The following is a 72,089-nucleotide window of genomic DNA, read 5'->3' on the forward strand; positions in this document are numbered from 1 at the left end:
ATTTTTATTTTTAATAAAAATTCAATTATTTAATACTTGTTAATTAAGCGTTTTCTTTTAATTCAAAATGCAATTAAAATTCAATAATTAGGAAAACTTTCTAAATTAAATAGAAACCAGTAAATAAATAAAGAAAACAATAAAATTAATTTTCTTTATTTGTTAATTTATTAAATCCTTATTAGAAGGATTTAAACCTTAATTAATAATTACCTTAATTATTAATTCATTAAAATAATACAATGCCAAATTAAATATTATTTTAATTCCAAGTTACTTATAACTTCAACTTAAAAATGAAGTTATTAAACAAATAACTACATGGTAAATAACAAACCCTAATTCCATATTGAATAATAGTACAACCCTATCATTTCATGTGAAACCCTAAAACCGTAACTCCATTAGGAACCCTAGTTCCATTATTACATGTGAACCCTAAATAGTTTCCAAACCTGCACCCCAAGTTAACATGTGATCATGTTACTTGAATAGTGATCATAGAACCATAGTAGCAACTAAATACTCGTCATGTCCACATAAAATGTAATAGACCTATCACTAATAGGTGGGTATCCCATGTGTCCATCTTCATTAGACCTAGATAATCAAATAGGGTTAACCAAGTGTAAACCCTAGATCTTATTACCAAAGCCATCATCCTTATTCATTCCTATTTAGCATCACACCATTGTGATGAACCCTAACAGCAACCATACCTACTATTTTACTTTACAGAACCCTGTTCCACTAAAACCTACTAGTGTGAGATACTCATGAACCATCCTATTTAGGAACCAATCATTCTCTACTTAGAGATCCAATAGCTAATACAAGACAACCTCAACCTAAATTGTTGCACTTCTTATTATTTAAGAAGTATGTTCTTCGAAAGTTATTCTTTTGAAGAAAATAAAGAATCATCACCAACCCTGCTTATAGGACCTATCAACCTTAGCTAGCTATCACCAACAAGATGAACCAACCCTGATAGCCACCTTGTATTAATAATTGCTTAGAATGCCTAGGCTTAACTCAACCTTACAAGCCCTTGGTATTGATGAATCCAACCTTGTTTGGATCCATCTAATATCTACTCCAGAGCCAATTGGAACCATAGTTAACCATAGAACCCACCAACCTAATTATCATACTTGTTCTTTATTAAGAACATGTTCTTCAAAAGTTATTCTTTTGAAGTATATGATAATTACTCATTAACCATGCCACATAGTGTTAAAACTAACCATTGTTCTTTACTTGTTAACTTTATGCCAATTATCAATCTTTGTGTGCTCAATTGATTATTGTGCCTTATTACCTACATTTATAATACCAAGTAATCACACCTGAATAAGAACCTTGTATGTGAATCACTCTAAAAAGTGCAACACACCCTAAACCAATCATTACCACTCACTAATCCTAAATCATCGGGGTTAGGACACGCTTAGAACGATTGCATCTCATGCTTATGCATTATTGCATCCTTGCCAATCTTTTAAACATCGTCCTTACCGGATGATGATGCTATTTCAGAATTTGGAGTTATTGTGTATCGAAGACCTTGTCTGCATAATCTTGCAGTCAAGAAAGGCAAGTTCATCACTTGCTCATGTCATTTGAGTATTTCTATCAAATTACTTGCAAAGTACTATGGTTACCACTATTGCATAAAAACCAAAACCACTACTTTCATAACTATGAATATGACTATGTGGTGGGCAATGGAACCATGGATTGTGTTGATATGGTGGAGGTTCCATTGCACGGGTTTATATCCATCTAGGATTAAACAACAAATGTCGCCAGTGATTCTTGTGCCGTAATACCCGTGTTAACCATAAGATCCGGAGTGGGACGGAGTAGTCAAAAGTGTTTCCACCTCTCGTTCATCAATGGATGCGCTTTACCGTAGACACTTGTATCTGTCGGTGGCAAGCGGTAGGCTGGGGAAGCCTTAAGTCCCCACGGCATAGTCCGTAGACACTTGTCACTCGAAGAACAAGCGGTAGGCTGGGGAAGCCTTAAGTCCCCACGGTATTGTGGTCTATGATGGGTTGCAGCTACCGGCGTAGGAGTGTATGGTAGAGCCCAGCACTGTCGTCGTGGTCGGGGTCCACCTTGAAATCTACAGGAATAATGGGACCGGCATGGACCCAGGGTCGGGGCATGCAACAACGGGTGGGTGTTCGAGGTAGCGGAGGAACATGATTGGCTAGACCTTATACCGGGCCTCACACCAAAGGAAGTGTGGACGGGTAACGTGCTCGGTTGGCAACAAGGTTAAGATCTCTTATGGGTAAAGCAACACACCTCTGCAGAGTGTAAAGAACCGTGACTGTCACTCCTCGTTCGGGATATGGAACTGCGAACGCGGCCGGAAAGGAGCTCCATGAAGTTCTAGTAAACCGGTGAAGGCTGACGGACATAGTTCTTCTGAATAAAAGCAACCTTTTGAAGAAATGGTTATGAAAACTTGCATTGGTATTAGACTTTCTGGTCTAATGTCGTAGCTAGTGCATTAAACACCTCTTTCCTATAATGAACTTGTTGAGTACGCTCGTACTCATCCCACTCTTAAATCCCCTGCTTAGATATGGAGGCATCGAAGGAGGATCTACAGTGCAACTCGAAGGCCGAGAAGTCAACAATTACTTCAAGAGATAGGACCCTGTCAGAGGAATCAGATACCACATCCAACAAGGAGAAAACCTAGTTTAGCCATAGAAGGGAACTAGTTTCCTAAACCTAGCTCCTACTTAGCTAGAATCTATCCATAGCCTCTATAGCTAGTTAAATACTCTACAAATGGAGTTCGTGATAAGATTAGACTACGAGTCGTTCTTCTGGAGTTTATTTGCAGTTTTACCTCATTGTAAAGTAGGTGGCTGTGATGATCTTATGTAACAGAGTCAATGATGTAATTCTATAGACATGCCTTGGACCCGCATATGTTTCTGTTGTACCACTCTGAGCGATATAATACTAGTGGAACGGTGTTTCATTGGTGTTATATCAGACTTGCATACTACACCATGCAGTGGTATGCCGGGTCACCACAACAGAGACGAGGGCAGCCGCTCTCGTAGCAAGGACAAGGAAGAAGCCGTTCCGCGCGATCGGCTCCAACACGATGGCAAGCGCTACATCACAGAGGGAGAAGTGAAGAATGTGCGATATCAACGACCTCTCTCTGATCATCTCCTCAACAAATATGTGAGTCAGTACGACCAACGCTGACGATACAGCGACGACGATGAAAGAGATCGTCTGGCTACCAGGGACGCCAGGAGACATCGTCGGCATGATCGAGACGAGGAGAAGTATGAGCGCCATGCCAAGAACAAGTCAAGAGAGCAAGACGACGTGGACAAGCACTGGGACTGTCCCTTCTTCAAACACTGCTGGGATTCAGGAATGAGCCGATTGCCTACAATCGGCAACTGCCCAGAATGTAGACAGAAGAAGAAGAGCACAGGAGACGTGTCAGTGTTCAAGCGTCTGGGACCTCTCCCATCTCGGAACAAGCAAGCTGAGTCCGTTCGGGTGGAAGATCTCGAGGAGTTAGAAGATGACGATGAAGAAGAAGAAGATAAGTACCACCGGCCAAGGTGGTGCCCTGATGGACTCAGCCGTTCCCAAAAGCGTAGGGTTCAGCGACTACGTGGTTTGGAGGAAGCCGAAAGGTTATACCTGCACACGTTAAGGAAGGCGCGTCCCGATCTGGCCGCGAAAATTCAGCGAACTCTAGACGAAGAGGGTCGACCACAAAAGATGGAGTGGCGCCCCAAGCAAAGGAAAGCCGATGATGAGACATCGGCTGGTACAAACATGGTGTTCATCCTTCCAGCGGAGTTTTGTGCTCCAGGATTAGACGAAGCACCTGTGGCACAACTTGACTGTGGCCCACGGCCAGTTATCTTCGAGAAGCCACGAGAAAGAAGCTACAGACACCTTAAATCCCTGTACTTACGAGGTTATATCAATGGGCAACCTGTCAACAAGATGCTGGTGGACACCGGAGCGGCAGTCAACATCATGACATACTCCATGCTACGTCGGTTGGGACGCTCTAGCTCGGATCTGATCATGACCAACGTTACACTGAGCGATTTCAACGGCCAAGCATCTGAAGCACAAGGTGTTCTGAACGTGGATCTGACCGTAGGGAGGAAAACCATCCCTACAACATTCTTCATCGTCGATAGCAAGAGCACTTATGCTGTCCTGCTAGGGAGGGATTGGATCCACGCCAACTATTGCATTCCATCCACGATGCACCAATGTCTAATTCAGTGGGATGGAGATGAAGTAGAGGTCGTCCACGCAGATGACTCAGCCGAGATTTCAACGGCTGGCATGAACGTTTGGGAGACGTCAGGCCAAGAGCCACTCTCAGGCATCACTTTGGACAACTGCGAGCGCATCGACGTGACAAAAAACGGGGTGAGGCTGGTCTTATCCACCGGCCTGACCGTGTAACAAGAGCAAAAGCTATGGACGTACGTGGCAAGGCCGATCCTTGTGATCGGCCCCAAAAAATAAAAAGTAATGATCTTGTCTCAAGCATGTCACGTAGTCATAGTAAAGCAAGACCATGATGTAAACCTTCATTGAGCAATGCAACCAAAATGGGGGCCGATTCCGGCAAGACTGCATTCAGAGTACCAGGGTCGGTGGGCTTGTTTGAATACGTGGTCGTGACTTTTGGGCTGAAGAATGCCGGTGCAACGTACCAACGAGCCATGAATTATATTTTTCATGATCTGATCGGCAAATTGGTGGAAATCTACATCGATGACGTGGTAGTCAAGTCTGTTTCCATGGAGGGACACTTGGATGATTTACGACGCATCCTAGACCGAACTCGGAAGTTCGGACTGAGAATGAATCCAAAGAAGTGTGCCTTTGGTGTGACGGCCGGTCAGTTCCTAGGTTTTTTGGTTCATGAACGAGGAATTGAGATCGGCCTGAAAAGTCAAGAGGCAGTACGTACCATGCAGCCTCCTACCACGAAGAAGGAGCTCCAACGTCTTATCGGTAAGATCAACTTCGTCAGACGATTCATCTCTAACCTGTCAGGACGAATTGAGCCGTTCATGGCATTGGTGAAGATTAAGTCTGATGACGAGTTTCACTGGGGGCAGAACAGCAGCAGGCGTTTGACGAGATTAAGCGGTATCTAACAACGCCGCCTGTGCTAGTTCCACCCCAGCAAGACAGACCGTTCTATATCTACTTGTCAGTAGCTGACACGTCCATCGCTTCGGTGGTGGTGCAACTCTACGAGGGTGTTGAAAAGGTCGTATTCTACCTCAGCAGGAGGATGTTGGATGCAGAGACAAGGTATCCTGAGGTCGAGAAGTTATGCCTCTGACTGTTCTTCACCTGCACCAAGCTTCATCACATCCTTTTGACGGCAGAAATCATCGTCATATGCAAGTCAGACGTTGTCAAGTACATGCTGTCGGCTCCTGTTTTGAAAGGCCGACTTGGTAAGTGGATGTTTGCGTTATCAGAATTCGATCTCCGGTATCAGCCTGCGAAAGCAGTCAAGGGACAAGCGTTGGCCGATCTCATAGCTGAGCGGATTAATACTAATATAGCAGCACTATCTGTACGTGCATGGGCTATGTTCTTCGATGGATCGGCTTGTGATGACGGTTGTGGCATCGGCATTTTGCTCGTGTCGCCTCGGGGGGCGAATTATTCCTTCTCCATCAGGCTATCTACCCCTTGCACTAACAATGTCGCTGAGTATGAGGCAGTACGCAGGGGAATGGAGTTGCTTTTGGAGGCCGGGACAGAAGCGGTGGAACTTTTTGGAGACTCGAAGTTGGTGATCTCCCAGCTCACGGATGAGTACAAGTGCGAGAGTGAGTCACTCTTCCCATATTGGATGGAATGCCGCAAGCTGATGACGAAATTTCGGTACATCAACTTCAATTGGGTCCCAAGATCTCAAAATACCGAGGCCAACGATCTCGCACAGATGGCGTCAGGCTATAAGGATATACCAGACGGGTCAGAAGTTCAGGTGCAGTTCCTAGAACAAGATGACTGGAGAGCCGATATCTTCAATTACTTGAAAGATTCGGCTCGGGGGCACCTAAACGGATAAGATACAAGGCCATGAAATATGTCCTTATAGGAGATGACATGTTTTACAGGACGTTGGAAGGCTTACTGCTCAAGTGCCTGGGACCAACTGAGTCTAATCGGCTCCTACATGAGGTGCATGAAGGCGCCTGTGGAACTCACCAATCGGCTCATAAGATGAAGTGGCTGATCAGGCGATCAGGGTTTTATTGGCCCACCATGCTTGAGATTGCTTCAAGTACTACAAGGGATGCCAAGCGTGTCAGATGTTCGGGAAGATTCAGATGGTACCCGCATCAGCAATGAATCCCATCATCAAGCCTTGGCCATTCCGAGGTTGGGGCATGGATATGATCGGCAAGATCCATCCTGCGTCGAGCAAAGGCCACGAGTGGATCCTGGCCATTACAGATTACTTCACCAAATGGGTGGAGGCCGTCCCTATGAAGAAGGTAAAATCAGAGGATGTTATCAAATTTGTGAAAGAACACGTCATTCATAGGTTCGGGATTCCTCAAACCATCACGACCGATGGAGGTTCGGTCTTCATCTCTAAAGAATTCAGAAAATTCTGTGATGAAATGGGAATTAAACTGATCCGGTCATCTCCATACAATGCCCAAGCCAACGGGCAAGCTGAAGCGTCCAACCAGAGCCTGATCAAGCTGATTAAGAGGAAAATTGACGAGAATCCTAGGGTTTGGCATGAGACATTGTCAGAAGCTTTGTGGGCCTATCGCATGTCATGCCATGGAGCTATAAAAACTTCGCCATACCAGCTCGTCTATGGGCAGGAAGCCGTATTGCCTTGGGAAATTACGGCTGGATCAAGACGTGTCACATTTCAGAATGACTTGACAGCTGAAGAATATGCAGCTCTGATGAGTGATACTATTGAGGATGCAACGGAACTTAGACTTTGGTCGTTGGAGAAGATTAAAGAGAACAAAGCCAGGGTAGCTTGTGCATACAATAAGAAGGTGAGACCAAAGGAGTTCCAAGTTGGTGATCTAGTATGGGAAGCAGTATTGCCATTAGGAACCAAGGATAAAGCATATGGCAAATGGTCTCCTAATTGGCACGGTCCATACAAAGTCGTCCAGGTTTTGAAGGGTAATGCATACATGCTGGAGCAGTTGGACGGCGCTAAGTTCCCAGCAGCTGTCAATGGTCAGCACCTCAAGAAATATTTCCCAAGCATGTGGGACGATGGGCAGTAAAACATGGGGGCCGATTCATAAAATCGGCCAGTAAAAAAAAATTTATGCAAATCACAGCCGATGCAAAGACATCGACTTTAGAATAATGAAAAAGCCGATGCGTTGCCATCGACTCTAGACAGAACAAGCTCAATTGAGCAGGTTAACAGATCAGTTTCAAGCCAGAGCCCATGGCATTTGAGATGAATCTGTGCATTTGAAATTTGAGGATGGCGTGGACGCGGATGAGATCTGTTTGACCGTGTGAATAGGCAATTGTTTGGCCTCAAGTTGTGTTTATGGTGCGAGCCAATGCTCTGCCATCGGCTCTTTGTGCAGCAACTTCGCTTGACAGTCGGCGAAATTGACGAGAAAGCAAGATTAATAGAGGAATATTTTCTTCATGAATAAAGGAGAATTCTTACAAGGAAAGATCCGATTGCTCAAGGGAGGAAGAGCAAAAGAAGGTCTATTGACCAGTATGCTACTACTAGGCCTATACTAGTAGGTCCTATTCTACAGGCCATCGCTGCCCTCGTCGTCGTCGGAGCTCTCATCGGCGCTGCTGCCGGCGGGCTCCTCGTCACTGCTCCAGCGGCCCCCTTTGGGGGCCTCCTCATCTTCATCATCGTCGTCGTCATCGTCGTCGTCCGACCCGGCGCGGAAACGCTTCGTCGGCGGGTAATCCTCGAGGGAGTCGTCGTCGTCATCTTCCCCCTCCTCTTCCTCGGAGGGGGTGTAATCGTCCCAGGAGAACAAATCGTCCTCGCTCTCCAATTCCAGTTCCCCATCGGCGAGGAACTGGAGTTCTTCTTCTCCGCTGGTCAAGGACTTGTCGTCCTCGGACCAGACGGAGGAGGCGTGGTCCTCCTGGTCCCACTCCTCTGGGGCGCGCTCGTCGTGCGCCGCCATCTGAGCCGCCATCGGATCCCACTCTGGCGTGGGTTCGCGGGAGGAGGAGGAGGAGGAGGAGAAGGACTGGGAGGAGAGATCCGACGAGGCGGAGGAGGAAGAGGAGGAAGACATTGCTCTGAGATTGGGGTTTCTTGGTGCCGATGGCCAGAACAGAGCAAGGGGATGAAGTGGCGAAATTGTTTGGAGCGGTTAAATAAAAGGGGATATAGTGGAGATTCAATGCCACAGCAGTTTCCGAGGAAGTGGTGCCCAAAGAAAAAAAACAACGGTCAAATCACGCGGAGAAGTTGAGAAGACGAGGCATCATGATGAAGGCTACTGCGACGGTTTTGCTCTGCCACGACATGACCCGACGAACAAAAAGCAGAGTGATTTTGGAATTATTAATTCCAAAACCAGGGGGGCATGTGTTATCACCAGAATTTGACTGGATTAGAGGTGGGCCGCGTTCAAGATTGGGCTTGAAGAATATACATGGAAGATATACATGAAGCGGCCTTGTACACGAAGTTTGGGCGAGTTTGCCCTTGTATCTGTAAATATAGTAGGATACGTGTCGGTTAGTTAGAATTTGGCTCGTAGACGGTTGGGATTATTCCCACGTTAGAAAGTCTACGGACTATAAATATGTATCTAGGGTTATTGAGAAAAACAACAATCACGTTCATCACAAACCAATCTAGGCGCATCGCCAACCCCTTTGTTTCGAGGGTTTCTTCCGGGTAAGCATCATGCTGCCTAGATCGCATCTTGCGATCTAGGCAGTATACGTTTATTCATTGTTCATGCGTTGCTCGTGCTGAAGCCTTGTTGATGGCGAGCAACGTAGTTATCATAGATGTGTTAGGGTTAGCATTGTTTCATCGTGTCACATGCTTCCGTCCATGCAACCCTTAGACGTCTAGCCGCCTTTACACCTATCTTAGGTGTAAGGGCGGCACCTTGCTTGATCATTGTTTAGTAGATCCGATCCGTTATGATTGCTCCTTGTTCTTCAAGGATTAGTTTAATATCTGCATAGTTAGGCCTTGCAAACGGGTTGAAGGATCCAGTAGCACGTAGGGTGTAGTTTGCTAGCCCTAGATAAGATGTTCCGGGGATCAACTTCATGTTGGTTTTTAGGCCTTGTCTAGGGTTGGTTTATTATCACCGTGCGTGGCTGCCAGGCTCAATCACGCGTAGGATGTTCCAATTATGCGGTGAAAACCCTAAATCGTCGTAGGTCATTTTAGCTATATATCGATCAAGCAGGACCACCATGTGATCGTAGACCTCATACGAACCATGGGTGGATCGGCTCCTTGAGCCGATTCACAGGACAACCTGAGAGCCGATCGAGGCTCGTATTTAATGTTTACGTGTATGCCATGCAGGAAGCTAAGCGAAGCAAATCCATCACCTTCCTGATCAGGTATAGATCAGGTGGCACGCCCTTGCACCAGCATCGGGACGTGCGTGCCAGGAGCTTTGCGGGCCATCGCTCGGAGGGACCAGGGCCAGCCGCAGCCCTAGGTTGTTCCCGGCTCTTTGTGTTGCCAGCCGTTGCTCGCCGGTGGGTTTCGGACGCCAACAATAATATCACCATCTACATCTTTATACTTTTGCATTTCACATAGTTCAACAAAATTATTGAGATGGGCAGCAGCATCATCAGAACTAACACCAGAAAATTGCTCTCGCATAACAAGATTCAGTAAAGCAGGTTTAATTTCAAAGAATTCTGCTGTGGTAGCAGGTGGAGCAATAGGTGTGCATAAGAAATCATTATTATTTGTGGTTGTGAAGTCACACAACTTAGTATTTTCAGGAGTACCCATTTTAGCAATAGTAAATAAAGCAAACTAGATAAAGTAAATGCAAGTACCTAATTTTTTTGTGTTTTTGATATAGCAAACAAGATAGCAAATAAAGTAAAACTAGCAACTAATTTTTTTGTATTTTGATATAATGCAGCAAACAAAGTACTAAATAAAATAAAGCAAGACAAAAACAAAGTAAAGAGATTGGAGGTGGAGACTCCCCTTGCAGCGTGTCTTGATCTCCCCGGCAACGGCGCTAGAAAAAGAGCTTGATACGCGTACAGCACGCGTCCGTTGGGAACCCCAAGAGGAAGGTGTGATGCGTACAGCGGCAAGTTTTCCCTCAGTACGAAACCAAAGTTTATCGAACCAGTAGGAGCCAAGAAGCACGTTGAAGGTTGATGGCGGCGGGATGTAGTGCGGCGCAACACCAGGGATTCCGGCGCCAACGTGGAACCTGCACAACACAACCAAAGTACTTTGCCCCAACGAAACAGTGAGGTTGTCAATCTCACCGGCTTGCTGTAACAAAGGATTAGATGTATAGTGTGGATGATGATTGTTTGCAGAGAACAGTAGAACAATTGCAGTAGATTGTATTTCAGATGTAAAGAATGGACCAGGGTCCACAGTTCACTAGAGGTATCTCTCCCATAAGATAAATAGCATGTTGGGTGAACAAATTACAGTTGGGCAATTGACAAATAGAGAGGGCATGACCATGCACATACATGATATGATGAGTATTGTGAGATTTAATTGGGCATTACGACAAAGTACATAGACCGCTATCCAGCATGCATCTATGCCTAAAAAGTCCACCTTCAGGTTATCATCCGAACCCCTTCCAGTATTAAGTTGAAAACAACAGACAATTGCATTAAGTATGGTGCGTAATGTAATCAATAACTACATCCTCGGACATAGCATCAATGTTTTATCCCTAGTGGCAACAGTACATCCATAACCTTAGAGGTTTCTGTCACTCCCCCAGATTCACGGAGACATGAACCCACTATCGAGCATAAATACCCCCTCTTGGAGTTACTAGCAAAAACTTGGCCAGAGCCTCTACTAATAACGGAGAGCATGCAAGATCATAAACAACACATAGATATAAATTGATAATCAACATAACATAGTATTCTCTATTCATCGGATCCCAACAAACACAACATATAGCATTACAGATAGATGATCTTGATCATGTTCGGCAGCTCACAAGATCCGACAATGAAGCACATAAGGAGAAGACAACCATCTAGCTACTGCTATGGACCCATAGTCCAGGGGTAGACTACTCACTCATCACTCCGGAGGCGACCATGGCGGTGTAGAGTCCTCCGGGAGATGAATCCCCTCTCCGGCAAGGTGCCGGAGGCGATCTCCTGAATCCCCCGAGATGGGATTGGCGGCGGCAGCATCTCTGGAAGGTTTTCCGTATCGTGGCTCTCGGTACTGGGGGTTTCGCGACGAAGGCTATTTGTAGGCGGAAGGGCAGGTCAAGGGGCGTCACGAGGGGCCCAGATGACAGGCCGGTGCGGCCAAGGGCTGGGCCGCGCCGCCCTATCGTCTGGCCAACTCGTGGCCCCACTTCGTTAGCTCTCCGGTCTTCTGGAAGCTTCGTGTGAAAATAAGCCCCTGGGAGTTGATTTCGTCCAATTCCGAGAATATTTCCTTACTAGGATTTCTGAAACCAAAAACAGCAGAAAACGGCAACTGGCTCTTCGGCATCTCGTTAATAGGTTAGTTCCAGAAAATGCATAAATATGACATAAAGTATGCATAAAACATGTAGATATTATCAATAATGTGGCATGGAACATAAGAAATTATCGATACGTCGGAGACGTATCACTAATCTTCTTCAAAAAGATGTACCTTTTGTTTTTGATGATGATTGTAAGGAAGCTTTTGAAACTCTAAAGAAAGTCTTAACAACTGCTCCTATAGTTGAACCTCCTGATTGGAATTTACCTTTTGAAATTATGTGTGATGCTAGTGATTTTGCTGTAGGCGTTGTTCTTGGACAGCGAGTGGATAAAAAATTGAATGTTATTCATTATGCTAGTAAAACCCTTGATGTTGCTCAAAGAAATTATGCTACTACTGAGAAAGAATTGTTGGCTGTAGTCTTTGCTTGTGATAAGTTTAGATCTTATATTGTTGATTCAAAAGTTACAATTCATACTGATCATGCTGCAATCAGATACCTCATGCAAAAGAAAGATGCTAAGCCAAGGCTTATTAGATGGGTGCTTCTATTGCAAGAATTTGATTTGCATATTGTTGATAGGAAAGGTGCTGATAATCCTGTTGCTGATAATTTGTCTAGATTGGAAAATATTGCTTATGATCCTGTTCCTGTTAATGATAGTTTTCCAAATGAACAATTGGCTGTAATAAAGGTGAGCTCGCAAGATAGTCCTTGGTATGCTGATTATGCTAACTTTATTGTTTCCAAACTTGCCTCCAACCTTTTCAGCTCAGCAAAGGAGGAAATTCTTTTATGACTTGAGGCACTATTTTTGGGATGACCCACACTTATATAAAGAAGGAGTGGATGGTATTCTGCGAAGATGTGTTCCCGAATATGAACAGCAAGAGATATTGAGTAAATGTCATGGTAGTGCTTATGGAGGACATCACGCCAGAGATAGAACCGCGCAAAAGGTTCCACAATCAGGTTTTTATTGGCCAACTCTCTTCAAAGATGCAAGGAAGTTTATTTTATCTTGTGATGAATGTCAAAGGGTTGGTAATATCTCCAGACGCAATGAAATGCCTATGAATTATACTCTTGTTATTGAACCATTCGATTGTTGGGGATTTGACTTCATGGGACCTTTTCCCTCTTCAGAAGGTAACACTCATATACTTGTTGCTGTTGATTATGTTACTAAATGGGTGGAAGCCATACCTACAAAAAATGCTGATGGTGAGACCTCTTTAAGAATGCTTTTAGATATTATTTTTCCTCGATTTGGAGTTCCTAGATATATTATGACTGATGGAGGTTCTCATTTTATTCATGGTGGTTTTTGGAAAACTCTTGCCAAATATGGTATTAATCATAGAATTGCTTCTGCCTATCATCCTCAAACTAGTGGGCAAGTAGAACTATCAAATAGAGAAATTAAATCTATCTTGCAAAAGACTGTTAATAAAACTAGAAAGAATTGGGCTAGTAAATTGAAGGAAGCACTATGGGCTTATAGAACTGCTTATAAAAATCCCATAGGAATGTCACCTTATAAAATGGTTTATGGAAAAGCTTGTCATTTACCTTTAGAACTAGAGCACAAAGCTTATTGGGCTGTAAGAGAACTAAATAAAGATCCTAAACTAGCCGGTAAGAAAAGATTGCTACAATTGAGTTCCCTAGATGAATGGAGAAGTGAAGCTTATGAAAATGCTAAACTCTTTAAAGAGAAAGTTAAGAAATGGCATGATAGAAGAATTATCAAAAGAGAATTTAATATTGGGGATAAAGTCCTATTGTATCGGTCTCGTCTCAGACTCTTTGCAGGGAAATTACTCTCGAAATGGGAAGGACCATATGTCGTTGAGGAGGTGTATCGTTCAGGAGCAATTAAAATTAGCTCTCTCCAAGGCAACGCCACACAAGTGGTGAATGGACAAAGACTCAAGCATTATATCTCAGGTGATTCTTATAATGTAGATGTTGATGTTATTCGAGTGGAAACACCGGAGGCTTTCATCAAAGGTCAAATTGACAGTCCGCCAGAACTCGACTTTGAATAGGTATTAGTACTGGTAATAAAAAAGTTCGCGATTTACTTTCCGAACAATATTTTTGCTGTTTTTGGAAAATATGAAAAATTACGAGATCGAAACGGAGTGGAGGAGAGGCACGAGGGCGTGCCCCCATAGGCCGGCGTGGGCCCCAGCCTGGCCATGCCGCCCTATGAGTTGGCCGTCTCGTCGCCCCTCTCCGACTCTGGTTCAATCTGCTACTTTCCTTATGCCGTAAAAATTCCTGCTATATAATCCCCCGGACCCCTGGAGGTCCGTATATCGTTTTCTCGACGTGTTTTGTTTCGAGCTGTTTCTGCCAGGATCTATTTTCAATCTAGGAGCACCATGGCCTCCAACAACAAGGGCAAGGGGCTTTCGGAGGAAGAAGTGAAGAGGGCGTCGTCAAAACAAGAGCAACAAGCCGTTGGGAGTAAGCAAATCTTGGTGGGATCTATTGACACTCGACGTTCTTTCTCTCATAACTTGCAGGGACCCTTACCACCTGCTCTTAGCCTCGACTCTTTCCCTGTGTTGGAAGAAGCTCTACGGGCTACCGATGAGTTTTGTGATCAATACCGTGCTCTAAGAAGAGAAGTGGAGATACTTCAGGAGGAGAATTACCGACTCCGTAGAATGCTGGAATATTACTCGATTCCCATCACAAGGCCGCCACCGCCAACTTCAGATAACAATGAATCTCTTCGAGTCTTAGTGCAGAACTGCCAAACTGAGAAGCTGAAGCTGGAGGAGATCTGTAAGAATCGCGGGAAGAATTCATCACCACCATCGCCGAAGGAGTAATTCATCATCGGTATTGGCATCCCCTTGGTTTGTTCCAAGCTTGGGGGAGTGCCGCGGTATCACATCATCACTATCTTTTACTTTTTACTATCAAGTAGTGTCATATCATGAGTAGGGAAGTTATCATATAAGATGGGTTGCAGTGTGGAAGTATCTCTCCTTTAGTTGGTTGTCTATGTATCCCTTGGTGTGAGTTATCGTTATGGAATATTAATGAGAAGTCTTATCATTTACATATTGCACATCTTATTTTAGTTTGCAATCCCTATTATATGATTGATCTTGTTATTAGTATTGGTATCACTTTGGGAGCATTGAATAAATCTATTTGGTTTTGGCAAACTTAACATTGGAAAATAGCAATAACACTTTGAGGTTTAAGTAGAAAAGAGAAATACATGTAGTTGTTTCGTTGACTCCCTTTCTTGTTAGCTCATAGCTTATTATTCTGAAGTTAAAATTGTTTGTGCTTACAAGAAAGATGCATGATTGTTTCTATCACATGTATATTTGTTTGTTTCCCTCAACTCTTGTGCTTGCTAATTAACCTTGCTAGCCAAAAACCTGTACTGAGAAGGAATGCTTCTCGTGCATCCAAACCTTAACCCAAACCTATGCCATTTGTGTCCACCATAACTACCTACTACATGGTATTTCCTGCCATTCCAAGTAAATACTTCGTGTGCTACCTTTAAATGATTCAAAATTTACTATCTCTTATTTGTGTCAATGTTTTATAGCTCATGAGGAAGTATGTGGTGTTTTATCTTTCAATCTTGTTGGGCAACTTTCACCAATGGACTAGTGGCTTCATCCACTTATCCAATAACTTTGCAAAAAGAGCTGGCAATGGGATTCCCAGTCCCAAATTAATTAACTTTCATAATTCTATAAATAGACACTCCTCCATGGTATGTGATTGTTGGAAGGCACCCGAGGATTCGGTTAGCCATGGCTTGAGAAAGCAAAGGTTGGGAGGAGTGTCACCTAAATAAAACTACAATAAAAAGGCACTCCTTCATGGTATGAGATTGTTGGCAGGCACCCGAGGATTCGGTTAGCCGTGGTTTGTGAAAGCAAAGGTTGGGAGGAGTGCCAACCTAAAATAAAAATTTATGGGAGCCACTCTTCGAGAGTTTGTCTGGCAAGGGGGTTAGAGTACCCGCTACCAGTCGTTGACAAAAACAAACACTTCTCAAAATGTTACTTTTACTCTCTTTATATGATTTCAAAACTGAAAAAGCTCTAGCACATGATTTAATCCCTGCTTCCCTCTGAGAAGGGCCTGTCTTTTACTTTATATTGAGTCAGTAAACCTATTTCCCTCCATCTTAAGCAAGCATTTGAGTTGTTGTGATCAAACCATCTATATTGTGATTTACTTCATCATGTCTTTTACTCTTCTTTGTTAGTTCAAGTTTTATCTGAATGAATATAGCTTTGAAAAGTTATCAATGATTATGAGGATATTATTATGATTGAGTATGCAAGTTGTGCCATATAAACTTTAACATGAGAGCACTGCTCGATAGATAAGTATAACCTGTTAATTGTTCTCTGACCAAGAACGAAGTTTGCCATCACCAATTATGATTTCTTATGCACTTTTATTTGTGATTACCTTATACTTGTTTCAAGTTGAATTATATGAGGAAGTTGTTTACTAGAATGTCTTGTGTGAATGAATACGATGCTTGTTGTCCGTATTTTATTTATCGACTCTTCACTCCATAAACATGTGGTCCTGTTTACCGAGTTCAGTTTCGCTTGGGGACAAGCGAAGTCTAAGCTTGGGGGGGGGGGGGGAGTTGATACGTCCAATTTGCATCACTATTTTATATCATAATTTGCTGTTATTCATTGATATATTTCATATTTCGAGATGATACTTATGTTATTTCATCTATTTTGCATGTTTCATGATTATTGGAGGATCGCGCACCGGAGTCAGGATTCTGCTGGAAAAAGCACCGTCAGAATGCAATATTTCGGAAGATCAACAATTGACGGAATTTATATGAAAAATCCTATTTTTCCAGAAGACGACGAGAGCCAGAAGGAGGAGCCGAGGAGGGCCGCCATGGGCCCACCTCATAGGCCGGCGCGGGCCCTGTCCTAGCCGCGCCGCCCTGTGAGGAGGGGGCCCACAGCCCCCTCTGGCCTCCTCTCCTTCGCGTATTTCTTCGTCCCGAAAGCCTAAGCTCCAGGGGATAGTCGCGAAGAGACACAGCCGCCTCTGCGGGGCGGAGAACACCAGAGAGAAAAGAGCTCTCTGCCAGGCTGAGATCCACCGGGGAAATTCCCTCCCGGAGGGGGAAATCGACGCCATCGTCACCGTCATCGAGCTGAACATCATCTCCATCACCATCATCATCATCTTCATCATCATCACCTCCGTCTCCACCGCTGCACATCGTCACCGCTGTAACAATTCCGGTTGGATCTTGATTGTTTGATAGGGGAAACTCTCCAGGTGTTGATTTCTACTTGTTATTGATGCTATTGAGTGAAACCGTTGAACCAAGGTTTATGTTCAGATTGTTATTCACCATCATATCACCTCTGATCATGTTCCATATGATGTCTCATGAGTAGTTCGTTTAGTTCTTGAGGACATGAGTGAAGTCTAAATGTTAGTAGTGAAGTATGGTTGAGTAATATTCAATGTTATGATATTTAAGTTGTGGTGTTATTCTTCTAGTGGTGTCATGTGAACGTCGACTACATGACACTTCACCTTTATGGGCCTAGGGGAATGCATCTTGTACTCGTTTGCCAATTGCGGGGTTGCCGGAGTGACAGAAACCTGAACCCCTGTTGGTATACCGATGCAGGAGGGATAGCAGGATCTCAGAGTTTAAGGTTGTGGTTAGATTTATCTTAATTACTTTCTTGTAGTTGCAGATGCTTGCAAGGGGTATAATCACAAGTATGTATTAGTCCTAGGAAGGGCGGTACATTAGCATAGGTTCACCCACACAACACTTATCAAAACAATGAAGATTAATTAGCCGTATGTAGCGAAAGCACTAGACTAAAATCCCGTGTGTCCTCGAGAACGTTTGGTCATTATAAGTAAACAAACCGGCTTGTCCTTTGAGCTAAAAAGGATTGGGCCACTCGCTGCAATTGTTACTCTCGCACTTTACTTACTCGTACTTTATTCATCTGCTACATCAAAACCCCCTGAATACTTGTCTGTGAGTATTTACAGTGAATCCTTCATCGAAACTGCTTGTCAACACCTTCTGCTCCTCGTTGGGATCGACATTCTTACTTATCGAAAGTACTACGATACACCCCCTATACTTGTGGGTCATCAGTCCTCGTGGTCGTTCTCTTCTTCTTCGGCGGCGATCTCGCGCTCGAAGTAGTCAACGTCGGCGAGGTAGGCAGCGCGGCACCGCGCATCGAACTCCCACGCCCCGAAGGAAATCCAGTTGTAGGAGTTTAGCGCGTACACCGGATCCCCCCGCAGATCCGGCGGCAAGATCGCGCGGCGGCGCCGCACCTCGTCGCGCCGCTCTCGGCCCGAGCGCGGCACGGGGGGGACCGGCACGCGCCGCGAGTTCAGGTACCAGCCCCCTCCCGGCAAGTTCGCGTCCGGCCATGGTAACGGCCGGTTTTCCTCCCATAGCTGCCGAGCGAGGTCAACGCGGACGTACCGGCCGACCTGTGCTTTCTTGCCGGAACGCAAGCCGCTAGCCTCCTGGTCGTTCTTCGTCTTCCGGAACGGCCAGCATTTCTTCCCCATGGCGTCCGCGTGGTGGCTACTGTGGGATTTTGCCAATGGTTTTGGTCGGGGAAATGGGCGCCGGCAGCGTCCCTTTAAGGCCATCTCGCTTTCAATGGCCTGCCAGTGCAACGCCTACTAGCTGCGCACGCTCGCGGAAGCCGAGGCACGCCATTAACGCGGCCCCTGCAAAGGCTGCAGCGCGCCGCCCAGAAGTAATACCGCGGAAGACGAAGCAGTTGTGCCGCTGCCAGGCGGGCCCGGTGGGGAAGCGAGCGGACACTTTGCGCGTCCGCCGAGCGTCCGCCGAGACGCAAACCTGGCACATATTTGGGCCAGGTTTGCGTCTCCGCGGACAGCCCGGTCACTTTGCGTCGGCCCGTCGTGACCTTGTGGGTCGCGACGCCAGACGCCACGGCGGCGGGTGCCTGCTGCAGCTCCGAGGCGTGCGCCCTCGTGCTGAGTCCCTGCGACGGGCCGACGGGCCGACAGGCGGCGACTCGCGACGGGGGGAGGGGCGGCGGGGTTGGCTGCGGGGCGGCAGCGTCGGTGGGGCGGCGGCTGCGCTCGTGGGAGTTCTTTCAGCGTTTTCTATCGAGATGTAATCTCTCAATCCGATCTGATTCAGATTTTTTTTGGATCACTGATTAAAACGTCCGTTCCCAATTGTCATATCATTATAGAACTTACAAAAAAATTATCACAGATTTAATCAACGTCATAAAAAAGTAATAGACGGAACTAAAATTCGATTAGACGGAGCCAAAGTTCCTTGTCAATCACCGTAAAAGAGCTCTTCAAATATATCTCTCTTCAGGTGATCTATATCATCAACACTCGACAGATGCTTGAATTCAAGCTATTCGAAGATTGCAAACAGATTTTGAATAATTGCGTGAGTCATCTAGGGTAAGAGTTGAAAGGGCTGAAGCGGAGTCAGGGAGAGTGAGATGATGCTCTCTTGCTCTTACTGAGATCTGTAGCGGCCAACTCGTGGCCCGGCGGCATATTTCTTGCTCTGTGGTCGTGTAGGTACCCACTGCACTGGTCACATGGCCAGGTGAAAACCAGTAAAATTGTGTGCTATGCCATTGGTTTTCGAGTCTACTCTCTCGTTGTGAGCTATGATGAGATTTATGCATTTGGGTTTTGTGCGGATGGAGTCAGTTATTTATTTATTTTTTAGGAAAAGGCAGTCAAATCTGCCGTCCGATTAGATAGAAAGAGTGATATGCACATAATGACCTAGTTTATAAGAAAAATCGGGTCCAAAAATCATACATTGCCCGGTTTATAAGGAAAATCGAGACGAAAAACCGCACAAGCGAGGAGTCCCGTCATCTGACGCAGGCACCCAAGCAACAAACACACCTCCAGATCCGGGGCCGCCGCCCCGACGTACCAACCAGAACGACCTTCGCATATGTGGTGGTATTGTTGCTCCGTGATATTGTTGCTGTTATTTCCGTGATCTGTGGTGGGGTACAGCAGCCTATCACGTAATCAAGTATACAATGATGTACACAGCTACTAGCAGGTTCCCCCGTGTGTCGCTCCCTAGGGTGACACCGGGGCAGGTCCGATCGCGCCGCCGCCAAGACTTCCGCTCCGCCAGCCTCTCCCGCCGCCGCTGCCGCCGGCCCTTGCCGCGGTGGCGGCAGACCCAGTCGCCGAAGGAGGTTGGGATGGAGGTCGCCGGGATGCTGGCTGATACGTCTCAAACGTATCTATAATTTCTTATGTTCCATGCTAGTTTTATGACAATACTCACATGTTTTATATACACTTTATATCATTTTGATGCATTTTCCGGCACTAACCTATTAACAAGATACCGAAGCGCCAGTTCCTGTTTTCTGCTGTTTTTGGTTTCAGAAATCCTACACAGGAAATATTCTCGGAGTTGGACGAAACAAAAGCCCACGGTCTTATTTTCCACGGAGCCTTCTAAAAGACCGAAGAGGAGACGAAGATGGGCGACGAGGCGGCCACACCATAGGGGGGCGCGACCCCACCCCTGGACGCGCCGGGTGGGCCCCTCGAGTGTCCCCGACTCTGCCCCTTCGTCTATATAATCCTTCCGTCGCGGAAACCCTAGTACCGAGAGCCACGATACGAGAAAAGTTACTGAGACGCCGCCGCCGTCAACCCCATCTCGGGGGTTTTGAAGATCGCCTCCGGCACCCTGCCGGAGAGGGGAATCATCACCGGAGGGCTCTACATCACCATGCCCGCCTCCGGACTGATGCGTGAGTAGTTCATCCTTGAACTATGGGTCCATAGCAGTAGCTAGATGGTTGTCTTCTCCTCTTGTGCTATCATGTTTAGATCTTGTGAGCTGCCTATCATGATCAAGATCATCTAATTGTAATGCTACATGTTGTGTTTGTTGGGATCCGATGAATATGGAATACTATGTCAAGTTGATTATCGATCTATCATATATGTGTTGTTTATGATCTTGCATGCTCTCCGTTGCTAGTAGAGGCTCTGATCAAGTTGATACTTGTAACTCCAAGAGGGAGTATTTATGCTAGATAGTGGGTTCATGCCTCCATTGAATCTGGGACAGTAACAGAAAGTTCTAAGGTTATGGATGTGCTATTGCCACTAGGGATAAAACATCAATGCTTTGTCTAAGGATATTTGTATTGTTACATTACGCACAGTACTTAATGCAATTGTCTGTTGTTTGCAACTTAATACTGGAAGGGGTGCGGATGCTAACCCGAAGGTGGACTTTTTAGGCATAGATGCATGCTGGATAGCGGTCTATGTTCTTTGTCGTAATGCCCTAAGTAAATCTCATAGTAGTCATCATGATATGTATGTGCATTGTTATGCCCTCTCTATTTGTCAATTTCCCAACTATAATTTGTTCACCCAACATGCTATTTATCTTATTGGAGAGACACCACTAGTAAACTGTGGACCCCGGTCCATTCTTTTACATCTGAAATACAACCTACTGCAATCATTGTTCTCTGTTGTTCTTTGCAAACAAACATCATTCTCCACACCATACATTTAATCCTTTGTTTACAGCAAGCCGGTGAGATTGAAAACTTCACTGTTAAGTTGGGGCAAAGTATTTTGATTGTGTTGTGCAGGTTCCACGTTGGCGCCGGAATCTCTGGTGTTGCGATGCACTACACTCCTTCACCAACAACCTTCACGTGGCTTTCATCTCCTACTGGTTCGATAACCTTGGTTTCTTACTGAGGGAAAAATTTGCTGCTGTGCGCATCACACCTTCCTCTTGGGGTTCCCAACGGACGTGTGCATCACGCGCCATCACTGGTCATGGCTGCTAGGGCGGTTGTGGCCGGACTTTCTTCGTGCAGTAAGGCTCCCTGCATGTAAGTCTACCTATGCATGTAAGTCTGGATTTGGCTTGATGTTGATTTCCGGAAGGCTCCGCTTGCTTGTTCCTGGAGTCTTACCTTTCATGGGCCTCGTAATAGCAGTCTTGCCTTTCATGGTGAAAATCCAAGGTCTGGCCTTAATTGGTTGTGTCTGGCAATGGTCTTGTTGAAGACATTTTTTTGAGAGCGGAGACTATCTCCAGGGTGAAAACCTAAGATCTTTTGATCGGACGACGACGGCGCTTGTGCATTGTTCCCTTCTTGAAGGCGTCGCTTGCTTGCGGGGAGACTGGATTTCAGGTGTTGCCTTGGTGGGGGTTGTACTGTTGTGGCTATGACTAGAGTACCATAGCGGGACTTTTAGTTTTTAGTTTTTTTTTTTTTTTGGCTGTGTGCATCCGTATTACCATTAGGGTACTGCGTTGTTGCAGAGGCTAAGTGTAATTGGTATCTATTGATATTAATATATTTTTTTATCGAAAAAATGATATACACAGTAGATCAAGTCATGTACTAAAAGTGCTAATGGCACATAGCACCAGAGACTTGGTAGTGTTCTAAAAGAAACTCAACAGCTGCTTCTTCACATCCCAAGTATAGTAGATGAGACGGATTCTCTGAATAACTTGACCGTGATTGGCATGGCCTGCGTGTTGTCCAGTTTTGTTTGAATCAACTGGTATGAGTTCTATCAGCAGTACTATGACTTCCCGAATCAGTTTTGCATGAACCAGCAGCCAACTGCCAACTTCGTCGATTGATCGACATCTAGTTATTAGGCGCAAAGGGCTTGAAGTGAGTTGGAGCAGTGCTTGGGATCAAGATGTCAGTGGTAAAGAAATGTTTCAGTATTCTGAAGTTGCCTACATGTTTGAACAGTGAAGCCTGAAGGCTTAAATTGAGCATGCCACTGCATACAAGCTTACGCTTTGCAGAGTAACATTTTGCCACTAAACTGTATGCATGCTGCTGCGAAGAGAGCTGAAGCAGAGAGGAGGCATGAAGCGGACCACAGCGTCCCTGAACTTCTTAAGTGCTGAGGAGGTTAAGTGGCACGAGCAACAACGACCGCCCGATATGCAGGCGGGAGGAGGTTAAATCGATTACAGAGTACAAGTTTCATCATTTCCTGCTATATTTCTCATTTAACAAAGCATCATCATTTGCTAATAATAGCATGTATTGAAATGAAAAAATTACAATAACCTCATCCCCTCAACCAAAAAATTGTTATCATGAATGGCTAGTGAAGGGTGATAACTGACAATCTACCAAAATGATCACCAAAACTACTGATATTTCTCTACATGATCACCCTGCTAGCTAGTATCTTGTATGGCCCTGCTTCCACAAGGGCCCTTCGTGTCATTCTTATCACACTTGTGTGCTCTCCTTGCATTCTGGATCACCCTGTTTCCATTGTGCACTATCTGAATTCCTGCGATGGCTCTTTGCATTAGGCGCCACCTGGATTCTGGAAATGACTCAGAACTGCAGAGTTGAACCCTATGCCAAACGGAACCATGTGGTGTTCAACGAGGATCAACTGTGAAAAGAAGGCAAGCTTTTTAAGAGAAAACATCAGAGTAAAGCATAAGCATTCAAAGACACCAACAAAGACTAACACTAACTGTGTTGCGTGAACTACAAAAGATACTAGAAAAGAAACCCCGAAATGCGAATCGAGCCAGGGATCGTCAGAAGGGAGAGGAACTATACCGGGTGTAGCTTCATTGTGTTATGAAGATATATTAAGTTCTGTAGTACCAAATCCATATAATATGATAATATATCTTCATACATGTATTGCGTTGTTGCAGAGGCCGTGTGTAATTGATATCTTTTGATATTAATATATTCTCTTTATCGAAAAATGTGTGTGTAATATGTTTGATTTTTTTACATAAGCATTCTTGAGAGCTACATGACTCCAACAGGAATATTCAAGGATAAATACCACGTAGAAATAAATTCTAAATGGTAAGGGCATGTGCTGAAAATGACTACTCACGTCTACACTTTTATCATTTTTGTGTGTAGTTTAGAATATAAATTATTTGAAATTAACATTTTACACGTTTGTGGGATATATCATTGGCAATATGCGAATTTGTCCATGATAAATATTTATACTCCATTCTATAATTGTATTATTAGTTGTGTGGTTTGTAAACAACACCGTGTCCCTAGTATGCCCCTACTAGACTTGTCTGTTGATTAATGATGGTTAAGGTTTCCTAACCATAGACATGTGTTGTCAATTAGCAACGGGGTAATGTCATTAGGAGAATGAGATGGTGGACTAGACCTAACTAAGAGAAACAATTAGATCGTGTCAATGTTTAAATTATTGTAGCTTTCTAATGTTAAATATATCAATTCTTAGACCATGAGATTATGTTACTCCCTATTACGAGAAGAATACTTTGAGGGCATCAAACGTCACTTTGTAATGGGTGTTTATCGAAGTGTCTTTTGGTATCTCAGAAAGTACTTGTTGTGTGTTATGTGAAGAGTGAGATTTGTCCATCCGTGTAACAGATAGATATACTGAGGGCTCGCTTAGGTAACTCACGTTTTATACCGCTTGCAAGAATGTGAATAATGAGTTATCCATAAGTGAAATATGTGTTACAAGACGAGTAAAGGGTACTTGTTGTGAATGAGATTGAACTAGGTATAGTGATACCTATGATTGAATCTCGGGAAAGTAAAATATCGCGAGGTAATGGGAATGGAATGGGATTATTTGAATCCTTAACATCGTGGTTCAACCGATAAATATCTTCATGGAATGTGTGGGAGTCATCATGGCCATCGAGGTTCCACTGTTGATTATTGATCATAGAAGTGGCCTCGATCATGACCACATATTCCCACACCCGTAGGGTCATACACTTAAGGCCCAACATCAATAGGGTAGTTATGGAATATTATATATGGTGAGACAAAATATTCGAGTCTCAGATGAGATTCTGAACATCTCGAAGAGCTTCGGAATGGTTCGTAGAATGAGATTCGTATATGAGAAGTCATTTTTAGGGTTTCGGAAAAAATCGGATTTTCCCGGTATTATATCGAAAGGGTCTAGAAGGTTCCGGAAGGGCCAACAATGGGACCCACACTCTCGGGAGGAATGCAAGGGATCAAGAGGAAGCGGTCTAGCCTACACGGGCTAGGTTCACGAGCCCTCAAGGGCCCAAGTCGGCAAGCCCAAGAGAAACCCAAATTATGGGAGGTGGGCAATCGTGGGAGGGGTGGTGACGAGGGATTAACTCGTCAATGCCTACAGATTGTAGACTTAGGGTTTTGTAAGAAGTAGAGGGCAAGTATATCTCGAAGCTTCAGCCAAACAAAGGTGCTCAACTAAAGATTATGGTGGCTAGAGTTACAATGATTTCGATCCCTTCTTCTCCCCTCGTCTTCCCCTTTATATAGGAGCCGAAGCCGAGACTTTCCGTGTCGTACAAGTTACAAACTGTTTGAGTCATGTTGGGCCTTTCCTATATTGCTACAAGCTTTCTATTACAACTCTACTTTCCTTATCCGAAGATCCTTAACCTTCTGGGCCTCCAAAGCATCGGGTCCATGGGCTTCATACTTTCTTATAGAGCCAAGGTACTTTATTCGGCATGCATGTTAGGCATACCTATGTCGGGTGGACTCTTCCCCTTCCCTCTCTGGCCTCACTCTAAGAGACTTTGAGGGGGCCAAGGCATTGGGGGGTCAGGTGTCCCCTTAATGGGCTCCCCTTCGGAGGGGGAGGGGCATTAAGGTGGGATGCACCTATTTAATGAAATAAAATATTTTTAATATTAATTCATTTAATTATTATATAATACATATTATTTAATTCCTAATGATCTGAGATACCTCTCGAACCACTCCGAACATCCTTCGGATTCTCCCAAAAACCTTCTGGTTCTCTCTTCTCCGTTCTCCGGTGTTTCCAACGAATAAAAAAAACATTTCTAAGCATTGCCAAACCCTTAATTATGTTACCCTACGGTTCGGGAACACTACATGTCTGATCGAGATGCCTCTCCGATCAATGAGCATTAGCGAGACCTGGATGCCCATAATGACTCATGTGCAGTCCACTAATATACACAAGTCGTTGAACCATAAACGTTGAGTCCTATTCCCGATAATCCCCAAGTGCTGGGATCATCGTAGTACAATTTGTTAAGTATTTGGCTGTCGAACCCACGGAGAGCTGTGAAGGTAACTATCTATTCTATAGATCCCTCTAAACCACTTATATGACCCTTCGTTCAAAGCAGTGGATTGGAGTTTGTGTAAAGTGGATTCTACTAGGAACTAGAAAACTGTAAAATATTGAAAATAATTGTAGGAAGTAAAACTAGTGGAAGTAAAGTAAAAGTTGTGAGGTGAAGTGGAGTAAGGTGAAGTAACTCAAGAGAGTAATCGGCCAGGCAAATTGCTGTTTCATTTGTGTTTGATTTGTCCACGCAATTTAACTCGAGGTACAAACATATCTTCCGTGTATCTGCATATAATACATGAAAATGTAGTAACTTTTTTTTGTCTTGAATAACCAAATAATATATTTTAGTGTGACTACTAAAAATCACAATCACCTGATAAACATATCCATATATAATACATTCAGTCGTATCCGAGGTATTTATGTTCACTTCACCCATCGAACTTGGATTTAAGACTTGCAACATGGTCTATCCGTCTTGGCTATAATGCATGATAGTAAGTGCAGAGATGGTGTATTTTCGATCCAATTGACGCATTGGGGTTTCCACATTGTTCTTTTAATTGTTCTTGATGTTTTCGAGAAATTTAGGGATTTGTGGACATGTCTCTCACACACTAGTTTGTTATTTTTTCTTTCAATTTGAATATTCCTGGAGTACTGGAGCATATCTAGGACTTCGCCTGGTTCGGGGAACACGACGACCACGACGTCCACGCCATGTGTTGTGATTGCATCGACATGCCTGTTATGTAGATGGCAACGACCATAGGTTCCTAATGTGCAGTCGCGAGGCTGAGGGCGAAGCATGCATGCTTGTTAGTACAGTGGCATGGTCCTCCGCACCCATTCGAGCTCTAGCACGGCGAGATCCATGATAACCAGCGACGAAGGGAGGTCGAGTACACCCGCAACCTGGAACCGTCAATCCCAGAAATGCAGGCTCAGGCGGATGATCGCGTGAGCCATATTAGGGAGGCTTGTCGTGAACTTATATCCCCTATATTTATAAAATAAAAAGTACGTTTAGTAACGCAACCGAAAACAACAGCTGAAGTACGTAGATAATTACTATTGTTAGTTGGGGGCCTATCGCCTGGCCGTGTGCGCCTCCGTGTGGGCCACTCCCGAAAACGGCTCAATAACTGCGATCGTTCTTTGTTTTCATTTCAAATGTTTTGAAAATTAAACAATTTCTATTTCTAAAATCTGAACTTTCTTGAAAAATAAATATTTTCAAAATCAGAACATTTTTCAACATTGAACATTTTTAAATAGTGAACATTTTCAATTTGTAAATTTTTTCGTTTGACATTTTTTTAATATCTTTTAAATTTGAACACTTTTGAAAATTTTGAAGATCCCACAATACTGTCGCAAAAACCGAAAATATCATACAGAAAACAGCAAAACCACAAAACCAAAAAAATGAAACTCAGAAAAAATAAAAAGAAAACTGTTGGGAAACTGGTCCCAACTTGATAGTGGACCGGTCCAACTACACCGCGCGCGGGCAGAACAGTCCCGACCTAACAAAGTGCCCTGAGGGTCCACGCGGCTTGCGGCCCGGCCCATCTAAGCGGAAGCTCCCGTCCTTCCTTAAAACCCTGGGCTGGAGCTGAGTAGCTGCCGCCGCCGATTAATTCCCCGCCGCCTCGCCTCCAACTCCGACCGCCACCGCCTAGCCGCTCCCCTCTCTCCCTATCCGCAGACCGCGCACCGTCGGCGGACTCATGGGTCGCACAATCAAGAAGAAGTCCAAGTCGAAGAAGACCAAGGCACGCGAGTCCGCGGTGGCTTTTTGTTCATCTTCTCATCCATTATCCTATCTTCATATCCCTAATTTCCGTGTTTTTTGGCCGGTGTTTGCTTTGTCAGGCGTCCAAGAAAACCGAGGCTTCATCTTCTGCTAGCCCTGCGGTGGCTTCTGGTCCAGCAAAGGTGAGGGAGCACTAAGAGATGAGTAGCTCATACCAATACAAGTCTATTTATTTTTAATATCTCTTCTTATGGTAAGAATGATGTTGAGAAGCGTGTATGTGGACTTACACTTCAATCAATGGTGGATTTTGTTGGTAGGTATGGCAACCAGGCGTAGATGAACTAGAGGAGGGGGAGGAGCTCCAGTTTGATCCCGAGGCTTACAACTATCTCCGAGGTTTTAGTACCGGATGGCCATGCTTGAGGTAAAACTTAAATTCTCCGCAGCGGGCATTGTAATTTCAGACTAAATGAATTGCTCTGTTGTCAACGATTCCCTTCCCATTGTAGCTTTGATGTTGTGCGCGACCAACTTGGGCTTGTCCGATCAGAGTTCCCACACACATTATATGGCGTTGCCGGAACTCAGGTTTGCCTTCTATCTTTATACCTTTTTCAAAGAAAATTAGACATAGAAAATATTACTCCGTGTTCTACTACATCTACTTCAGTTCATCCTGTGTCATGAGTTTCTTTGATGCTTACCTCTTTGCATGAGTTTCTTATTCAGTTATTAAGATGGAATGTCATACAACTGCCAATGTTTAGTACACATGAACCATATCTGAAACACGTGAACCATATCTGAAACTTAGTTGGAATGCTATGGTTCTTGTTTCATGGTTATTTGTGTTACTACTTCAACATGTAAGGCTTAGATGTGGTTTGTTCAAGTTTAACAATCAAATTCAACTAGCATATCGATCTTATGCTGGACTTTTGCTCTTGAAGAAATAACATTGATATAAATGGAATCTCAACTAATTAGTCCATGACAAGAAACTTTGATACTTGTCTACCATCTATGTTTCACCTTTTCAACCAATATGTTTCCATGGACTTTGTCTATCTGAATTAAGGGCTAGGCTTCATCACTTTTTCAGGCTGAAAAGGCTGCATGGAATTATGTTGCCGTTTTCAAGCTTTCCAACATCCAGGGGAAGAAGCGGGAACCCATACCATCTTCAAAACTTGATGCTGACAGTGATATGGATAGTGACAACAGCAGTGATGATGATGAAGAAGAAGAGGAAATCAATGAAGATATAAAACCCATCCTACAGGCATGTATTTTTCTCCAAGTGCATGACTCCAGATTTGCTTTGACATCAATTGTTCTATTCCACAATTCAGTGCTCCATTTTTTTGATGTATCAATGTTGTATGTACCAGCTTAAAAAGGTGGCCCATGCAGGGGGTGTAAACCGAATACGCTCAATGACTCAACAACCACACATATGTGCTACATGGGGAGACACAGGTCATGTTCAGGTACTTTATTTTGGCCCTCTTTCCCTTCTACTTACTCATGGTTAGCCCACTCATCATTTTAGGTCAATCATCAGCCCTATTTAGCAAGGAACATTTAGTATAATCTGTGCACACTATTTCTTAGGAGCACAGCGCTCCACAACATAACTCCATCTCATTTGTGAATCTTATTTCCCTCTCAAAAACTCGACAGGGAAAATAATGTAGTGATCCGACTACTTCTTTGTGTAGTACTTATTATTAAATGTGTCATCCTTTTCTACATATGCAGGTGTGGGACTTCAAACCCTTCCTTAATTCACTAGCAGATTCAGGACCTGTTGCACACAAAGAAGAGGACATAATCCATAATCATGTACCTTTGAAAGTATTTAGTGGCCATAAAGACGAAGGCTACGCTATTGATTGGAGTCCACATGTTACTGGGAGACTTGTTTCTGGTATGAAATAGATATATTCCATTTTAGAATGTTTGCCCTCCGCTACCGTGGCTTGAATTTTACATGTTGCGCTTGCCGTCATGTACTCATAGATGCAGTGTCATTAATTTGGTATATATTCTAGACCAATTTACTGATTCTTCGACACAGGTGATTGCAACAAGTCCATTCACCTCTGGGAGCCATCTTCGAACACTTGGGAAGTAGATACACAACCTTTTGTTGGACACTCAGCCAGCGTTGAGGATCTGCAGGCACGTTACTGAATGATGTATCATATGTCAAATCCTATGTGTTCTCAAAATGTTTATTGTCTCAAATATTATGATTATATTCTTGCAGTGGAGTCCCACAGAAGCCAACATTTTTGCCTCTTGTTCAGTAGATGGAAAGATATGTATTTGGGATATCAGGACAGGGAAGCAGCCTGCTATTTCTGTGAAGGCCCACAATGCTGATGTGAACGTTATCTCCTGGAATCGGTAAATTTAGTAGGGTTTTTTATATTCTTGAGCAGTTGAGCACTACCATTTCTTCCAATACAATATTGTATTTATGTTGTGAAATCCATTACCAGGCTTGCTAGCTGTATGATAGCTTCAGGATGTGATGATGGCAGTTTCACAATTCGTGATCTTAGATTAATCAAGGTACCTTCATCTTGACGAAGTAACGTTCTCTATGCTTGTTTGCTTCAGACTATCCACTTAAAATGGTGTTTTTCTCTGATTTGTGTTCTCGTTATTTACTTTTGATTTAGGCTTCTGTTTGCCTGTCTATGTACTCAATATTCAGAAAGGAAAATAGAAGTGGAGTGGCATTTTGAATATAATAGAAGACGGGTAAAATGGCATTTTGAATAAAATAGAAGACGGGTAAAACAGCATGTTGAATAAAATAGAATACGAGTAAAACTTCTGTTGATGAAAATGTGGCATCTCTTTGCTGCTAGAATTATCAATGTGATTTGTTGCTTGATACTATTCTTACTATTTGTGTATACAGCGCACGTGCCAAAACCAGTGCAGCTAGACTACCAGCTGGTAGTTGTTCTATTGTCAATTTTTGGTCTTAGTAAATATATATAGATATGTTTACTACTCCCTCTGTCCTGAATGACACGTTATAGGGTATAAATACATGCGAATTTAGACAAATCTGCGACATCTAACTCGGGGCAGAGGGAGTACAAATAATAGCTTCTTTTGTTATATGTGCAATCACTTGAGAATGATATATTCACATAAACTCTTTTTCCATTGTGTTTCTATTGTATTTGGTAGGCTGACTCATTGGTAGCACATTTTGAGTACCACAAGCACCCGATTACATCTGTGGAATGGAGTCCACATGAAGCATCAACATTGGCTGTATCATGTGCTGATCATCAACTCACGTAGCTGCCCCTCCCTCTTTCCATCCCATCGTTCTATGCTTCTTAAATTCTTTTGCTGCGTGACATCCTAAATTGTTTGCCTTCAGAGTTTGGGATCTTTCATTGGAAAAAGATGCAGAAGAGGAAGCTGAATTCAGAGCTAAGATGAAGGAGCAGGCAAATGCTCCTGAAGATTTGCCTCCACAACTTCTCTTTGTTCATCAGGTATTCTATCAAATTTCTTCTGAAAAATTTGCATAAGACGGCTTTAACTTCCAGTTTTTAAATCTTTAATGGCTGAAGTATTATTCATGTTAAAACAACATTGGCAACATTGTTTGCTGTAAAGTAGCAAGTACATATGATCATTTTCTATGTGTGCAGGGCCAGAAAGATTTGAAAGAATTGCACTGGCACCCACAGATACCCGGGATGATCCTGTCGACAGCAGCTGATGGCTTCAACGTGCTGATGCCTAGCAACATAGATACAACCATAGCTGGGGCCGAGACACCTACTGTAGCGCCTCCTGGCTAATCCAAGGTTTATGAAATCCATGAACTGAATATGCAACTAGAGTGATATGGCAAGCATCTGTTTTCAACATTGTGTATTCAAGATATTTTTATCTCTTTTATTGACGCAACTATCTCAGTTTTATGTAATATTATGGTCTTTAGTTTGAAGATAATCAGTAACTCTGGATGATACCCACCCCCTTGCCTCACCCAAATGGAGTTTTCGTTATCTGATAATTTAGTTACTCAGTGGTTTCTTATAATTTAGCTGGATATACGTCTGCTAAGAAGAGTTATGCCCTGTCCGGCCTGTTGCCCCAGAGCTTTAAACTTTAATTGGGGATCTCAGACAAAAAAAAAACCACTGGTTATCTTTGGCAACACTGAGCTTGGAATCATTTAAATTTGAAAAACCATTTTCAAAGATAAGAAAACTGAAAAAAACCTTTCCTTTCATTGTACATGCCCTTACACTGAGCTTGTTATGTAAGAACTTAGTACTCATATTTTATTTGATGTATCGATTATTCTACTAAGGGAACGTGTCCCACAAACTAACTCCCCACACCATCAGTGAAACCTATTCTTGCTGAATAAAAGCCTGAATTTAGAGTTATCCGCCCTTCTGAACTGGTACAAACAAAATCGGGTTTTAGACCCTAGGCTTGGTTTTAATAGCGTGCTACCAAACTTGTGTTTCAGCCAAACTCATGCCATGGCCCACCGAAGTCCTTCGGAAAATTTGTGTAGGTTCAGAGCATCTTCAGCCGCGTCCCCTATGCATCTCCCAAAGGTATTTGAGACGCGCCGGATAAAATTTTATTCCCAAGTGACGGTGCAGTTTCCGCAGAGGCGCAGCGAAGCGTCTCGTCGCGTCTAGCTCTCCATGTCGGCGTTAATGAGCGCTACCGCTCCACCGCCTCCCTGCCTATAAAAAGAGCGCTCTCGCATCGTTTCTCACACACAAACCCTAGCGCCTCTCTCCTTAACCCTAGCCGCCACCATCTCAAGACTCGACGCCATGGCTGGTAGAGGCAGAGGCCGAGGTCGCGGCCGTGGTCGTGGCCATGGCCGCGGCAGAGCTGCACGGTCGTCGTCGCCTGCGACGTCATCGTCTTCATCGTCGTACCTGCAGGAAGAGCACCAAGTGCTGTTTGAGTTCGTCGTGATCCTCAACGACGACCCATTCGGCATCCAGAGGCTGTTGGACAAGTTCGCCGAATTCGTCGCCGGCAACGAGCCGGCCGCGTTGCATTTACTCTGGCTGCAACTGCTGCCGGTGACCAGTGGACGTGCTCTTCGACGGGCGCGGCAAGATGTACCTCCACACCAGCTGGGAGAAGTTCGTGTGCTACCACGACCTCCAAGCCGGCTGCGTGCTCACATTCTCCTACCTAGGCGACGCGGATATGAGCGTCAAGGTGTTCGACGACACGTCCTGCCGCTGGCACTACCACAGTGACGACGATGTGGAGAACGATTGACCACACCGATTGTTCTTTCTTCGCAGCGAAAATAGGCACAGCTGAATGTTCTTCCTCGAAAGGACCAACAGGGTTATCATTACGAGCTGGATTTTCCAGTTTGGGTGACTGAGAGTGTTCTTTTTTGGCAGCGAACGCACAAAACCTGCCGATGCCAACACTAATTAGGTTTCCTAATTTTGCAATGTTTTAACTGCGTATTAGTTTGTGGAAACCATGTTCCAAACTATGTCTTAGTTTGCGTAAAATCATGTTCCTAATTATGTATTAGTTTGTGGAATGTTCCTCGTCTCTATTGAAATGAATATGAAAAAAAAGAGTATTTTAATATTAACAAAAGTTTGAGGGTGGCGTTTGGGGGACGCGGCTGGGGCGTCCTCCTCCAAACATGGCATGAAAAAAACATAGCTCCAAACGGTCGATCTGGCAGCATTTGGGGGGCGCTCTTAGGGATGCGGCTGGAGATGCTCTTAGAGCATCTCCAGCCGCGTCCCCCAAAGCGTCCCCCAAAGCAATTTGGCGCGCGCCGGACCAAAAAACCGTTCCAGCCGCGTCCCCAAAACCCGAATTTTGTCCGGCACGCCCCGATACGGTGTCCGGCGCCCCGAGCCCGTCCCGTCCCATAGGGGATGCACCGGGGACGCCGGACACACCGAAAAGCGAGGCAAACCGATGCGGGCCCAGCGCGTCAGCGGCTCAGTGAAAAATCGTCTCCCACTCCCGCCAAATCCCGCCCCTCCCGCCATATCGCGCCTATCCCGCCGCGCATTTCTGGCCTCCCAACACATATCCCGCCGCCGATTCATTTCTCCTATCCCGCCGATTTTTTTCTCCCTCCCGCCGTCCACCCGCCGCCGCTACCCTCTCCCCATTCCATGACGCCGCCGGTAGCCCCCAAGAAGATGGCCAAGAAAGCGGCCAAGAAGCCACCGGGCAGTGCGACGAAAGGGGCGAAAGCGCCGTTCGCGAAGCCGCGGAAGGCGCCGGCTCCGAAGAAGAAGCCGGAAGGATGGACCGATGATCAGTGGCATCAAAACTGTCTGCGCCGGAAGATGTCGACGGCGGAGCGGAAAGGACGGAGGGAGGCGGAGCAGGAGAAGAAGGCTCTAGCGGCGCGCCAGCACCAGCACTTAATGGCCGGGTGACTCGCCGCCACCAACGCGAGCCCATATAGTACGAACGTGCCGGTGTACGTTTCGGGAGTGTTCTCAAGAGGCAAGAGGAGAAGTTGGAGCTCAAGAAACGCAGGGACGACATGTCCCTGCTGAGAGCGTCGACAAAGGGAATGTCTCTCCGGACGCGGGCGGCGCACAACTTCTTCAAAGGCCAGATCCTCGACGACATCGAAGCCAAAATGACGGCGGCCGACGCTGCTGCCGACGCGGCGGCCTAGGAAGCGGCAGCGGCAGCAACCGCGGCGCAAGAGCCGGCTGACGCATCTTCGACTGCTACACCATCGTCGGCCTACGCGACGGAGGCGGAGCAGACGGAGCATGCACAGCACCAGGCAGATCGCGACGAGGTCATCGTGATCGACGAGCCTGCGTCGACTCAGGATACGTCGCCGTCGACCAACCCCTTCTTCTAATTTAGCATACACTATGATCTGTAATATGATCGCGTGCCTAGTACTTTGATCGCCGCTACTCTGATCGCGAGGATTCGGCGGGAACGATCTCTTTTGAATGCAACAATTTGAATTCCTGATTGGGGGCGGCGTTTGGGGGACGCGGCTGGGGAGCGACGTCCCTCAAAGGCGGCACGAACAAAACACGTCTTCCAAACGCTCAATCCGGACGCGGTTTGGGGACGCTTTGGGGGACGCGGCTGGAGATGCTCTTAAAGATTAGTTTGCCGCCTAGGAGAATGGAGGCAAACTAGAAGGTCAGATTTTGAAATAGTTTTGAGGATGGGGTAAGTGTTCGAGCATGAGTCTACTGAAAGGGCCAAAATTGTAAAAAATATGAAAGCGGGTCAAGTAACTGGATTAACGGTTTGCGAGATAATCGTTTTGAATTCCAAATATAGCAATTAAGTGATGACATCAGCGTGATGGCATAAACTCATGTATGCATGCCCATTGGAAGAAGGATAGTATAGGGTACCTAGGTTTTTTAAAATAAAAACTTAGATGTTACAGCCGCTTAAAATGATTGTATTTATGCAGTGTTGATTTTTGTTTGAGCATTTCGGCCGTGTCTGGAAGACGGCCCACAATTGCACTGGGATGCCCCGCAAAAACTTTCTGTTCATGCAGAGCAACCACTCGAACGAAACGCCGGCCTCCGATCTTTTCGGCCAAATTAACGCAAGAACCAAGAAAGAACAGCGCAATTACCAAGCAGGCGATTTGGCGGCAAATCGCTGAACGGATGAATGGATGAACTGTCCAAGGAGCAGATCGAAGAGTTCCGGGCGGCCTTCAGCCTCTTCGACAAGGATGGCGACGGTATTCAATCCCAACTTCTTCCTCCATCCGATCCAATCAATCGCCATTCGATCTCGTTGGCGCGCTGAATTCAATTCGATCCGATTTCGCGCGCGAAAACCTACAGGGACGATTACGACCAAGGAGCTCGGCACGGTCATGCGTTCGCTGGGGCAGCGCCCATCGGAGGAGGAGCTACGGAAGATGATCGCCGAGGTGGACGCCGACGGCAACGGCGCCGTCGACTTCCCAGAGTTCCTGAACCTCCTCGAACGCAAGATGCGCGACGCCGGCGCCGAGGACGAGCTCAGGGAGGCCTTCCAGGTCTTCGACCAGGACCAGAACGGATTCATCTCGCTCGACGAGTTCCGGCGCGTCATGGTCGACCTCGGCGAACGCCTCACCGACGACGAGCTCTCCGAGATGCTCCGCGAGGCCGACATCGACGGAGACGGACAGATCAACTACGCCGAGTTCGCCAAGGTCATGATGTCCAAGTCAGTACTGCCATTTTTTGTTTACGTTTTCTACGATTGCGAATCCCTAATTCGAAACGCGAGCTTCTTGATTTTTCTTACAGCAGATTGATCTATCTCTGCAGGCTCGAAATGGCGGAATCGAAACCTTCGGTGCCGCCGCTCTTCAAGAATGGATTCCGCGTGTGTCGTTACCTTCTCGCTTTCCGGATCATGGAGATCGGCCGGAGTGTTAAACGACGGTACGCTCCATGAACTTGCGTTAATTGTTCTTCGTAGTTAAACCTTCTTTTTTATTTTATGTTTTGCAACGCCCTCACCGCATCTTTAACCAAAGTATGGTAGAATCACATGTATCTGAACCTCACAATGTGTGTTGCTTGTGCAAATGGCAGACGGCGCAAGTCACAGCAAAACAGTCGTGACATGGTGGGAGAAGAGAAGACCGGCGGTGATGACGATAAACCACCGGACCAGGACAAGGACAAGGATGCCGACAAACCGAGTCACAGCCGCTGCATCCCCTCGTGTACCATCCTCTGAAAATTCATGGTTTCCATTTCTGATTCGCAACTGACAAGAAAAGGAGTAACAAGTAGGAGTACAAGACAAAACAAGAAATTACTCCATGATTGACAACGATGAACAATGTGAGTTTACAAATGGTAACAGCATATTTGGCTACCCATTCTGTGAACTCATGGCTGCCTTGCTCTAAGGTGTCTCGATATGAATTAAGAAAACTAACATACTAAACATAACAGCAAAACCTACTGAATGTGCTTCACTTAAACAGTTCCAAAAAATCTCTCAAAATACAGCATATACAACAACGGTGGAGGACAAGCACACCTGTCAACAGGGGCCCTCCACCAGTACTTACAAAATGCAATGAACGTGTTTTTTGATCCAGCTCCTGAAAATGGATCAACTTGGAAGAATGAGATGCTAATAGTTTACCCATCCCCCCTCTTCCAAAGTTGCTGCTAGGAATGTTGGATCTGGAGATCGTCGGATTTCCAAACAACGTCCTTCAAGGTGTTTGAAAGGTTCTTGTAAAACTGCACCACAATATCAAGACTTGTGCATTTTAGTACAAAATACTAATGGAAGGTGATAAGATATCTAACTTAATTTACAATTCAGGTTAGTCGTTGACTACAGGTTACTGAGATTGGGGAAGTGTAAATGTAAGAACTGGTGCACATCTCAGTTGTGTATCAGGTTTATAATTGGCATAATGTTCGCAATATGATATTTACCTTGTGAAATTCTAGAGTGTCGCCTTTTGCTTTGCGAACTTCAACCATATGAAGAGAAGGTCCAACTCGCAGTATCTAAATGATAATGCAAAAAAAAAAAAAAGTTAGACTGATGATCTTAACAAAGTAGACTTCAGTTCAGCATTTTCTTCACAATTACCTCGGTAGCAACATTGAGGTTCCCCTTCCTCCCTGCTTTTACCTTTTCTAGTCTCAGCTGGCCAAACAATAAAAAGAATATTAATCTTCAGGGAAAAATATTTTGAAGATCATATATATTATACAGAGAACTATTTTTGTAAGAAAATATACTTAAGCAGACTGTTATTAAACCAAGCTTTGCATGACAGACCTTGTAATTTTTCTTCTGCACATCAAATCCTAGAGGCTTTGCAGCTTCCTCAATCTTGCGGACAATGTCTTTTGGTGAGCTTTTTGATGTAAACCTTGTTTCTCTCTTAAATTCCTGTCGATACAGTCATTTGAAGTGTTAGTAAGAATGAATTTTCAAATCATAAATTAATAATAGAAATGAGCATAAAGTTCTAAGTTGAAAAAATGTTCCAGAGATATTATATATAGGCATATACAACTACTACTAGCTTTTATTTTTCCTGTAATTGAGATATCGAGTTAGAGGTGATTTTAAAAAATCTAGTGCATATTTCAGCCATGATTTCGGCTATATCAGTAGAGCATAGACACCCTGACAATTTAAGTCAACACACATCCTAATTTTCAAAGTTTCAGGTTGCTATTAGGATGTTTTCGTACCAGCTCAGAGTCAAATAAGTTTCCAAGATTGAGGCCTGCTGACATTGAAATCAGTTCAAACGCATTAAGAGCTACTGGTTCCTCTTCTTTCTTTTCTGTCACATGGTGCTCCTGGAGGAAGTCAGACCACATGCATAAAACTGGTAAGTGAAAATGAACCCATGAGGGAGGGATTTCTGCATGAGGTAGAAACAGAAATGAAAGACAGCATGGTTTGCATATAACCATGGACTTACTTCTGAATCATTAAAGACAGCATCCACATCATCCGAAGTTGTATCATACTTCTCATCAAACTCCGCACGCTTGTAACCTTTCTTGAACCACTCATCCTCTAACATTTCTTGAACTGTTATTCTCTGCCACAGTTTGTCAAGGCATTAGCTTGACATTATGGAGCAAAATGGGTTTATTTATCTCTGGGTGCACACCATCTCTGTGCGTGCTTATTAGAAAAGTTTGATGAATGGAAAATTGGAAATGACATCATGTGATCCACAAGCCTACTATTTGTTTAGATGATCTACAAGCCACTATAGGATCCACTGTGTGAGTACTAGGGATCCATTTGCATAATTATGTCAGGAGATTTTCCTATCTAAGTACTGATTGAACCAGCTACTGTGTTCTAGCATACCGTCATCGGATTTGGATCAAGGATTCTTGTTAACAACCTCTTGGCAGGAAAAGACGTCCAAGGTGGAAATGTAAATTCTGCATTCGATATCTGACAGGAAGAATAGAAAAATCAAATAAGCATGAACAAGAAACCATAATAGTGCTCCAAACGAAGAACAATGCTCACTTTCTTATACAAGGCCATAAGATTAGAGTCCTCAAAAGGCAAATACCCTGCTAGCAGAACGAACAGAATAACTCCACATGACCACAAATCTGCCATTGCACCATCATAGCCTTGATCTTCGAGGACCTGTTGCGAAATAGTTAAAATTGTTTAATTGTTACTAGTGTTTCCTGGTAAAACTATGTAAAAAAAACTATTGGCAAGTTTAGTTTCTGAAATTACCTCTGGTGCAACATAATTTGGAGTCCCGCAAGTCGTGTGCAGTAATCCATCTTCCTGAACCAAAAAATATGAAATATTTAAAAAATGTCGGGAGAGAGTTTTTAAACATCGAAGAACATGATTATCAATTAATGCATAATGTGAACTTTGGAGACTATACGTAGTAACTTTTGGAGTGCATGAGGCAATAAACCCTTACCTTGAGCTGCAGAGATAGGGCGCTCAGCCCAAAATCTGACACTTTCAGATTTCCACATGAATCAAGTAATAAATTTTCCGGCTGCATGTAATATTTTGGTTTAGATTCTGGAGTAACTTTACCATTGACAGAAAACAATAAGCAGAGATGGAGATGAACTCACTTTTAAATCACGATGGTACACCCCCCTGCTATGACAATAATCAACAGCATTAATTAACTGTTGGAAGTATCTCCTTGCCTCATCTTCCCTCATTCTACCATGGTTAACCTTTATGACGAGGGATGCGATGACCGTCAGTTTATATAATTAACAATAAGTGCATAAACTGGACGCAAAGGATGTACCATATCACTTACAATTGTGTCAAAGAGCTCGCCACCAGTGACATATTCTAAAACAATGTAGACCTTTGTTTTGCTTCCCATCACCTAAATTTTGAAGATAAATATTAATTTGGAAAGAGATGCCAAATAATTGCGTCCATACTTCTGACAACTCAGGTGCATGATTGGAAAGAGATGGTTTGAGTGCTTTGGCATGGACCCCATTCAAGATGCACCAATATTACAAGATTAACTGGAATATCGAAAAAAAAGTACGATAATTCCTTTAACTACCTCATGTATGCGGACAACATTTGGATGTTTAATCAGCTTCATTGTTGCAATTTCCCGCTTGATCTGCGATTCCACCAAAGAGTTACTCATGAGCAGCACAAACAAAGAAACAGTTCCATCAAAAGTTAATGAATTCTGGCAAAAGTAGCAATTTGATTTGTACCACAGAAAGCAACAAGGGGAAGGAAATGTAAAGTGCATGCCCATCATAATCGACTAGATATGAAAGATCACCAAAAAACAAGAAATAATTGAGATCACAAACTTAATATTTACACAGTGACCTGCTCAACCATCTTGTGCTTGAGAAGCTTCTCCTTGTCCAAAATCTTGATGGCTACCGGGTCCCCAGTCTCGGTGTCCCTGGCGAACTTGACCTTGGCGAATGTGCCCTCACCGATGGTCCGGCCTAGCTCATACTTCCCCACACGCCTCTTCACCTTGGTTGTACTCATTCCCTGCCTTATCCACCTCTGGAACCTGAGGTATATAGCTTAGTTTCAACACACTGTCAATTTGTTCCACTGTTCTGTGTGGAAAGTCTATACTTCAGACATGGAAAGGATGACAGGCTGATACTTTCCTGTCTGAATAAAATTCAATTCGACGGGGGTACATATGCATTCCCAGATCAACACATGAAAGATATATAAAGCTAAAAGTAAATCTTGTATGTGTACAGGAAACGTCGTTGAGCAGTTAGATGGCTAGATTGATGAACTATCAGACCATTCGTTAAGTTTTATAAATAAAATTGCAGCTGGCAGTGACACTGACACTGCCTTTGGCGCCTACTCTTAATTCAGAATAAGATCTACGAATAAGTTAATCAGAGGAGTTGTTTAGTTGAGAAGATCCTGAAAAAATAATCAGAGGTATTCTTTCCCCCGAAAGGCCAAGTTTGAACTGGAACAGTCAGCTGGATGTCGAAAGGAATAAAACCATCATCTTTTGGATCTGGACAGGGTCTCTGTTATCAAATTGGGCACGAGGGGGGCTGCGAGTGCAAAGAAACCAATGACAGCCGGCGGCATATTCCACAACCAAGCAGATGAACTGGTCGGAATTCACAAGCACGAAGCCAAGATTCTTCTTGATTTGTGTAAAGAAAAAAACATGAAAAATTGCCAAGACCAAGCAAAGGCTCTGCGAAGAATGGTACCAAGTTTATGCATCTGATGGGAGTCGTCAAGAGCATATAGTTAGGGGAACATCCCAAAATCAAATTTGAGATTTCTGCTCACATGAAACACCAATGAACCATAATTCAGAAGGAACTAAGAGTAGAAAGCAAATCGAGGACTAGAGAACTTACAGGTAGCTGCTGCTGTGCGAATGACAAGAAATGGCTGTCCGGGATCAAGAAGAGTTCACGCAGAAGAAAAGATCAGGGAAATAAATAGTGGGAGCAACAGAAAAAAACACTTAGTAGGAGTGAGTGAGAGGAGGAGAATAGTTGGAAAACTGAAACCAGAATGGGAAGTTTGGAAAGATGCAGCTGAGCTGAAACTCTGAGCGCTGGAGAAGACGACATGACATGACAGAAGCCTTTAAGAAAGGAGCAGCGCGCGCGCATGTGGTGTCAGACTGCGGGCCTCACTGCCGCAACTCGGACAGCAGGGTGCGTGCACAGTCATACACCACACACAGCACACAAGGAATGTTCATGATTGTTCCCGAAATTCGGCGCCAAATTAAGAAATTTTTGGTTCGAACGATTCAAAAATCGTAGAAATAGGGGAAAAAGGTAGCACCGGGAAGCCGTATCATCTATAGGACTAGAAAATCATAGTAAGTCGTAATATAAGTTGTTGGCTGTACCATAGAAAAAATGCACAAAAATACTAAGGTTGTGTTTGGGAGCAAAGTAAATTTAAAGTATTTCAACAATATTATAATTTATCAAAATACCGAATTTTTAAATACTTTAGTGTGTTTGGATGTGACTATTGACTGCAGTATTAATACTTCATTATGCCTCAAAACGTGCTATTTTTTAAGTATTGAAAAAAAACTCTAGACCTCCTTTTCCTAAACTGAAATATTGCCAGATGCATAAAATACTATTGGTTTTATAAAACTTCAGTTTTACAAATACTTGGTTGCCAAACTAGGCCTAAAGAATTAGATCCATGTCCATTATTCAAATAAACCCTTCGATGACTTATCAACTGCCTTGCTTGAGGAAGAGTGTTACTAAAATGGAGACGATTCGGAATCACGTCCGATGCATAACATAGAAATCAAAATTGGAAGGTGTCGGAAATTAGCTAAAGCAGCATGTATTGTAGCGAAACTGAAAGCAAAAGAGGGTAAATCGGCTACTTTATTTATTATCATTAACAGTAATATAACTAAAATATGAAATATAAATTTTTGTAGACTTCTAAAAAAGGTTTTTTTTTTTGCAATCTTTATTTGTTGAGCGAGATTGATGGAAAGCATTGTGCCAACTTTCCAACAAGATGTCTAGACTATAGTAAATCATCTTGACAAGTTATTTGATTCAAGATTTTTATATGTTTCCACGCCCTTTTTTGAGACCTCAAAATATCATGAAAAATTACTTCCTTTAGGAACACATACAAGAAAAATGTTGATTAAATCATATACGAGGAACTTTTTCTGAAGGATATGTGTTTTGAAAAACAAAGGTAGAGGTAAATACTTCAAAGAGGCGGTTTGGTAATGGTGAATGAAAAAAAGAGAAAATCCTTAAACTGGATAAGGGGCAGCCAAGTGGATCAAGTCAGTGGATTTTGATTCCACTATGTGCGGTTCCCGTCGTTTTCCCATCACGGTACTGCAAATTCTAAAAAATGTTTTCAATATTTGTAGTTACGTATTTAGTTACGGTGGTGAAGAATAAAACTTTAGATTGGTGTTTGGAAGGGATTCAACAAATTGACATTGGCCAACAAGTAGCAGTCGTCTTGGGGCTCGCTAGGGCGCATACTCTTCTTGTGTGAAACTTCATCCAAATCCACCACTTATTGGTTCATGTTCCATTATGTTATCTTAGACTATGTTGCATTCTTCAATTCTATTCTTCGTCTCTCTAGTCGAAGTGTTCTTGCTGACCCAACCTAGCATGCATTTTAGAGTGATGTGCTAGGATCTCTTGTTCTTAGCAAACGAAAAGCAAGTAGAAAAAAACATGTGTAAAGCCTTCGATTCTACTTTCGAGAACTTAAATGCAAAGATAAGCCGAAAATCCTTTGCTTCTTCTTACTTCATAGCACCAAAAAGTTATATGTAACTTACACCCATTGGTGATATAATTATAAAGCACGAGTGTCTAGCCAGTCCTAGGTCTAGCTAATGACTTGGTTGATTATGAATCCATCCTGAATTTGGTGGTTAAATTCTACCGCGGTGACGATACTATAGGGGAGGTCCTATGGAAAATATATATCTCAATGCCAGAATGATAAAAAAAACTTAACACCTCTTATTTTACCTGCGTGGTATCCATCTATCCATCATTCTTTTTATCTTTTAGTAGTAGTATCAACCTCACTTCTGGTTATTTATCTTGCAATACTCTTCGTTGTCATGAGTGTAAGGAAGCGTCAAATCAATATGATGTTTTGGCAAAGCCATTAAGAAGGAAACTAAAGTAGATAGAGACTCCCACCGTAGATTTGGTTTTATACCTTTTCAAATTGGTACCTTATATTGATGCACACATTGCTAGAGCCGAAGAGGAGACCCCAAGGAGAAATAGAAGAGGCGAGTCCCTTTTTTATCCCTATATGTTTTCGTTGGTCAAGTTTCCTCTCTTGTACGAAAGGAAAGGATCAAGGATGTTTTAGTGGAGCGTGCAACTATTTAATTATATCTTCATTTTGCTATGTCCACTAGGACTATTGAGAAAGTCCCTCAGGTGAGATGAATAAGCTTTTTATTACTATTTTGTCTATCTGAAGATCTGAGAAAGCACTGATTATAGCTTTGTCCTTGATGGACCATAGACCTGATGTTAGGACAAAAAAAGAAGGAAAAAAGAGCGTGAGATCCAAATGAATCAAAAGATCCATGATGCGCAGATTGCTTCTTCTACCCTTCTCTTATTCGCATTTCCTACTATTGAAAGAAAAGCTAATACTTCACCTTTTTTCCTTTTATTCGGGCGTGGTTCATATCTTTATGGTTCACCAAATTAAACATGCCATTTTTCTCCACCGTCGGGTCTAGACTCTTAGTTTCAACAAAAAAAAGGTCTAGACCCTTCGCCTTCTTCAACCAAACAAGAAAACTTGCTTCGTTGGCTTTCTAAAAAGTATGGTTTGAATGAGGGCCATCCTCTACTGCCTCCTCTGCACTCTTTTTTTTATATCAAATTCAACATCGCAAGCTCTAGGCGTAGTTAGATAATGAAACCAGACCTTCTTTCGATGGGATGCTCAGCCAATTCATACACACCAACGACCTACCCTTGAATTTACGGGGTGCCATTTTTCCTCTCCATGGGATTACATCTGGAGTCCAAAAAATATCTTTTTTATAGATAGGTCATATATTCCCGTTCACTATTCCCGTAGCCTGATACGAGTTATTTAGTTCGTGTCTCCTTGTTCTTGGGAAGAACCGAAGGTTCATTCGCGGCACTCGTAGACATAGTTGTATTTCAGACCCTCTTCTTTCCCTAAAAAGCTAATGTGTCTAATTACTCAACACAATATTCTTAGAACAAAGCCGTACTATATTCGCTATATGGAATATAAGTTTTGGATCTGACTTATAATGACTCCTAAACAACTCAAATACCAGAAAACACTAGTGTAAGGGTACATTGCCCCTATGTGTGGCTTTGGTAATTAACGATAATCCCTACGGACTAATTTTTTATTGAGCTTATATGAAGAAATATTCCATAGGTAATGCTTGTAGTCGACATGTTGGATTCAAGTATGTGTGCTATGAATATAAGAAATACCTTGAGGGTTGGAATCGAGATAATTGATTTGAAGAGAAGAATATGATATGGTCAATCTTTTACTTTTATGTTGAGTCATCATCCTTTCTTTGAGCACCTTCTTGAGAGCATAATTGTCATTCTTAGTGTAATATGTTTGTCCCAGAATATGGTTAACTGTGGTATAACTTTGATGCTTTTATCTTTGATAATCTTTACTTCTAGTCTTTCCATGAAATTCAGAGGTGCCTGGGCATTTATGTTTTGATGTACAAATACGGGCAAGCGAGATACCACTTTATCGTATCTTTTTATGAGCATTGCAATCCTGCTGATAGACATGTTTCATGATGCTTATTATTAATTTGTTGGTATCTTTTTCATGATTAACATAACTATTAGATGACTTTATTTGCATTTATCTTATCATGAATTGCCTAAGTACTCATCCATATAATGAGAATATTTACATCATATGAGCAAATGTGTTTGTGAAAGTTCTTTTATCGCACTCAGTTGTTAACTGAATTGCTTGAGGACAAGCAATAAGCTAAGCTTGGGGGAGTTGATACGTCCAAAACGTATCTACTTTCACGAACACTTTTACTATTGTTTTGCCTCTAATTTGGATACAACTAACACGGACTAACGCTGTTTTCAGCAGAATTGCCCTGTTGTCTTATTTTTGTGCAGAAAATCAACTTTCAGGAAAATCCCCGGAAATAATTGCAATGGGCCTATTTTCACAGAAGACCTACGGAGCCAGAAGACGAGACTGAGGGGGCCACGAGGGGCGCACACCACATGGCGGTGCGGTGGGCCCTTGGGCCGCACCGCCATATGGGGACGCCGCCTCGGCCAGCCCTAGGCGCCCCCCTCTGGACAACTTAAAGCCTTTGACCTAAAAACGCACGGGGGTTCGACCAATTTGCCAGAAGACATCCAGAACTCCGCCGCCATCGAAAACTCTATTTCGGGATCAGAAACTCCGTTCTGGCACCCTGTCGGGACGGGGAATTGGAGGAGATCATCGCCATCATCGCCGCCGACGCCTCTCCATCAACCATCCATGCTTCCACCATCCATGTGTGAGTAATTCCCCCGCTGTAGGCTGAAGGGGATGGTAGGGATTGGATGAGATTGTTCATGTAATAGCCATAAGATTGTTAGGGCATGGTGCCTAGTATCCGTTGTTGGTACTTTTATGATATTGTTGCAACTTGTTATGCTTAATGCTTGTCACTAGGGCCCGAGTGCCATGATTTCAGATCTGAACATGTTATTGATTCATGATGATATTCATTGTTTTATGATCTTACCTGCAAGTTGTATACACATATTGATGTCCGGAACCCGAGGCCCCAAAGTGACAGAAATTCGGACAACCGAAGGGGAAGGATGTGATATGAGGATCACATGTGTTCACAGAATGTTAATGCTTTGCTCCGGTACTCTATTAAAAGGAGTACCTTAATTACCAGTAATTTCCCTAGAGGCCCGGCTGCCACCGGCTGGTAGGACAAAAGATGTTGTGCAAGTTTCTCATTGCGAGCACGTACGACTATATACGGAACACATGCCTATGGTTATTTAGTACTTGGATACTGTTTTATTATTATCTGCAAATGCCTTGTCTTGATTATTACATGAGTTATCTTATCCATGAAGCGCCCGTTCATCCATCCCTATGCCTACAGTATTTTAATCCTGCTATTTACTATAATCGCTACTGCTGTCTTTATTACATTGCTGCTTATATTTCACTACTCATCGCTATAAAGCTGTTACCGATAAACTATTGCGAGCAAGTCTGTTTCCAGGTGCAGCTGAATTGACAACTCCGCTGTTAAGGCTTACAAATATTCTTTGGCTCCCCTTGTGTCGAATCAATAAATTAGGTTTTACTTCCCTCGAAGACTGTTGCGATCCCCTATACTTGTGGGTCATCACTTGGGGATAGTGATTCCAAACCAGCTAGGTATTCATCGTGTCCTCCAATCACTGCCACCAAGTTACAAGAACTTTGTGATGAACTACAACATGCAGAACATGAACAAAGAGTTACCTGAACTCTTCTCCATGCTAAAATCTGCTGAGATTGAGATACAGAAAGAGCACCAAGTGTTGATGGTCAACAAGACCACCAGTTTCAAGAAACAGGGAAAGCCTAACAACAGGGGCAACTCCAAGAAGGGCGGCAAGAAAGTTGCTGCGCCTCCTGAGAAGCCTAAGGCTGGCCCTAAGCCTGATATTGTGTGCTATTACTGCAAGGAGAAAGGGCACTGGAAGCAGAATTGCCTCAAGTACATGGCTGATTTGAAGAGCGGCCTTGTCAAGAAAAAGAAAGGTATATTTGATATACATGTTATAGATGTCTATCTTACTGGTTCTCGTAGTAGTGCCTGGGTATTTGATACTGGTTTGGTTGCTCACATTTGTAACTCGAAACAGGAACTACGTAATAAACGAAGCCTAGCGAGGGACGAGGTGACGATGCGTGTTGGCAATGGATCCAAGGTTGATATGATCGCCGTCGGCATGCTCCCTCTACATCTACCTTCGGGATTAGTTTTAAACCTCAATAATTGTTATTTGGTGCCTGCGTTGAGCATGAACATTATATTTGGATCTTGTTTAATGCAAGACGGTTATTCATTTAAGTCAGAGAATAATGGTTGTTCTATTTATATGAATAATATCTTTTATGGTCATGCGCCTGAGATGAATGGTTTATTCTTGTTAAATCTCGATAGTAGCGATACACATGTTCATAACATTGATGCTAAGCGAATTAAATTGAATGATAATTCTACTTATATGTGGCACTGTCGTCTTGGTCATATTGGAGTGAAACGCATGAAGAAACTCCATTCTGATGGACTTCTTGAGTCACTTGACTTTGAGTCATTTGATAGATGCGAAGCATGTCTAATGAGAAAAATGACTAGGACTCCATTCTCTGGTACAATGGAGCGAGCTACATACTTATTGGAAATCATACACACCGATGTGTGTGGACCAATGAGTGTAGCATCGCGCGGTGGTTATCGTTATGTTCTAACCTTCACGGATGATCTGAGTAGATATAGGTATATTTACTTTATGAAATATAAGTCCGAAACTTTCAAGAAGTTTAAGGAATTCCAAAGTGAAGTAGAAAATCAACGTAACAAGAAGATTAAGTTTTTGCGTTCTGATCGCGGAGGCGAATATCTGAGTTATGAGTTTGGCATGCATTTAAATAAATGCGGAATACTTTCACAGTTGACACCGTCGGGAACACCACAGCACAATGGTGTGTCCGAACGTCGTAATCGAACTCTCTTGGATATGGTTCGATCTATGATGTCTCTTACCGATTTGCCGTTATCGTTTTGGGGTTATGCATTAGAGACAACCGCATTCACTTTAAATAGGGCACCATCTAAATCCGTTGAAACGACACCGTATGAATTATGGTTTGGGAAGAAACCTAAGCTATCATTCCTTAAAGTTTGGGATTGCGAAGCTTATGTAAAAAAGTTACAGCCTGACAAGCTAGAACCCAAAGCGGAGATGTCTAGGGTACTCCTCGGCAATGCCCTCCGTTTGGGGCTTAGGATAGATGGAATCCTGTAGGCTGACACGAGACACCGGTTATCAAACAAGCGGGGAAAGCGATTTACCCAGATTCGGGGCCCTCGGTGAGGTAAAACCCTTACGTCCTGCCTGTCTGATCTGGATTATGAAAATATCGAGTTACAATGGGGTGCCGAAGGTTTCGGCCGTGATCTCGTCGAGAAGCTAAGTACTACGGGGACCTAGCTCTGGACTTATGGTGGCTACAATAGCTAAGATTGTGTGTCCCTCGGCAGCCCCTCTCCTTACCCTTATAGGGAGCCAGGTCTCAAGAGATATGTCCGGGTACGACTAGGTTACAAAGGACCCTAGTTCTAGACTTTCCTTGTATTCTCCGTTTCTTCATCTTGTTCTTCAAGGAACCTTCTTCGGCACCGACGTAGTAGACCATCTTGCCATCGGGTACCTTCATGGGCCTCCAGTTGGGCCGCACAGCATAGGGCAATAACAATTACCCGAAGGGTGATGCCCACGTCAGTAGCCCCCGAGTGTCTAGCCGAAGATATTTCGGGTAGAGACTAAAGCGTGGCTCCATCGAATGTTCTTCTCTCTTGATAATTCTTGTCCTCCTTGAAACAACATCTTCTCCTTCTATCGGGTGCGCGTCCAGCGCTCCCGATGGGAGTAGCCCCCGAGTCTAGGTACGGATGCTTGCAATCCGTGAGTAGACTCAAGTTGTACCACTCGAATGTCTTCTTCTGTCGAAGCTTTCTACAGGTCTTCATAGGTCATCCGATACATTTGCATCGAGTCTACTTTCAAGTAAGGTTTTAACGCGTAAAGGATATTGAGTAGCATGCCCAGCTTTACTGGTTAACTGCTGATGGAAAAACAACGCTACTCTTCACAGAATCAAGTCCCCGGGCATGATCCTGGAGTACAAAAGAGTTTGTCGGGTGCGCAATCGGTGCTCCCGATGGGAATAGCCCCCGAGTCTGGGTGCAGATGCCTACAACCGTGCGTAGACTTGAACCATCCCATCCGATAGTTTTGACTTTTCTTCGTATACTTCAAGCGGACTTCACAACGTCACTGATGACGTAATTACTGTTGTAGTTCTGACTGACAGGACATGACCTGACGGGCCCATCCTACTTCTGCACAGTTCTGTTTAAGAAATTATCACTACTTGTGTGCAGTTACCAAGGTGACTCCTCGATTTCTGCGATCGATGATGAAAAGAAATCTCCTTAATAAATTGGAAACATCGACACGTGCCCGCTCAATTCTCAAGATCCCTTTTACTTTATAATCTCTCGGGGTAAACTCTCCTCTTTCCATAATTCATGCTTGCGTCCTTTCTTCCTCATTCACCCTTTTCGTTCGCAACTACTGCGCCACCGCCACCGCTTCCAGATCTTCCTCAGATCTCACAATGGTGAAGAAGAAGAACCCCACTCTCGCCACTAGTGTTGTGAGTAGTGGCGCCGCCGCCAGGACTCCTCCGAACCCGTCGAGGAGAAGTGCGTCAGATGCTCCCCCCTCATCTCCGACGCCGCCAGCGCCATCAAGCTCCATGGCTGGACCCAACCCCGACGATTGGCCGGTTTCAACTACTACAAAGCGCGACGAGAAGAAGGCCCGGAGCCTCGGAATAATTTCTTCTGATGAGGGGAACGTTATTCTTCCAGGTGCGACTTCACGGCCCAATCCCCCTGCCGGTTTTACTGTGATGTTCTTATCCTTCTTGTATCGAGGCATTTCGCTCCCCGCTCACAAATTTCTTCATCACCTCCTTCGAGTGTATGAGATCCAATTATGGCAATTAACTCCCAATTCAATCCTTCATCTTGCCATCTTTATCACTCTCTGCGAAGCGTTTTTGGGCATTGAACCCCACTTTGGTTTGTGGCAGAAGATTTTCTTCGTGAAAAGATACAATTGTAGCGGTGGATCTTTCGTCATTAGTGGAGTTGGGTTTGTTGCCCGTAAAGAAGTTAACTACTTCAACTTCCCAATGAAAGAGTCTGTGCAAGGATGGAGGTTGAAGTGGTTTTATATCAGAGACTCATCAGCAGCCGACTTCCAGCTCCCCCAATTCTCCGATGTTCTAGAAGCCAAGCCTAAGAAGTCTTGGAAAAATATCCTCTCACCCGATGAAAAACCAACAGTCAATAAGTTGTTTGATAGATTCCTCCGGCTTAAGGAATCCGATGGGCGAACCATGATAGGTACCGAGGTAGCCGCTGTGTTCTTAAAACGTTGAGTTCAGCCGATCATGTCTAGGGTCCATCCGATGTGGTTGTATTCGGGTCCCAAGGATGAGACTAGAGTAAATATCGCTGAGTTATCCGAAAAGGAACTGCTTGACGAAGTCCGGCGCATCACTCTCTTTAGCCAGGAAGATTCTATCCCACTGATACCTTCCCAATCGCCATTCGATGCTGATCATCCGCCACCCGAGGTAAATTTTTCCCTTCGTGCTCTTATTGTCCTGTTTCTTTTGATCATTTTAACTGCCATTATTCTCATTTGTTAACTTTCGACAGGTCCACACAGCTCCCGAAAGTTTGCAAGACCTATCGTACGATTCCTCCGAGAGAAGGGATTCCTCAGTCATTATAGGGTCCCATACTGAAAGAAATGCAAGCCCGAAAGATGAACATGACGATCCGATGAATCCTGAAGCTTTTTTCCATCAATCCTCAATTCTCTACCGATGATATAAGTGATACAGCGGGGTCAATACATGATGACGACGCTGATCGTGCTGCCTTTGTTGATGCAACTGCGGAGAAGGCCGAGGCGCTACCCTCAAAGAGATCATCCGGAGGCTTTGCCGATGAAGATGATCTTTTCGATTTGTAAGTCCTTGCTTCTTTTTCCAAGATTTGGTTTCCGATTTCGTCATTCGTATTCGATTCTAACTTTGCCAGTTTCTCGCTCTTGTAGTGAAGAGGGCTTCATCGAGCCTTCGGCCAAGAAGGCCAAGTATGGTGCCAATATGCCGAATCCAGTAGCCTTCGAAGCTTCGACACCTGCTGCAGCCCCCATGGCTCAAATATCGACGACTTCTTCCCTTTCCAAAGGGAAGGAGATTTCTTTGACTGCCGCAGTTACAGATTCTCCTCTAGAGAAACCTGTAAGCTTTTCCTGCTTTAATGATATATCCATGTGTGACAATTATTTATCAAATTATAAGTTTATTGATAATTAGTTCTTCGTCTAATAATCACTCTTTCCTTATCTCTTAAGGATTTGCGAGCTGTCATTTCTTCTCTGGAGGCCTTCGCCTCCCAATATGATTTTGTGGAAATTGATAAGGTCCGGCTGCAAAAGGAGGCTGAATCTTCCTCTTCGAAGCTGGAGGGCGCGATAAAAATAGCCGCCGAGGCTCGCTAGGAGGTTGATTCCTTAAAGGGTGAACTCGAGGGGCTGAAGAAGAGGCTGAAGAATGAAGAGGCATCTAGGCTTGCTGCCGAAGCTCGGATGATCGAAAAGGATGATCTTCTTCGCCAGTCTTCTTTAGCCTTGCTCAGTAATTCCCTTTTCGCTCTCTTTCTGATTTTTGCCTTATTGATAGCATTTTTAGTTAGTGAGCTTCTCCTCTTTTGCTCTTTGCAGAGGCTACCGACATCCCTGCTGAGGCTCTAGATAAACTTCCGAACAATTCTCCGGCCAATGCTTTATCGATGACCCTCGAGTCTCACCAGCTTGTTCAAGACCTCCTTCAGATGGGTAAAGGGGCCATGGCGAGGATGCATTCGATGATCTTCCCCAAGATTGATCAGAACAAAACCTTGGGGCAGCTGATTGATGCTTTTGCCATCAACACGAGGGAGGTTATCGAGGTATTCAAACGTACTTCACGTACCTACGGTGCCCTCCTAGCCTTACAGCTTATGATGGGTCATGGCTTCAAAGCCGATATCGAAGAGATGTCCAAAGAGCTACCGAAAGAGCAAGATGGGCGATTTGTTGACTTGGGTGCCTTTAAGACCTCGGTACTTAAGTGTGCTAGCCTGCTCCTTGAGCTGGTCTTGGCAAAGAAATCGTCCATTGGACCAAGCTTGTCAAACCAGACCCAGGCCCCTTGATTTTATTTTTGTAATCTTGCTCGGTTGAAACAATGTCCCGTCATGAGACTTCTATGATTGTAACAAATTCCGTGCTGGCAATGTTGCTGGTGTCCTCTTGCTATAACACTTTTATTCGCACGCTCCTCCCGATGTGAGTAAATTCTAGTGTTGAATCCATGTAATACATCATGCCTTTTAATAACTTTCTGCAGGTTTTCCCTGTGCCTTCATTTACCGATGATTCTTCGGGTGCTTGTTCTGAGAATGATCGACTCCAGCGCATGAAGGATCGAATTGCTCAGATGGAAAAGGATATGTGCAGTACTTATGCCTTGGCTGCTATTATCAAGAAGAAGAGCGAACTTGCGGTTGACGCAGAACGTTATGCTCTGGCTGAGTTGCATAGAGCCACAAAAAGTTTGAACTGTAAGTGCCCTTGTCTTCTTGCTCCTTATTTTCCATGAAAGTCTTCTTCTCATTTTCCTTCATTTCTCTTTCTAGTTATAGCTCTGAACCCAGCTGAAGAGACCAAGCAGATTCACGAGCGCGTGAATGCATTGGCTCAACTATCATCTTTGGATGAGGTTTTCTGGAAAGATCAATCAAAGGTTTCCATTGTCGCGAAGTTCCAAGACCGGGTCCAGCAGGTCCACCGTTTCTTCGACAAGTGCTATAAAGGACTGAGAGTAATCTGGAAGACGATGTTCCCTTTGAACGCGGTCCCTCCCACGTGATGTCTACGCACGCTTCTTTTCATGTAGATAGTGTTGGGCCTCCAAGAGCAGAGGTTTGTAGAACAGCAGCAATTTTCCCTTAAGTGAATCGCCCAAGGTTTATCGAACTCAGGGAGGTAGAGGTCAAAGATATCCCTCTCAAGCAACCCTGCAATTACGATACAAGAAGTCTCTTGTGTCCCCAACACACCTAATACACTTGTCAGATGTATAGGTGCACTGGTTCGGCGAAGAGATAGTAAAATGCAAGTGATATGGATGATTGTAAGTAGTAATTGCAATCTGAAATAAAGATGGCAGCAAGCAAACATGTAACAGAACATTAAATAAACGGTGATTCGATATTTGGAAACAAGGCCTAGGGATCATACTTTCACTAGTGGACACTCTCAACATTGCAATCATAATTGAATATAAATATAAGCACTTCATCATACTACTCTCTTATTGGATAGAGAACTCAAATTCATTGGGCAAGTGTGCAAAAGCACACCTCAAAGGCGTATTCCCAAGTACTAATAAACACCCACACCGTCACCATGAGCATTCATAGGAGGTACTAACACACCACAATTCATAAGGGAGTTACACACGGCGCACACACTGTCACCATTACACCGAGGTCACAGTAACCCCAAAGTTCACATAATTAAGCACTTGAATAGCATATGACATCTAGATTACAAAGCTCATCATATGGATCTCAATCATGTAAGGCAGCTCATGAGATCATTGTATTTAAGTACATGGGAGAGAGATGAACCACATAGCTACCGGTAGAGCCCTCAGCCTCGGGGGAGAACTACTCCCTCCTCATCATGGGAGACAGCAACGGCGATGAAGATGGCGGTGGTGTCGATGGAGATGACTCCGGGGGCAATTCCCCGTCCCGGCGGCGTGCCGGAACAGAGACTTCTGTCCCCCGAAATGGAGTTTCGCGATGGCGGTGGCGTCCCTGGAGTCTTTCTGGAGTTTCGTCAATTGGTGTCGCGTTTTTAGGTCACGAGGGACTTTATAGGCGAAGAGGCGGTGTCGGAAGAGTCCCGAGGGGCCCACCCCATAGGGTGGGGCGGCCACCCCTCTGGCCGCGCCGCCCTATGGTGTGGAGGCCCTGGGCCTCCCCCTGGCTTGCCCTTCTGGCCCGTGAGTCTTCCGGCGAAACAGAATTTCTGTGATTTTTCTGGATTTTTCCGAGCACTTTGGTTTTTGGGCCTTTTCTGCAATAAACATACATAATAAACAGAAACTGGCACTGTGGCATCTTGTTAATAGGTTAGTCCAATAAATGCCATAATATGATATAAAGTGCATATAAAACATGTGAGTATTGTCATAAAACTAGCATGGAACATAAGAAATTATAGATACGTTTGAGACGTATCAAGCATCCCCAAGCTTAGTTCCTACTCGCCCTCGAGTAGGTAAACGATAACAAAGATAATTTCTGAAGTGACATGCTATCATAATCTTGATCAATACTATTGTAAAGCATATGAGATGAATGAAGTGACTCAAGGCAATGATCTATAATTTGCTTAACAAATAGATAACATATAACAAAACTTTTCATGAATAGTACTTTCAAGACAAGCATCAAAAAGTCTTGCATGAGAGTTAACTCACAAAGCAATAAATTCAAAGTAAAGGCATTGAAGCAACACAAAGGAAGATTAAGTTTCAGCAATTGCTTTCAACTTTCAACATGCATATCTCATGGATAATTGTCGACACAAAGTAATATGATGAGTGCAAATAAGAAAATACGTAAGAATCAATGCACAGTTGACACAAGTGTTTGCTTCTAAGATGGAAGGAAGTAGGTAAACTGACTCAACATAAAGTAAAAGAAAGGCCCTTCGCAGAGGGAAGCATGGATTGCTATTTTTGTGCTAGAGCTTTTATTTTGAAAACATAGAAACAATTTTGTCAACGGTAGTAATAATTCATATGTGTTATGCATAAGACATCCTATAAGTTGCAAGCCTCATGCATAGAATACCAATAGTGCTCGCACCTTGTCCTAATTAGCTTAGATTTTCATGGATTATCATTGCATAACATATGTTTCAACCAAGTGTCACAAAGGGGTACCTCTATGCCGCCTGTACAAAGGTCTAAGGAGAAAGTTCGCATTGGATTTCTCGCTTTTGATTATACTCAACTTAGACATCCATACCGGGACAACATAGAAAACAGATAATGGACTCGTCTTTAATGCATAAGCATTCAACAACAGATAATATTCTCATAAGAGATTGAAGATTAATGTCCAAACTGAAACTTCCACCATGATACATGGCTTTAGTTAGTGGCCCAATGTTCTTCTCTAACAATATGCATACTCAAACCATTTGATCATGGTAAATCACCCTTACTTCAGACAAGACGAACATGCATATCAACTCACATGATATTCAACAAAGGTGTAATAGTTGATGGCGTCCCCAGAAACATGGTTACCGCTCAACAAGCAACTTATAAGAAATAAGATACATAAGCTACATATTCTTTATCACAATAGTTTTTAAGCTATTTTCCCATGAGCTATATATTGCAAAGACAAGGAATGAAGTTTTAAAGGTAGCACTCAAGCAATTTACTTTGGAATGACAGAAAAATACCACATAGTAGGTAGGTATGGTGGACACAAATGGCATGGTTTTTGGCTCAAGGTTTTGGATGCACGAGAAGAATTCCCTCTCAGTACAAGGCTTTGGCTAGCAAGGTTGTTTGAAGCAAACACAAGTATGAACCGGTACAACAAAACTTACATAAGAACATATTGCAAGCATTATAATACCCTACACTGTCTTCCTTGTTGTTCAAACACCTCACCAGAAAATATCTAGACTTTTAGATAGACCAATCATGCAAACCAAATTTCAACAAGCTCTATGGTAGTTCTTCATTAATAGGTGCAAAGTACATGATGCACGAGCTTAAACATGATCTATTTGAGCAAAACAATTGCCAAGTATCAAATTATTCAAGACAATATACCAATTACCACATGAAGCATTTTCTGTTTCCAACCAAATGACAATGAACGAAGCAGTTTTCAACCTTCGCCATGAACATTAAAAGTAAAGCTAAGAACACCAGCTTCATATGAACAAGCGGAGTGTGTCTCTCTCCCAAACAAAGAATGCTAGGATCCAATTTTATTCAAACTCAAACAAAAATAAAAACACACAGACGCTCCAAGTAAAGCACATAAGATGTGACAGAATAAAAATATAGTTTCACTAGAGGTGACCTGATAAGTTGTCGATGAAGAAGGGGATGCCTTGGGCATCCCAAGCTTAGATGCTTGAGTATTCTTGAAATATGCAGGGATGAACCACGGGGGCATCCGCAAGCTTAGACTTTTCACTCTTCTTGATCATATTGTATCATCCTCCTCTCTTGACCCTTAAAAACTTCCTCCACACCAAACTCAAAACAAACTCATTAGAGGGTTAGTGCATAATCAAAAATTCACATATTCAGAGGTGACATAATCATTCTTAACACTTCTGGACATATATTGCACAAAGCTACTGAAAGTTAATGGAACAAAGAAATCCATCAAACATAGCAAAACAGGCAATGCGAAATAAAAGGCAGAATCTGTCAAAACAGAACAGTACGTAAAGACGATTTTTTTAGAGGCACTTGACTTGCTCAGATGAAAACGCTCAAATTGAATGAAAGTTGCGTACATATCTGAGGATCATGCACGTAAATTGGCAGATTTTTCTGAGTTACCTACAGAGGGGGCTACTCAATTTCGTGACAGCAAGAAATCTGTTTCTGCGCAGTAATCCAAATCTAGTATCAACATTACTATCAAAGACTTTACTTAGCACAACAATGCAATAAAATAAAGATAAGGAGAGGTTGATACAGTAGTAACAACTTCCAAGACACAACAAAACAGTAGCAAAATAAAAACATGGGTTATCTTCCAAGAAGTGCTTTCTTTATAGCCATTAAGATGGGCTCAGAAATTTTAATGATGCTCACATAAGGATAAGAATTGAAGCAAAGAGAGCATCAAAAAGAAAGTATGAAACAAATTTAAGCCTAACCCGCTTCCTATGAAAAGGAATCTTGTAAATAAACAAGTCATGTAAGCATAACGCAACAAGCATAGAAAGGCAACACAAGCGCAACTTCAAGATTCTGAACATAAAGAGGGGAAACTTAATATTATTAAGATGCATATAACCATGTTTCCCTCTCTCATAATAACTTTCAGTAGCATCATGAACAAACTCAACAATATACTCATCACTTAAAACATTCTTATCATGGTTCATATGCATAAAAGTATCATTAATTTTGGCGTAAGAAGAATTCTTCTCATTAATAGTAATTGGAGCAGGATCATTATCAAGAATTTGAACATGGTAAACAAGTTGCATACTAAGGGAATTGTTTTTGGCAATCCCATCATAACTATGACAAGTTTCATAAGGGTAATTATAACCTATATCATAGCATTCTTTATAATAATTGTCAAAGATTGGAGGCATAGTGTAATCATAAGAAATAGAATAGTTATCCTCCACAGTATGTTCATCTGTAACCTTACCATCATCGTTACTAGAAGGAGATGTATCAAACATATAATCATCAGTAGCAAAAGGATTTTCGAACACCTCATCCCCAAGCTTAGAGCTTTCTATATCATTATGGGAGGAAGCATGGATAGTACTAATACTATAGAAATTGTTAACATCATCATTTTCAGAATTAGTTTCCCAGAGATTTTCAATATCAAAAGTAGTGTGCTCTTCTAAATCATGATCACTAATGTAGGTAAAGGGCATAGGAAGATCATTGTACTCAGATTCATTATCATAATAATCATTAGGAGCAACATACTTACGGTTACCTATTGTTATCTCATACACGCGAGGATATGCCGTTACCTCTTTCTTTATATTTCCCCTCTTCTTCTTCTTTTTCGTTCCCTTCTTCTTCTTCTTCTTCTTCTTCTTTTCCTTCTCCCCGTTCCCTTCTTTAGGAGGAAGAGGCTTGAAGGGAGGCTTCTCCACATAACCTGATTTATTTCCAGAAACAATAGAAGAAACTTGGGAGGGTTCCTCCTTTTCATTAATAAGTTTAAAACACACAGCGGTCCTATCGTATTTTGGCAAAGTGTCATCTTCTAAAATATTTTGTATGTAAGTATTTGTATGGCAATTATCAATGCAATAAGAAAGACACCCATGCAGGACACTATTAATATCAAGATCACTCATATCTAACAAAGAAATTTTTCTGGATAACTCTTCACACCACAAAAATAAAGTAAGTTCATCATGCTGATTAGGAAGGATTTCATCACCACAATACAAATTTGCAGCACTCATGGGGTTCGAATTATCATTGGAGGAGCATTGAAAATTAAAATGACCCACTTTCTGGCAAAGTTCACAAATAAAAGGATAGATGGCACAAACTTTTTCACCAAGATCATCTAGAGCCCTAGACCACTTTCTAGTTTTTTCATTCCTGTGATGTATACAATATTCATCTACGATTTGATTAATTCCACAAGGTCTATGCATTTCACAAAAATTAACATGCTTATAGGAAATAGCATTCTCAGGAGTTTGAGCATGTTCATTGCAATCATTAACAACAATTCCATTTTCCATGCAAGTGTCTTTAAAAGGTTCATGATACTTATCAAAATTCTTCCTAGGCAATTCAAAATGAGAGGCAAAAGCTTTATAAAAATTTGAAACAACTTGAGAGTCAAGACCATAAGTAGCACTCATATTTCGAAATTTATCAGTATCCATAAAAGTTTCAATGCATTCATAATCATAATTTATACCTGATTCTTTACCTTTGTCGTTCTCCCAATCTTCAGTATTCTCCTGAATTCTTTCAAGAAGATCCCATCTAGCTTCAACCTCCTTGCTTGTGAAAGATCCCTCCAAACAGGCATCTAGATAGTCCTTGTGATGTCCTGAAAGCCTTGCATAAAAATTATTAATAATAACATTACGGGGAGCTCATGAATGGGACATTTGAGCATTAGTGACTTCAATCTCCCCCATGCTTGGGAAATACTCTCTCCATCACGAGGATAAAAGTTATAAATGTAATTTCTATCAATATGCACTTCATGAGGAGGATAAAATTTAGAATTAAAGAGAGGTACAATTTCCTCCCAACCAAGAGATCGACCATTATTCAGCAGTTTATACCAATCCGCCGCTTTACCAGACAGCGACATAGAGAATAGTTTCTTCCTCACTTCATCCATAGAGATACCTGCACACTTGAATAAACCGCATAATTCATGCAAAAACAGTAAATGATCTCCAGGATGGATAGTTCCATCCCCTTCATAGCGGTTATCCATAACACGTTCAATAATTTTCATGGGTATCTTGAAAGGAATACTTTCAGTAGGTGGATTTAAAATATCACAAGAATCATTAGAGTTATCGCATATGGGAGATAAAGTATTATCAGAGCGAATTTTCTCCCCTAAAGATGGGAAGCTAAAAAGATCATAAAAACTAGCTTCCCCAAGCTTAGACTTCTCCAGAGCATTAGTAGTAATTGCGTTCATACTAATAACATTGCTACTAGCATGCAAATAAGGTTCCATAGGTTTTTTAATTTTCGCATCACACAATTCATGTCTTAACTTAGGAAATAAATTAAAAAGCTCACTGTTGTTTTCCATTATGCCTAACTAGTGAAAAATAAAAACAAGAAACAAAAAGATGCAATTGCAGGATCTAAAGGAAATAGCTTCGAGCACTCACACACCGGCAACAGTGCTAGGAAATAGCTTAGTAGTCGGAGGATGTGAATACCTTTTACCTTACCTCCCCGGCAATGGCGCCAGAAAATAGCTTGATGTCTACGCACGCTTCTTTTCCTGTAGACAGTGTTGGGCCTCCAAGAGCAGAGGTTTGTAGAATAGCGGCAAGTTTCCCTTAAGTGAATCACCCAAGATTTATCGAACTCAGGGAGGTAGAGGTCAAAGATATCCCTCTCAAGCAACCCTGCAATTACGATACAAGAAGTCTCTTGTGTCCCCAACACACCTAATACACTTGTCAGATGTATAGGTGCACTAGTTCGGCGAAGAGATAGTAAAATGCAAGTGATATGGATGATTGTAAGTAGTAATTGCAATCTGAAATAAAGATGGTAGCAAGCAAACATGTAACAGAACAGTAAATAAATGGTGATTCGATATTTGGAAACAAGGCCTAGGGATCATACTTTCACTAGTGGACACTCTCAACATTGCAATCATAATTGAATATAAATATAAGCACTTCATCATACTACTCTCTTATTGGATAGAGAACTCAAATTCATTGGGCAAGTGTGCAAAAGCACACCTCAAAGGCGTATTCCCAAGTACTAATAAACACCCCACACCACCGTGAGCATTCATAGGAGGTACTAACACACCACAATTCATAAGGGAGTTACACACAGCGCACACACTGTCACCATTACACCGAGGTCACAGTAACCCCAAAGTTCACATAATTAAGCACTTGAATAGCATATGACATCTAGATTACAAAGCTCATCATATGGATCTCAATCATGTAAGGCAGCTCATGAGATCATTGTATTGAAGTACATGGGAGAGAGAGATGAACCACATAGCTACCGGTAGAGCCCTCAGCCTCAGGGGAGAACTACTCCCTCCTCATCATGGGAGACAGCAACGACGATGAAGATGGCGGTGGTGTCGATGGAGATGACTCCGGGGGCAATTCCCCGTCCCGGCGGCGTGCCGGAACAGAGACTTCTGTCCCCCGAAATGGAGTTTCGTGATGGCGGCGGGGTCCCTGGAGTCTTTCTAGAGTTTTGTCAATTGGTGTCACGTTTTTAGGTCACGAGGGACTTTATATGCGAAGAGGCGGAGTCGGAAGAGTCCCGAGGGGCCCACCCCATAGGGTGGGGCGGCCACCCCTCTGGCCGCGCCGCCCTATGGTGTGGAGGCCCTGGGCCTCCCCCTGGCTTGCCCTTCTGGCTCCGTGAGTCTTCCGGCGAAATAGAATTTTCGTGATTTTTCTGGATTTTTCCGAGCACTTTGGTTTTTGGGCCTTTTCTGCAATAAACAAACATAATAAACAGAAACTGGCACTGTGGCATCTTGTTAATAGGTTAGTCCAATAAATGCCATAATATGATATAAAGTGCATATAAAATATGTGAGTATTGTCATAAAACTAGCATGTAACATAAGAAATTATAGATACGTTTGAGACGTATCACCACGCTATTGACTTTAATGTCAGAATTCAGTAACGCGAAGAAGATCCGAAGCTTGGTTCGAGCACAACTTATCGCAGGAGCTAAAGCTGTGTTTGCCCTTGTTCTTGCCTGTCATCCTTCGGAAGACTTGCTGGCAATTGCCAATGCTGTAGGTGAATTAGGGCCGCTTTACCCGAAGGTGGACCTTGCCGCCGCCATTGTTATCGAAAGGCTTGAAGGAACCCCAACGATAGCCGAAGAAATAGAAGCTCCATAAGAATGGTCCGAAGATACACCCCTATTGTAATTAGAAGGCCTTGATACTTGCTGCATTCGAATGTTCGGATGATTACGGTTAGACTATTTTATCGGCATGTGTATATACATGTACCTCTTTTGTGGTGATGCCGTTGGCAATTTTTGAAGGAGTAAATCTTAATTACTCATTTTTGCATCTGTATTATGATGTATACGTATGTTTGTCGGTAGCAAATTATTTGAGTGATCAGCTCGTGTTGCGGGTCTTGCTAAACCCGTTGTATTTGGTTAGTTTTAGACCTCAATAATTGTTATTTGGTGCCTACGTTGAGCATGAACATTATATCTGGATCTTTTTTTAATGCAAGACGGTTATTCATTTAAGTCAGAGAATAATGGTTGTTCTATTTTTATGAATAATATCTTTTATGGTCATGCGCCTGAGATGAATGGTTTATTCTTGTTAAATCTCGATAGTAGTGATACACATATTCATAACATTGATGCTAAGCGAATTAAATTGAATGATAATTCTAGTTATCTGTGGCACTGTCGTTTTGGTCATATTGGAGTGAAGGCATGAAGAAAATCCATTCCGATGCACTTCTTGAGTCACTTGACTTTGAGTCATTTGATAGATGCGAAGCATGTCTAATGGGAAAAATGACTAGGACTCCATTCTCGGGTACAATGGAGCTAGCTACAGACTTATTGGAAATCATACATACCGATGTGTGTGGACCAATGAGTGTAGCATCGCGCGGTGGTTATCGTTATGTTCTAACCTTCACGGATGATCTGAGTAGATCTGGGTATATTTACTTTATGAAACATAAGTCCGAAACTTTCGAGAAGTTTAAGGAATTCCAAAGTGAAGTAGAAAATCAATGTAACAAGAAGATTAAGTTTCTGCGTTCTGATCACGGAGGCGAATATCTGAGTTATGAGTTTGGCATGCATTTAAAGAAATGCGGAATACTTTCACAGTTGACACCGCCGGGAACACCACAGCGCAATGGTGTGTCCGAATGTCGTAATCGAACTCTCTTGGATATGGTTCGATCTATGATGTCTCTTACCTATTTGCCGTTATCGTTTTGGGGTTATGCATTAGAGACAGCCACATTCACTTTAAATAGGGCACCATCTAAATCCGTTGAAATGACACCGTATGAATTATGGTTTGGGAAGAAACCTAAGCTGTCGTTCCTTAAAGTTTGGGATTCGAAGCTTATGTAAAAAAGTTACAGCCTGACAAGCTAGAACCCAAAGCGGAGAAATGCGTCTTCATAGGACACCCTAAAGAAACTATTGGGTACACTTTCTATCACAGATCAGAAGGCAAAATGTTTGTTGCTAAGAACGGATCCTTTCTTGTGAAGGAGTTTCTCACTAAAGAAGTGACTGGAAGGAAAGTAGAACTCGGCGAGGTTATTGAACCTTCTCTCGTAGATCAGAGTAGCGCAGTACCAGAAGATGTTCCTGTGCAGCCTGCACCGATAGGAGAGGAAGCAAATGATAATGATCATGAAACTTCGAACGAGGAAGCTACTGAACCTCGCAGATCGACGAGGGAACGTACCACTCCTGATTGGTATAATCCATGTCTAAATGTCATGATTGTGGATAACAATTATGAAGAACCTGCGACGTATGAAGAAGCAATGTTGAGCCTAGATTCCAACAAATGGCAAGAAACCATGAAATCCGAAATGGGATCAATGTATGATAACCAAGTATGGACTTTGGTAGACTTACCTGATAGCCGCAAGCCTGTTGAGAATAAATGGATCTTCAAGAGAAAAACAGATGTTGATGGTAATATTACTGTCTATAAAGCTCGACTTGTTGCGAAGGGGTTCCGACAAATTCAAGGAGTTGACTACGATGAGACCTTCTCACCTGTAGCGAAGCTAAAGTCTGTGAGGATTTAGTTAGCAATAGCTGCATTTTTGGATTATGAGATTTGGCAGATGGATGTGAAAACAACGTTCCTTAATGGTGACATTGAGGAAGAGTTCTATATGGTACAACCCAAAGGTTTTGTCGATCCTAAAAATGCTGACAAGGTATGCAAACTTCAGCGTTCCATTTATGGACTGAAGCAAGCATCCCGGAGTCCGAACCAACGCTTTGATAAGGTGATCAAAGACTTCGGGTTTATACAGTGTCATATAGAGGCCTGTATTTACAAGAAAGTGAGTGGGAGCTCTGTAGCGTTCCTGATATTATATGTAGATGACATATTATTGATTGGGAATGATATAGAACTATTAAGCAGTGTTAAAGGTTATTTGAATAAGTGTTTTTAAATGAAAGACCTTGCTGAAGCAGCGTACATTTTAGGCATCAAGATTTATAGAGATAGATCAAGACGCCTAATAGGGCTTTCACAAAGTACATACCTGGACAAGATTCTAAAGAAGTTTAGAATGGATGAAAGCAAGAAAGGGTTCTTGCCTATGTTGCCAGGTAAGGTCTTGAGTAAAACTCAAGGTCCGGCTATGGCAGAAGAAAGAGAGAGGATGAACAAGATCCCCTATGCCTCGGCAGTAGGCTCTATCATGTATGCCATGCTGTGTACTAGACCGGATATCGCACATGTTGTTAGTTTGACCAGCAGATATCAAAGTGATCCAGGAATGGAACACTGGACAGTGGTCAAGAATATCCTGAAGTACTTGAAAAGGACTAAGGATATGTTTCTTTGTCATGGCGGTGACCAAGAGCTCGTTGTAACCAGTTACATCGATGCAAGTTGGAACACTGATCCTGATGACTCTAAGTCTTAGTCTGGGTACGTGTTTATATTGAATGGTGCTGCAGTTAGCTGGATGAGTTCCAAGCAGTGCACGGTGGCGAAGTCTTCAACTGAATTGGAATACATAGCGGCTTCGGAGGCTTCACCAGAAGCGGTATGGATGAAGAGGTTCATTGTTGAGCTTGGTGTGGTTCCTAGTGCATTTGACCCATTAGTCATTTATTGTGACAACATGGGTGCCATCGCCAATGCACAAGAACCAAGGTCACACAAGAAGCTGAAGCATATCAAGCTGCATTTTCATTCGATTCGCGAGTACATCGAAGATGGTGAAGTAAAGATTTGCAAAGTACACACAGATCTGAATGTGGCAGATCCGTTGACTAAAGCTCTCCCTAGGGCAAAGCATGACCAACACCAGAATGCCATGGATGTTAGGTCCCTTACAATGTAATCTAGATTATTGACTCTAGTGCAAGTGGGAGACTGTTTGAGATATGCCCAAGAGGCAATAATAAAGTGGTTATTATATATCTTTGTGTTTATGATAAATGTTTGCATACCATGCTATAATTGTATTAACCGAAACATTGATACATGTCTGTTATGTAAACAACAAGGAGTCCCTAGTAAGCCTCTTGTATAACTAGCTTGTTGATTAATAGATGATCATGGTTTCGTGATCATGAACATTGGATGTTATTAATAACAAGGTTTTGTCATTGGATGAATGATATAATGGACACACACCCAATTAAGCGTAGTATAAGATCACGTCATTAAGTTCAATTTGCTATTAGCTTCCGATACATAGTTACCTAGTCCTTCGACCATGAGATCATGTAAATCACTTATACCGGAAGGGTACTTTGATTACATCAAACGCCACTGCGTAAATGGGTGGTTATAAAGATGGGATTAAGTATTTGGAAAGTATGAGTTGAGGCATATGGATCAAGAGTGGGATTTGTCCATCCCGATGATGGATAGATATGCTCTGGGTCCTCTCGGTGGAATATCGTCTGATTAGCTTGCAAGCATGTGAATAGTTCACAAAAGATGATATTCCACGGTACGAGTAAAGAGTATTTGTCGGTGACGAGGTTGAACAAGGTATGGAGATACCGATGATCAAACCTCGGACAAATAAAATATCGCGTGACAAAGGGAATCTGTATCATATGTAAATGGTTCAATCGATCACTAAGTTATCGTTGAATATGTGGGAGCTATTATGGATCCCCAGATCCCGCTATTGGTTATTGGTCAGAGAGGAGTCTCGACCATGTCTACATAGTTCACGAACCGTAGGGTGACACACTTAAGGTTTGATGTCGTTTTAAGTAGATATGGAATATGGAATGGAGTTCGAATTTGGTTCGGAGTCTCGAATGGGATCTAGGACATCATGAGGAGGTCTGGAATGGTCCGGAGAATAAGATTCATATATAGGAAGTCACTTTCCATGTTTGGAAATGATCCGGTGCATTTATGGAACGCGCTAGAATGTGCTAGAACCTTCCCCATGGAAGGTGGAGTCCCGGTTGGACTCCACCAACCCTAACTTGCCAACCAAGTGGGAGGGTGGAGTCCTTGGAGGACTCCACCTCCTTGGCCGGCCAAGCAAGGGGGGAAGGGGAGAGTCCCTGTCCCTCTAGGTTTCGTCCATAAGACAATTTTTGAATTTCTTATTCGAAGACTTTGGGCAAACCCTTGGGGTTCCACCTATATAATGAGGGAGAGAAGGAGGGGGCCGGCCACCACCTTGGCCGCACCCACCAGAGGCACCAAGGCCGGCGCCCCAATTGCCCCCTCTCCCCAAACCCTAGCCGCCCCCTCCTCATACACCTCCCGTAGCGCTTAGGTGAAGCCCTGCCGGAGATCTCCACCACCACCGCCACCACACCGGCGTGCTTTCGGGATTCCGAGGAGGATCTACTACTTCCGCTGCCCGCTGGAACGGGGAGAAGGACGTTGTCATCAACACCGAACGCGTGAGCGAGTACGGAGGTGCTGCCCGACTGTGGCACCGTCAAGATCTTCTATGCGCTTTCGAAAGCGACAAGTGATCATCTTCAGCAACAATGAGATCTAATCTCGTAGGCTTTGGAAATCTTCGAGGGTTAGTCTCATGATCTTCTCGTTGCTACCATCTTCTAGATTGCATCTTGGCTTGTTATTCGTTCTTGCGGTAGGAATTTTTTTGTTTTCTATGCTTCGAATCCCTATACGGGTATAGATGCAGGTGGCCAACATGTACATGCGTAGGCAGGGAGGAAGCCCCGGGAATCCACCCATTGCTTCTACTGCGGGATGTACCTATGAGGGATTGTAAGGGTTGTCTGGGTCGGTCTATCTATAGTGTAAAGGGCAGGGCATGGAAAATGTCCGGAACGATCTACCATTATGGTATAGGGGAGGACATATTGCCTGGGTCTGTCTACCTATAGATAAAGGACATGACATACTTACAAAAGGGTGGGTATGCGGGGTCGCGGGAAGGCCCAGTATTGGCTATGACTTATACCTAGCCCCATTCCAAGGAAGTGTGGACAAGCTCATGACTTGGTTGTTAACAACAAGGATAAGATCTCTTATGGGTACAAAACACACCTGTGCAGAGTGTATCAAATTGTGGCTTGTCACTCCTTGTTCTGGGTTTGGAACTGCGAATGCAGCTGGAAAGGAAATCCATGAAGTTCTAGACACCCGGTGAAGGCTGACAGACATAGTTCTTCAGAATAAAAGCAACCTTTTGAAGAAATGTTTACGAAAACTTGCATTGCCTATGACTTTCTGGTACATGGTTGTAGCCAGTGCATTGAACACCTCTTTCCTATAATGAAGTTGTTGAGTACGCTCGTACTCATCCCTCTTTGAATCCCCTGCTTAGATATGAAGGCATTAAAGGAGGATCTGCTGTGTAACTCGAAGACTAAGGAGTCAAGAACTACTTCAAGAGACATGATTTTGTCAAAGGAGTCAAACACCACATCGACCATGGAGAAAACCTAGATTAGTAGTAGAAGGGAACTAGCCCCTAATCCTAGCACCTAATTAGTTAGAATCCATTCATAGCCTCTTTGGCCAGCCAAGTACCTCTTTAGATGGAGTTAGTAATAAGTTGGGCTACGATTTGTTCTTCTAGAGTTAATTTGCAATTCTACCTCATTGTAAAGTAGGAGGTTGTGTTGATCTTCTGTAAAGAGTCGGTGTTGTAAATATATAGATATGCCTTGGACCCACATATGTTTCTGTTGTACCACTCTGAGGGATGTAATACTAGTGGAACGGTGTTTCATTGGTGTTATGTCAATGACTTCATACTACACCATGCAGTGGTATGCTAGGTCACCACAGTACCCGACGTTCGACAATTAGTACCCATGCGGCAGGCGGTACTTCGGTGACATGAGCAGGCGGGCTCGGTGAAGCACCGCCGCCTCAGCGAGGGTGATGAATCGATGTGCGTCATGTCTTCCCTGACGGTGGCCTCATGATTGTGCGCCATGCATGGCGGTGGAGATGAGATGGGAGTCACCGGCTATGGTTTTTCGGATGAGGGGAGCGGTGGAATGGGCGGAAACAAGGAGGGACCCATGGTTTATAGCGAACGACGGTGCACATTAATGAACAGGAAGCTCTGGCGTCGCTGCGTGGAACTAGTGGCCAGCGTCCGATCTCATCACCTCATGTTGTCTCCTGGGGAATCGACGACCGGCCTTCTCCACGCGGTCACTTTAATCGCGACGGGCGGCTACTCTAGCTGTCAGGATGGCTCCACAAATGAACCCTACGTGGCGCGAGGCGCGGGCGCGCCCGTTCAGCACCCCGTACGAAGGGGCCGACACGAGGTTGCTGGCAATTGTATTAGGATCCAAATAGTGCCAAAGCATTATTGGACATGCCGGTGTGCCAAATATAACGCCAAACCCCCAAGCAACTATTGGGATCACTATTAGATTCGCAGGTGGAGATGCTCTAGCTACTTCTCAGGTTAAACCAAATCTTTTACTACACATATGGTGTATCTCATTAATCCTTCAGTATCAAATATTTAGTACATATTTAGACATAAATGTACTGCCTCCATCCTGGTGGGTTAGGGTTACTAGTATCACTAGATTGTCAATACTATGTTAGTTATATTGACAACTTAGGGGTACACCTAGGCCTAACCCACTAGGATGGAGGGAGCAAGCTAAAATACGCTTAGACTCATAGAACCTACGACAAATATTTATGATCGGAGAGGAGTAACATTACTCCCTCTAGACGGTTTAGCAGACGCGCACGTAGATTAAGATAAAATTTAATCATTATTTTTATTAATAAAATATAAATTATAAATCTTTACGTTAGATTCATATTTAAAATTATTTCCAATGTTATAATTTTTGTGACATATATTTTATATTATTTTGACTAAAATAGTGGTCAAGGTATTTTGTTGAACCACCTGCACTACAATTTTTTTATTGTCTTGTAATCATTGTCGAGGTTACGGAGTCGAATCCGATCAAAGTAAAAGATGGGATATACCGTCTATATCTTATTTATAGTTTATTTATTTTAGTAATTATAGTGTAAATTATTATTCACTTTATTATATCTAGTGCATATTTGACACAATAATAATACTGAGTAGTATACATGCATGTTTTGTGTACATCTTGACCCAATTATTATGGCAAATTAAATATCTTCCACGAGACAGAGTAGCAAGTACATAGCAATTGCGGCTGTCCTACTCGGGCGAACTGCCCCGTACGTAGTACGTATATGTGTATTGATAGCTGCGAAAGCGATGCGTATATGGATGATGTATGTGGCGTTGGCGCATCTCAGTCGACGATATTTGCCCCAGCCGGTCCAGGTACGGCCGGCGGGCCGGACTTCAAATGTACTACAGTACTATGTCGTTGATCAGCGTAAACCAATCGTATCACTGACACGTACGCATGCTCAGCTCTGTGGCTCGCTGGACTTAACTGAATGCATGTCGTCGTTGATCAACGTATGTAGGCCAATCCTTATCAACGTGTGTCGGGGAAAGATTTTTCAACATTTCAACAGGTTGATACAGGTAACGTGCCCGGCCGCAGTTAATTATGCCGCGTACGTATGGACTTAAATGGAAGTTTTCTATGATCACCCGTCGACGTACACACGTACATATATACATATAAAAAGTGTATATTTAATATCCTCGTATGTCCAGAAAATCAAAACTGATCCTGGGTGCATATGCACCCTATATGTATAAAATATATTTTAAAAACGTCAAAAATTTAGGAAAATTTTTAGCATGTAGAGAGACATGTTCTATCTGTGCGCATAAAGTTTCACATAAAACCGATAAATTTTGTATCTGTGTAAAAAAACAAACAATGCTTCGAGAAATAGACTATTTTAGCACCAGAAATTTGTCTTTTTTGCACAGGACACAAAATATATCGATTTTTGCTGAAACGACTTTATGAGCATGTAACATGTCAAGGTATACACGAGGCATTTGTATTTATATTTTTTAAACATTTGTAAATATGTTTAATATGCATTTCAAATAACTCATATGTCGTCCTATGGTGATAGGAGCAAATCTCTGTGTGATCGAGTAGCTAGCAAGATCTGTTTCTTAAAATTGTTACTAGACAGTATAAGGCCTATTTTATTTATTGTCCTCTCTCCGCCAATGCATGTTACTATGTTTCTCTCTCTCTCTCTCTCTCTCTTCTCTTATGCAAGTGAAATATATGTCACAAAAAATTATAAAGTTGCTTGGTCTTAGTGAATTGGCACGCATGCTTTATATTCCCTTACGGAGGAATTAGTTAATTATACCACTATGCTTTTATGTACTTTCTTTCTAGGTTTCAAAATCAAAATTTATTAAGTTTGACTATGCTTGTAGGAACATATATATAAACATCCATAATAGAAAACGCATATAATATGAAAATATTATGTATGCCAATTTTAATACTATGTTAGTAAAACTTTTATACGTGTATACGTGTGTTGTAACCTTCTTGTATTTTTCTGTTGTCATCAATACATAATTGAGAGCTCCCCCACGTTAGGGTTGTGAACGTCTCTCCCAAAATACTATCTTGCCTATTGTTTTACATCCCTAGTATGTCGTCCTATGGCGATAGGAGCAAATCTGTGTGTGATACCGTAGCTAGCAAGTTGTGTTTCTTAAAATTGTCAAACATTATAAGGTCTATTTTATGTACCCTCTCCTCCAATGCACATTATCTTTTCCCCCTCTTCTCTTATGCAAGTGAAATTATCTATCCATACAGTAATTAATGAGGCGAGTTATGAAGTTTCTTGGTCTTAGCGAATTGACCCTCATGCCATATACTGTACTCCCTAACAATGGGAGTAATTAATTAAGCCCCTAATTTTTTACTTCCTTTTTAGGTTTAGCCAAAATCAAAATTTGTTAATTTTGACTATACATATATGAACATATATAAACATCCATAATAGAAAACGCTACTGCATATAATATGAAAATATTATCTATGACGATTTTAATGCCATAGAATATTGACATTTACATTATGTTAGTCAAACTTACGATTTAAGGATGCGTGCAATAATAAATTAGAACGAAGGGAGAGTAAAGTAGAACTTGATGTAAGTAAAGAGAGAGCAGCTCCTCCACGTGGTGTTTTGGCACATGGGTGCATATAAACCTATTATATAAAATGTAGAAAAAATAAAATTTAAAAATGTAAAAAATTTCGAGATAAAACTTTGCATGTACATATGAACATTCTATATTCACACACAAGTTTTCGGGGGAAACGAACATTTTATGTGGTCTATATAAAAAGACAAAAAATGTTCTATTAATATTACTCCCTCTCTCATAGTTTAGTAGGCGTGCGTGTATCCTTAGGTCGCAAATTTGATCAAATTAGCATTATAAAAATTATATTATTAGAAATTTTAAATATTCTATTTTGTAATGATATAATTTTTTCATTATATAATTTAAATTATATAGGTTAAATTGGTGACCTAGAGATACGGAGAACACTAGTAAACTGAAACAGAGGGAGTAATATTTTGAACATTAAATTTGTATTTTTACACGGGACATAAAAATGTTTTGTTTTCCTTCCAAAATCTTGTGTGCAAATATAGAATGTGTAGATATACATGCACAATTTTATTTCAAATTTTTTTAATATTTTGAAATATATTTTCACATAGTGGGTTCATATGCAACCGTGAGCCAAAATGAATTTTCCTCGACGTGATGATAGTTTATCATGGCTTTAAACTTGCTTGCAGTCGTGTGACACGTAGATAGATGAGGAACCACACAGAAACTGGCGGCGGCGTGCCCCATATGAGATTGTAGCGGCCGGGATCCTTTTGCATTTGACTGGTACATGTACCTACTAAGCTAAGGCATGAAGTCCTCGTGGTGATTAACGTTCACTGGTAAAAAAAGGGGCTTTAGTCCCGATTGGTAACGGGCTTTAGTCTCGGTTGCGCAACCAGGACTAATTAAGCGCGACTAAAGGCCACCCCTTTAGTCGCGGTTGCTTACGAACCACGACTAAAGGACCATCCACGTGGGCACCAGGCGTCCGTCGGGGCGGAGGACCTTTAGTCGCGGTTTTCCAGGCCAACTGCGACTAAAGGGCTCCGCAGGTTTAGGGTTTACCCCCCCTAAATCTGGTTTATTTTTAATTTGTATTGTTTTATTTCTTTTATATTTTATTTTGTGTTTTATTTTAATTTTCAAGAAGTTTCAGTAAACATA

The 72,089-nt window shown here is 42.9% G+C and overlaps 3 protein-coding genes across 12 annotated transcripts; 2 read left to right on the plus strand and 1 right to left on the minus strand.

Annotated features, from left to right (window-relative positions):
• The first annotated feature begins 27,525 nt into the window (after positions 1–27,525).
• LOC127294778 (protein HEAT STRESS TOLERANT DWD 1) lies at positions 27,526–31,682 on the plus strand. Its single transcript, XM_051324669.2, has 13 exons — positions 27,526–27,679; positions 27,780–27,842; positions 27,981–28,087; positions 28,173–28,251; positions 28,766–28,945; positions 29,055–29,153; positions 29,425–29,593; positions 29,744–29,847; positions 29,936–30,075; positions 30,171–30,243; positions 30,877–30,989; positions 31,076–31,193; positions 31,353–31,682. Exons 1-13 carry the CDS (start codon positions 27,635–27,637, stop codon positions 31,503–31,505), a joined length of 1,443 nt encoding a protein of 480 aa, XP_051180629.1. The 5' UTR covers positions 27,526–27,634; the 3' UTR covers positions 31,506–31,682.
• A 3,565-nt stretch (positions 31,683–35,247) lies between these two features.
• LOC127294777 (uncharacterized) lies at positions 35,248–36,783 on the plus strand. Its single transcript, XM_051324666.1, has 4 exons — positions 35,248–35,419; positions 35,526–35,895; positions 36,000–36,116; positions 36,270–36,783. The coding sequence occupies exons 1-4, from the start codon at positions 35,347–35,349 to the stop codon at positions 36,415–36,417; spliced, it is 708 nt and encodes a 235-aa protein (XP_051180626.1). The 5' UTR covers positions 35,248–35,346; the 3' UTR covers positions 36,418–36,783.
• LOC127294776 (CBL-interacting protein kinase 32) lies at positions 36,486–41,300 on the minus strand. 10 transcript variants are annotated; one of them, XM_051324664.2, is made up of 16 exons: positions 41,073–41,297; positions 40,920–40,993; positions 40,042–40,237; positions 39,758–39,820; positions 39,497–39,568; positions 39,300–39,407; positions 39,137–39,217; positions 38,938–38,991; positions 38,716–38,841; positions 38,548–38,637; positions 38,147–38,269; positions 37,911–38,021; positions 37,489–37,602; positions 37,297–37,353; positions 37,137–37,211; positions 36,486–36,935 (listed from the first exon to the last, which is right to left on the minus strand). In XM_051324664.2, exons 3-16 carry the CDS (start codon positions 40,210–40,212, stop codon positions 36,861–36,863), a joined length of 1,320 nt encoding a protein of 439 aa, XP_051180624.1. In that variant the 5' UTR covers positions 40,213–40,237; positions 40,920–40,993; positions 41,073–41,297; the 3' UTR covers positions 36,486–36,860. The 10 variants fall into 10 exon arrangements, 9 of the variants coding, with proteins under 9 accessions (XP_051180624.1, XP_051180623.1, XP_051180619.1 ...); XM_051324663.2 differs by having other exon boundaries at positions 40,042–40,286; XM_051324659.2 differs by having other exon boundaries at positions 40,042–40,344.
• Positions 41,301–72,089: the final 30,789 nt, after the last annotated feature.

This window comes from Lolium perenne, chromosome 4 (genome assembly GCF_019359855.2).
Source record: "Lolium perenne isolate Kyuss_39 chromosome 4, Kyuss_2.0, whole genome shotgun sequence".
In the NCBI taxonomy this organism is placed as follows: Eukaryota; Viridiplantae; Streptophyta; class Magnoliopsida; order Poales; family Poaceae; genus Lolium; species Lolium perenne.

Excerpts from the sequence above, each read along its gene's own strand:
- LOC127294777 (XM_051324666.1), top strand. The coding sequence starts at position 35,347 with ATGGATGAACTGTCCAAGGAGCAGATCGAAGAGTTCCGGGCGGCCTTC. Across the intron at positions 35,420-35,525 it reads CTTCGACAAGGATGGCGACG|GGACGATTACGACCAAGGAG; the intron begins GTATTCAATCCC and ends GAAAACCTACAG. Across the intron at positions 36,117-36,269 it reads GGCCGGAGTGTTAAACGACG|ACGGCGCAAGTCACAGCAAA; the intron begins GTACGCTCCATG and ends TGCAAATGGCAG.
- LOC127294776 (XM_051324661.2), bottom strand. The coding sequence starts at position 40,212 with ATGAGTACAACCAAGGTGAAGAGGCGTGTGGGGAAGTATGAGCTAGGC. Across the intron at positions 39,408-39,496 it reads GCGAGCTCTTTGACACAATT|GTTAACCATGGTAGAATGAG; the intron begins GTAAGTGATATG and ends CTCGTCATAAAG. Across the intron at positions 38,638-38,715 it reads TTATGGCCTTGTATAAGAAA|ATATCGAATGCAGAATTTAC; the intron begins GTGAGCATTGTT and ends TCTTCCTGTCAG.
- LOC127294778 (XM_051324669.2), top strand. The coding sequence starts at position 27,635 with ATGGGTCGCACAATCAAGAAGAAGTCCAAGTCGAAGAAGACCAAG. Across the intron at positions 28,088-28,172 it reads ACCGGATGGCCATGCTTGAG|CTTTGATGTTGTGCGCGACC; the intron begins GTAAAACTTAAA and ends TTCCCATTGTAG. Across the intron at positions 30,076-30,170 it reads AACGTTATCTCCTGGAATCG|GCTTGCTAGCTGTATGATAG; the intron begins GTAAATTTAGTA and ends ATCCATTACCAG.